Source organism: Pteropus vampyrus, unplaced genomic scaffold, assembly GCF_000151845.1.
Source record: "Pteropus vampyrus isolate Shadow unplaced genomic scaffold, Pvam_2.0 Scaffold57, whole genome shotgun sequence".
In the NCBI taxonomy this organism is placed as follows: Eukaryota; Metazoa; Chordata; class Mammalia; order Chiroptera; family Pteropodidae; genus Pteropus; species Pteropus vampyrus.
Genome location: NW_011888838.1, coordinates 7,279,396 through 7,348,218, shown reverse-complemented (window position 1 = coordinate 7,348,218; position 68,823 = coordinate 7,279,396). Strand labels below are relative to the sequence as shown.

General features: G+C 33.8%; 1 protein-coding gene and 1 pseudogene across 4 annotated transcripts; both read right to left on the bottom strand.

Moving 5' to 3' along the window:
• Nucleotides 1–8,986: 8,986 nt before the first annotated feature.
• YTHDC1 (YTH domain containing 1) lies at nt 8,987–40,859 on the bottom strand. 4 transcript variants are annotated; one of them, XM_011360661.2, is made up of 17 exons: nt 40,456–40,858; nt 31,355–31,456; nt 30,647–30,975; nt 30,102–30,537; nt 25,615–25,704; nt 25,098–25,151; nt 24,415–24,509; nt 22,820–22,928; nt 22,615–22,732; nt 18,854–18,938; nt 17,717–17,883; nt 15,082–15,164; nt 13,771–13,807; nt 13,635–13,698; nt 13,466–13,528; nt 11,841–11,975; nt 8,987–9,975 (listed from the first exon to the last, which is right to left on the bottom strand). In XM_011360661.2, exons 1-17 carry the CDS (start codon nt 40,481–40,483, stop codon nt 9,751–9,753), a joined length of 2,220 nt encoding a protein of 739 aa, XP_011358963.1. In that variant the 5' UTR covers nt 40,484–40,858; the 3' UTR covers nt 8,987–9,750. The 4 variants fall into 4 exon arrangements, with proteins under 4 accessions (XP_011358963.1, XP_011358964.1, XP_011358965.1 ...); XM_011360662.2 differs by having other exon boundaries at nt 13,635–13,674; XM_011360663.2 differs by lacking the exon at nt 25,098–25,151 and having other exon boundaries at nt 40,456–40,859.
• Nucleotides 40,860–45,613: 4,754 nt separating this feature from the next.
• On the bottom strand, nt 45,614–45,732 carry LOC111740092 (annotated as a pseudogene).
• Between the last annotated feature and the right edge of the window lie 23,091 nt (nt 45,733–68,823).

Sequence of the window (68,823 nt, the reverse complement as noted above, 5' to 3'; positions counted from 1 at the left end):
AAAAAGCGAGGAAACGAAAAAAATTACTAGATGAGCAGGAAGAGGAAGATGAGGGGAAGAAGACAAAGAAGAAAAAAGACAGGAAAGAGGGGTAGGAGGAGAAGGAAATCCAATTAAAATTTACCCCTAGGAACATTATCAATTCAGGATCATGGGTATCAGGATATGAAACACATAAAGAATTAAATAGTATTACAAATCACTCAACACAGATTTTAACTGAGCAGGTCCACTTATCTATGTTTTATTTTCAATAAATACTGTAAATATGTTTTTTCTTCTTTATGATTTTCTTAATGTTTTTTCCTAACTTATTCTACTGCAAGAATATAGTACATAATATAATGTACAAATTGTGTTAATCAACTGTTTATCAAGAAGGCTTCTGGTCAACAGTAGTTTAGTAATTAAGCTTTTGGGGAATCAAAAGTTATACTTAGATTTTTGACTGCATAGGATCAGAACCCCTACCCACTTTGTTCAAGGGTCAACTGTATTTATTTTTCTTCATGCAAAGTAAAGAAAATGATATTTATTGACTGCTAAGAATCAATCTAAAATTACAGAAGCTTTCACTATAGTTGCAAAACAATATAAATGTGATCAACCTTGATCATGTAAAAGCAGCATATTTTAGAGTTGTTAGGTGAGGGCAAGAGGTTAGTGGAGGTGGAGAGGTGGAGAGGACAGAACTAAGACACGAGTGAAGCTTTTTCTAAAGAAAAAGATAGTAGTTGCGGTTCCTCAGTGGAGGACTGAGATTAAAAATGTGGCTGACTTAGAAGAAAGCAAAAAGTTTTATGAGGGTCAGGTAAAAGAATTAAATATACATAATCTAAACTTGATATATCTAGAAACAGCTACACAAGCATATTATTTAGAGATGATGTAACTATCGAAAGAAACAAAAACTGAAACGGTTAAACAAGACTCATGGTAAGAAGATAATTTTTTCAATATAAGACCATATATACTATTTGATCTGTTCAACCACATGTATGAATTCTTAGATTTTTGCTTTCTTTCTCCAATCAAGTATTATCACAAAAGTCAAGAACTGAACAAAAATGTTTAGTTGTGAATCTTAACTATTTTGTATTATACTGGAAGTCCTGACCAACTCAATAAGAAAAATATGTAAAAATAATAAAATCTGGACCATGGGAGGAGAATTTGTCATCATTTGTGGATAATACAGTGTCTGCTGAGAAAAATCGAACACAACTGAAACATTATCTATCATAGGTTATTATAAGTTCTGTTAGATCGCTAAATATAAGATCAATATTAAAAATCAATAGATTTCCTAAGTATCAGGGAATCATAAATATATTGTAGAATGTATCATAATAGCAACAGAAACCATAAAATAAAAATAATCCTAACCAGAAATGTGTAATACATATTGGACAAAAAATATGAAGGTTTATTTAAGAACATAAACATGAAAAATGAAAAGAACTACTATGTATTGAGATTAGTAACCTCAACATTTAAATTATTCTCTCCAAATAATTCTGAGCCCAATGCATTTATCTCAAAATCCTGAATGTCTTTAAAAGGTACAAAAAGTTATACATACTGTTATTGTGGAAAATTAAATGCACAAAAATAAGAGACTGAAAGTGAAGAATATACACTAGAGTGGACCAGATTTATTAAAACAGTGTGGCCCTTGTGCAGACATAGCTATATAGATCAATGAACAGAGTCAAGTCCAAAACAGACCCAAGTGTATAGAAATTCAGTGTGTGATTAAGAGAGGCTCTGAAATCATTCAGACATGATTACTCAATTATGAATGGTGTTGGGACAACTATACAATGACGTTCCCATACCATATTCTCACAAAAACAAATTTCAGATCTGATTACAGAGTTAAATGTAAGAAAAATGAAAATTTTAAAAAATGTATCAAAAAATACTTTTCATAAAGTTGGAATGACAATGGCATAAAATCAAGAATCTATAAAAATTATTTACATGTTTACCTGTATAAAAGATTTAAACTTTTACATAAAGGAAGATACATAATAAAAGTAAAAAGACAAACTTTTAGTAAAAAAGATTGGCAACACATCACAGACCATTAATTTTCATATGTATAAAGTATAATAAAAAGGTAAACTCATAGATGAGTGGAGAATAGGAAAAGGCAATTGCCAGGAAAAGAAATAGTTAATTTATGAAAAGATGCTCAATTTTATAATTAAGAAAATGCAAATTAATACAAAAATGAAATACTGTTTTTCTCCTGTCAGACTGACAGGAATTTATGGGCCCTTTAGTTTTCAGTGCTGATAAGAATATATAGTAAACAAGCAAGTCTCATAGACTGTTTTAAGTAAATTGTAGAAATATGTGGAGAATGATTTGATATTACCAAAATGTAAAATGACCAAACTGTATCATTTCAATTCCTCCCTCTCTTACAAAAAATAGTATGTGTTAAAATATATGTATGAGAATATTCATTATAGTACAGTTGCAATAGTAACATTTAGGAGTTTGCTAATTGTCCAAGAATAAGTGAATGAAGACATTTTGGTAAATCCATACACACATTAGAAAAGATGAAGCCATTAAAAAGAAAAAAGGAAGTCAATATGCATTAACTCAGAGGTATGTTCATGATACATTAAGTAGAAGAAAGCTATCTGCATAAATATGTACATATTATTTTCTAAAATAATTTTAAAAAGATGTATAATTATGTAAACAGAAAAATCCTGGAATAAACATCAAACTATTATGCTACCCATGGAAATTAGACTGGAAAGTGAGACTATCACATTTATGTACTTTTTGCTTTAATATTTTTTCAACAGGGCACTTATTACTGTAATAACTTCAATAGATATAGTACTTTTATAATTTTCCAAAGTATCACTTTACATAAAGAAACCTCAGCAAATAATTCCAATCTGACTCTAACATAGTTTTTGACTTCACTTTCAGTTATACTCCTCTCTCATGTTCCAACACTCCTTTTATCTCTTAACATCTCTAAATCTCATCCGTTTCCCCAATCCTGCTCCATCATCTGAATTCATACTCACATTCTCCTTTAATGCTTTTTATCTCCACATAAGATTTAATCTCTTTGAAGGTAAAGGTTACCTTTTATATCTATATAACTCTCAAAGTGCACCATTGGAAATGTTTTAATACATTTTTATTGAATTTTACTAATGCAAAATTATTAACATGCTATATGGAACATACTTTCAAAATCTGTATTAGTTTATATTTTCTCTCTACTTTTAATGGAAGCTCCAAAAAAAAGTGGATTAAATGTTTTTAAAGAAGGTGGTTCAAGATGGTGACACAGGAAGATTCTGAACTCACATCCTTCCATAGACACATGGAATCTATAGCTACCTAAGAAACTATTTCTTCTGAGAAAAAAACCTAAAAACTAGTTGAGCAACTCCTTCACACTGGGCAAATGAGAAAGAGGCCACATCAAAGCAGGTAGGATAGGCTGAGACCCAATTTCTCCCAAATCGGGAGTAAATTCACAAACCTAGAGCTTCTCCCCGAGGAGTAAAGGATTCATTCCCCAAATCAGGTACCCCACCTTTTAACATCTGCATGTAAGAGATAAGCCCCCAAAACATCTGGCTATGAAAACCAATGACAGTTGCTTCTCAATAGACATTTTTTCAAAGAAGCCAACAGGTTCATGAAAAAGTGCTCAACATCACTATTCATCAGGGAAATATCAAAACCACGTGATATAACCTAACACCTTTTAGAATGGCTATTATCAAAAAGACAAGAAATAACAAGTGGCGAGGATGTGAAAAAAGGGAACACTTATGCACTGTCAATGGGAATGTATATTGGTGTTGCCACTATGGAAAACAGGATGGAGTTTCCTCAAAAAATTAAAAATAAAACTACCATATGATCCAGCAATTCTACTTCTGGGTATTTATCTTAAGAAAATGAAAACACTGGTTCAAAAAGATATGTATGCACCCCTGTATTCACTGAAGCTTTATTTATAATAGCCAAGATATGGAAACACCCTAAGTGACTAGATAAAGAAAATGTGGTGTATTTATCCATGATGGAGTATTATTAGGCCCTAAAACAAAATGAAATCTTGCCATTTCCAACAACATGAATGGAACTTGAGGGCAATATGCTAAGTGATGTAAGTCAAATACTACATGATCTCACTCATACCTAAAAACTAAAAACGCTCAAAAATACAGAGAACAGATTGGTGGTTACCAGGGGTAGAGTTGGAGGGTTGGCATAATGGGTTAAGGGGGTCAAAAGGTACAAAACTTCCAGTTATAAAGTGTCAGAGATGTAATGTACAGCATGATGACTATAGTTAATACTGTACTGCATATATGAAAGTTGCTGAGGAAATCCTACATCATTCCATAAGAAAAAAAATTGTAATTATGTATAGTGATGAATATTAACTACTTATTGTGATTTCACAATATATAAAATATTGAATTATGTAGTACACCTGAAACTAATAATTATGTCAATTATGCCTCAATAAAAATTTGATATTTTTTCCTTTGTTCTTAATCAACATCCCATCTGAACTACTATTTTGCCATATTGCACCAGAAAACATTCTCAAGCAGAGGAGAAATAAGCTTTTCCTTCCTCCTCTCAGAAGACCGTGGGTTAAAGTTTAAATAATTTGCCTCAAAGGCTGACTTTACTGCATGCTAGCAATAAATAAAGTCCGAAGCACTTACCAGGGAGAGATGATGTGAAGATTAAATGTGACATCATAAAAGTTCTCCCCATTTCTCTTTCCTCCTTAATCAAATTACTATGCAACTTCACCAGGCTCTAAGCACTTTTCCACATCAGCACTTCGGTCTGAGTTCAGCTGTCTGTGTGACTTCTTGGTAAGCAGAAGTATACTGTTTAATTAAGATCAATTTGTCCCTACTGACCCTGCACCCTCATCCTTTTATTCAGATCATCTCTTCCCAATGATTTTCCCCTTTCTGTAAATCTTCAACTGTACTTACAGGGTCTTTGTGTCAGTAAAAGTTCCAATATAAAAAGCTCTATCCTATTCTCTTACGCAAGATCTGGCTTTCTTTTCTTGTTGATTGGATTTATCTTTAAACGAGTGCCCTGAAGTTGGCAAAATAGTAATAACAGCTCTGGGCTTCCCATTCAGATAATTGTCCCCCAAAGTGAAAAATTCTCTCTTCCGTTGACCTTCGCCCTAAGAATATACCTCTTGGCCAGAAATCCTCAGAAAAACTCCCATGGCATCTCATTGGCCTAGGTATGGTAAACTGCCTAGTAGTAAGTCCTGGCAAAAGGAATGCCATGCTCTGATTTAGGAATTCCTAAGGCAATGGGATAACCCAGGTCAATCAAGTCTACTCTCTAAGCATGGGGCCAAAATTCCTGTATCACATAGGTTCAGGCTGGGTGGGAAAATTGAGCAAAAACTAAAGAATTCTTAGGATGGATAAATGAGTAAATGAAGGCTACACAGGAAATATCTAACACTATTTTAAGGCTACAATGAGGAGACAAGAGTCTGTTCTCAAATTATCTCAAATTGTGTGACCTCATGGCAGTGATGACAAACAGATGCTACAGTATAGTACAGATGTGTTTAAGTTGTCTGCTTATAAAGTATGAGAACCCCAATTCTTGCATGTCTTTCTACAAAACAGAACATGGGTTTGTAATTTTGAAATAAGAAATGACACCGAGGGATTTATTTTTATCCAAAATCCAAAAAAGGAAGTTTGTATACCCAAAATACTGTATGTGCATTTAGTTTTGAAAACACACTCAAAAGTGTTGAGCTTAAAATTAATCCCAATAATATTCCATCTCCATAAATTTCAGTTAAAAACTCTCAGCAGTTGGGGGGGGTGGGGAGCGGAATTACTTCCATAGTAAAAGAAATCTAAGATGTTCCCATAAAACTCACTTGTCAATTTTGTACCAATATTCTCATCTACTACTGAATACCACTATAAATGAAAAGTTGGCAGTTTTGCATTTTATAAGCCAGTTATTTGCCATTGACTCAATAGTTAATAGCCGAAATCTGAGCTCACATCCCAGAAATCATGTCCTTTGGAAATTGTGAGGCTAATGGTAACCTCTCTTTTCTTCTGGCCACATTATTTAAAAGTTTCTTTGAGTGACTTCAGTGGAAGCCAAGACCTATTACACCCTGAATATTATTAGCATGATTAAATAATCCTTCAGATGCCAGACAAGTTTAAGACAGAGAAATTAAGAGGGAAACACAAAGTCTAAGATTTAGAAACAAGGTAAAAATTAGACGACCCATATTACATAGGAGAGAAATGCTATGAATTGTTTAAACTCTTGAGATTTCTATTCCTACTATGAGGAACTTAATGTCTAAAAGTTTGGGCAAATAGCATCACATGTTCCTTTAATATGCGGATCAAACTGCATTAGGAATGTTTTCAATCAGAATCAAATTTTTAAAAATCAGGATAAGATGATCTGTCAGTGACCCTAACCCTGAGGTCAGGAAACTCTATTATAGTCAGTGAAATGCTGGCAAAAATTCCCATTTTCTTCTTATCATTCTATACATCCAACATGCTTTAGGATCTTAACTGGTATGACAAAGCATGATCTATGTTCTTCAGAAGAGTGACCAAGGCATTTTATAGCAGAATGAGAAAAGATATCCCAGAGCAGAAGGAAGCTACGTCTATGATGACAAAACATTGAGTGAAAAGGCAAACATTCAGCTCTTCATCAGATCATGCATTTAAAACTTAACAGAAATGTTACTTTGTCATTCTCATTTGGGAAATGTCCCCCTTGGTGAAATCTTGATGAGCTGATCCTAAGATACTATGCCTCGTTCTCCAAAGCTGGTGAGAACCCTATTTCCCTGGACAGATGAGATCAGAGATGGATCCATGCAACTAGCATGACTAGTCAGAGCCCTTTTGTGGAACTGATATGGAAACCTGGTGGAAAAATGATTTCTCTCCTTCTGAAACTGAGAATTATATGGATTAACAGAAGCCTGGAGAAGGAAGTTAGCCATTTTTATAACACTTAGACTATGCCTGAAAATAAAGCCATAACCAATGCCAAACCATTAGTGACATACCTGAATTCAATTTCACTCTTGAACTTTTCACTCTAATAAAATCCCTGATTGAATTTCTAAACTCTGAATAACTGAATTTGTTTTTGACTTCAACATGTTGATGTACATATTTTTAGAATTAACTGTAGAATACATGGAAGAAGTTATGCCTCTCAGAAAGGAAGGCTGTCATAAATGTCTTTCAAATAGCTAATCAAAAATTTCCATGTTATGTATCTATTGATTACTCTGCATGAAAAAAAAATTATCATGCGATCTTTTACATAATGCTTCTTCAGATTTATCACCCAAAAACAAATCGGGAGGGGAGAAAACAGTTATTGTGATAAAATGAGCTAATGTAAGTATACAGAACGTCTGATCTTAGAACTAAAGCTTTATAGATTAACTGAATACTAAGCTTCTTACCCAAAATACAAAGCATAGGTTAATACCTAAGTGATTGGACACTTTAGGAAAATTCTTCCTAGTAAAGAAGCTTGAAGGAAATGTTTAATATTGTTAGTAGAACCTAGCACCATCATTTTAAACATTAATTTCTATTCTATTTTTTTCCCAAGAGATGAGGTGGCTTCTTCAGAAATACCAAACTGTACAAAAATATGGGTAGAATCTTGGCTCCATCAATTACTACCTTGTAATCTTAGGCACGTTATTAGCTTCACTGGGCCTATCTCCCATCTATAAAAAATAGGGAGATGTTATGTGAGGATGAAATAAGTCAGTACCTGGAAGCACAAAGTGCCTTTATATACTAAGTGCTCAAAACAATTTATAATTTCTTATTACTATTATTTCAGGAAAATGACTTTAATATTACTTACCAGTTTTGTATAATTGATTATCTCACGTAACATTTTTGGTGATTCCCCTACATCTTAGAAATTCTTCAGAGTTTAAGGACTTAAAAAAATTAAACATTAACCGGTATAACTTACTGATGAATACAAACAAAATGTCAGCGATATGACAACTTATGTTATCAACAGGTTTAATTAAAGGCAATGCTGAAAAGAGAACCAAGTTTCCTAACACCGAGTTAAATGTCCTTTCCTTTCTATATCACTACAAGATTTAGAATAAATTCTTAGGCTATTCTTTGAAATAGGTATATAAAACTAACAATTATAAATGCAAAGGGAAATATTCTAAATGCCAGCTGAGAATATAAAAGCAGAAAACTTATAGTTTTAAATATCCTTTAAGAGTGAAGTTCCTGCACTCCCGTTTAGACGAACAAATATTAAATATAAAACTGTGATTGTGATTTGGTATAGAGTGCAATTATAAATACGACACTATGAAAACAAACAAAAAAAAATCATCAAATATTCAAATATCCCAAATGTTTAAATATTCAGCGTAAGAAGGGCCAAAATTTCAGGTATAACTCAAGAGACAAATGCAAAAAAAAAAAAAAAAAAAAATCATAAACTGTTTTCTTGGGTGGCTCTCTTTCTATTTTATGTACCTTGTTACTATTACGGCATATTGATGATTAACTTAATATGTAAATGTAAGAGGATGACATTTTAAAAGTAAAATAGAAAAAACATCCATAAATTAGTTCACTTATCAAGATGAAAATGACAGAAAACCTTTAAACAATCCTGCGACAAAAGTAGATCTAAAAATGTTATCAGATAAATGTTTAACCAAAATATCAACAAAATTCTGTCATGTACCATTAGTTCTTACATCAGAAATAGAAGTAAACTTTTAATATAATTGGCCTAGGTCAATCATTTCTGCTAAAATATGCAAAAGCAGGCAAATGGGGTTCTTATAATTCCTAAACACAAAGCATTCTTTTATGTCTACTAATGATTAAGAAAAACTTGCATCTGGACAAAAAAATACAACAGATAAGTGTCAATCTTTACCAATTTATTTTATACAAAACAGTAGCAATGTAGAATATGGGAATTATTTTCCGCTGCTACACACGTAAGCCAATGTATAGTTTGGAAGGGAAGGCTAACAATAGCATCAAAACCATGCTACTGAACATAGGAATTTTTTATTGAAAAAGATTAAAAATTAGATAGCAATGCCTTCTTAATATTGCTCTCATCATTGAAGAATGAAGAAAAAAAGTCACTTTAAAAGATTAAAAAAAAAAAAGAGGGAAAAGGAGAAACCAAGAGGCTGCTACAACACTGCCATACAGTCAAACCATCATACTTCAATATTTGCATACTTGATAGCAGCATTATTTTTACTGAACCGTGTGCAACTACATTTAGAAACACAGCAAAGCAAAATACCATGGCAGTCATCAATCAAGATCCAAAAGAAAGCAAACAAAAAAAAAAGTAACTCTAGGATAAACACACTATAAGTAGATGAACATTGACGGAGAATGAATCAATATCTACATTCTTGAACTGTTCCATTCTGCCCCAATAAAAGTGTCAACTCAAACTGTCAACTGTGCATTTTTGGAGGATTTGAGTTTTTTCCAGTCTTATTATATAGCATGCTTGGAACAAAGAGGGTCATAATAAATCCTTCTACACAATGAACTTTAAGTAGACAGCTGAAAATAAATTTACTACTTGTAAACACACACACAAAAAAAAATACAAGATTTTTTTTATCTTTAAACAATCAGTGCTTCCAAAGCGCCATTATCTTCTATATCGACCTCTCTCCCCTCGGTCTCTGTCCCGATCACATAATCGCTCTCTTTCTCTTTCTCTATCACGTCCTCTATCCCGCTCTCTGTCTCTTCTGTTATCCCTAGGGCGGTCTCGCTCTCGTTCCCGATCTCTTTCACGAGGTCTACTTCTCCGACCACTGACAACAGCTTGTGTGCGACGAAGGAAATCATCCACCCTCATATCATAATCGTGCTAGAAAAGGTAAGATATTGGTTAGGTATGTCAAAAATTGAATGGAATTTATGAGTTCTTATATTGTAATTATTGTTTGGCAGGAAGAATCTAGAGTAATGCACTAATGCATTCACAGAATGTATTTAACATTATTTAAAAAATAGGAGTTTGATATTTTAAGATACCCATAACAGGATTGTTCATATCTGTTCATATTAAAAGTCACTTCATGCACTTTCCTAACTTTAATGACTTCCATCCAATCCCTTTAGTAAGATTTAAGCCAGAGTAATCACCTAGTAATGACCATCAACCACATAATACATACATGCTGCCGATTCTGCTAAATATCATCAATGTTTTCATGCAACAGGTAAACCCTATTGATTTTCTCCTCTGATTTTACAAATTAACCTGAACCAACTCTGCCCTCTTAAGGTGAAATTAAGCTTTCCTTTCAAACAAAAGCACTGTTAATGACAATTTATGGATTTTGATAGAATTTTAAGAAAATATGTACTTCAGGTTAAGACTGTGACATCTATTCCACACAGAGCTAATAATACACAAAAGACTGAGGAAGACAAGGAAGGATAAGATAAACAACTGTCTAAGTGAGGTACAAGTTATCGCTGTGACTAATTCTAATCTTGACTCTTAGTTCTCAACTCATCTTTACTTACTGAACTTGGTCTCTTTCCCAAAGTCAGTGTAAATACACAGAATATAATATTCAAAAACATAATTTCATACTACCTCTCATATATAGTGATATGTGAATTATTACATAAGCATTAGTCAGATAGGATTCTCAAACTGTTTTACTGAATATTAAAGGTCTTAGTATCATTTGATTTTGAAAGATTAATCTTTATGATGATAAGGAAATGAATAACAGATAAAAATATCTCAAATATAGGCTAGGAAACTACTGGGCAGACTGACCCTCTCAAATATGCATGCTCTACTTTAACAATCAAACTACCATTCTAAGGCTATCAAATTTATATACAAAAGAATTATGCAAACAAGTGCCAGGAGACAATTTCACTTTTAAAAATAAGGGGAAAAAATTAATACCATTTAATAAACATACTCAGCCTGACTAGTATAATGAAAACCCAGACCACAAAATAGAGATGGTCTTTCATTCAACCTGTTTGGAACGGATCAAAAAAGCTTTCATATCGATCATATCAAATTATTAGAATCAAATTAATACAAATTATTAGAATCAAGAGTAAAGTACAATAACTCCTGCTGCATTTCTTAACACTTGTCATTTGCTAGCACTATTCTAAGAATCAGAGCTAGTGGAGGTAAACACTTCACTTGGTTACTAGTCTTCACAAAGTTTAGTAAAAACAAATGACTAAATATGTATCATCTATTCTATGAAAAGAAGTCAGACTATACAAAAAGCTCAGAATATGGATGTCTAATCACTATGTCGTATACCTGAAACTAACAATGTATGTCAATTGTAATTGAAAAATAAAAGTTATCAAAGTCTAATTTAAAAAAGCTTAGAAATACCTAATCACATTATTAATTACACCGCTATAATTAAAATCTATAGTATGGAAAGAAAGTATCCTAGTTTACTATACCCCTTGGACATTACCTAAGAGTTATACATAGGAGTTGCCTATACGTAAGCAGCTTGCGTTTGATCAGTGAAAGAGATATAGTTTATTTAAATAATCCAAAAAGATTAGCCATTTTTAATAAAAACAAATTGTGAATTATTCCAAAACTGCCTGCAGTAAGAATACAAAACAGTTTACCACTCAACATAATCTGGTAGCCCCCATGCTAAAATTACCTACAGAAATTCTAAGTAGTTCCCTCACACTTTTTTTTTTGCCTTCTCCTGAACTTACTACTCGTTTATCTCTGTATCTTGCTTCATGTGGTACGGGATGATGTCCCGAGTAAGGGGGATGAGCTTGAGGAGGTGGAGCATGGTGCTGATAATAAGGATGGTGTGGAGGTTGTTCCATTCCAGGATAAGGAGCCTAAAAAAAGAAAACAACTTCCATAAGCATCTCCCAAAAATCTTTATAAACAAATCATTCTTAAAATTCCCCTACCCAAATCACCCATCCCAAACAAATAATTTACTCTATACTCTAGCCATCTATTTTTTTGATGGCATAAAAGTTCTTCATAATACTCTATTTCCTTGTTGAAAATGTCCGTTAATAACCTCTTTAATTACACATCTTTTAAGATTTAACATGTCTATACTTTATCATATCATTTAAATACTAACAAAAGTAGCAAACACTTACATACTATTAGCCAGCACTGTCCTAAGCACCTTACATATCTCATTTAATTCTCACAGCAACCCTATGAAATAAGAACTATTATTCCTACTTTACAAAAGGGGAAACTGAGGCACTAACTGGTTAAGTAACTTGCTTAAGATCACATTGCTATAAAGGGGCAGAGATGGAACACAACATTACACATTCTGGCTCTGGAATCAAGTCATTTTAACAACTATGTAAAAATATATTCTTAAAAAAAAAAAAAAACAACCTCCAGGAGCTAATGAACTTATAAATGACATAAAATGATTAAGGGAAAATCAAAGGTTACTTGCTTTGTTAGTGCCAAGATATTAAATATTTTTATCTTTTTAATTTCACATAATCTCAAGGAAAAAATCTTATAATCCATCTACCTGTATACAGTATCTTAAGTAAAGCAAAAGCCAGATGAATAGGGTACATTACAGGCAGCATTTAAAATTTAAAAAAATAATAACAACTTAAACTTCCAAATTTTTTATTTCTTGGGAATTAATGCTTCAGCTATCCTCAATATCTTAAAATATACTCTGAAAATATCCAGTTTTCCTAGAGAAAAAAATAAAAAATTAGGAACAGTATTTAATTAGCCTTATTTTATATAGAAATTTGCTGAGTATTAGGATCAGACACTATGCTAAACTTTAAACACGTTATTTTGGAAATTAGGCTTCCCGACAATACTATGAGACTGACACTATTGTCATTAAGCCAACTTAAAACAAGCATAATGACCATTTTGTTATCAATGTATACCCACAGCAAGTGCCTTGTAGAAAGTAAGTACTAAATATCAATTGATGAGCCAAAGAATGAACGAATGCCCACTGAGTTTTATAGATAAGGAAAATTAAGAAAAAAAATGTATTATGAAACTTGCCAAAGGTCAGACCTGAGAAGGTAAGGCATATGAACCAAGACAGAGTTTGTATCACTAACCATTGTGATAATAAACCATAACACATTTATCAATTAAAGCAACACATTTATCAATTAAAGCTGTATTATTAACACAAATCAAATTTCTCATTAGTCTTTAGTTTTAAAAACAGCATACAATCATTTATCACCAAAGATATATTTTTTAAGTCTCTTACTGGGCAAGCATAACAATCCATATTCCAAGTAAGCACTCAAAATATATGGAATTGGTAATGAAGTTAAATAACTTGCAAAAACAGAATACAAACCATTCCTTGCCAAGGTGGTGGTGGTCCCATGTTATGAAATTCCCTCACATAATCATTGTAGGACTAAAATAAAAGATGATAATGTCAATAATAGAAATGAAACCAAGAATTACAAAATTAATCAGATCCTAATTTTATGTACATTAAATATATAAAATGAAATGCTTACCCCATTTAAAAACACATCTCGGCGAACTCCTGAAAATCGTCTGTTGGGAATAAGATTTGTGAAACTAAATTCAGGTAATTCATAAACCAGTTCCAAGAATGTAATTCAAAACTAAGCAAGAGCGAACCCAACTTACCTGTCTACTTCCTGGTATCGTGGGTCCTTTAAATACCCTGTTCAAACATCAAGGATTTTAATAAATCAAATTTATTTTTTTTTTATTATGGCATTAAAATTAAACCTTCCTTACCACTCATTTCAATTCTTCCCATGAAATACAGTGATGCTATTAAGTGATGCTATTATTGTATTATTCCATTTTCAGATTTTCTTCTCAGATTATATAATCTAGAAAGTAATTAAATAATTTACTGATATCACAGAATTATAAACTGCTAGAGAAGTTTTCATATGGATCTTCTAAATCCACACCCCAATTTTCACTACACAGTAAATGTCTTCATTCTGCACCAAAAGGAAGTTAAGGAAGTTGAGGACACTGAGACAGGACTTCCTTAAAACAAATGTTTACCTTCCACCTTGGGTATACATAGTCTTGCTAGGTCAACCAAAAATAGTTTTAAAAAAATGCAAACTTAGGAAGAAAAACAAAGTTGCAAAACTAAATATGTATACATTTTAAATGAAAATCATGGTGATAAAAATATTATTTCCCACTTTCTCTTAGTAAGGACTTAGCAAATTAAAAATTAAAAACATTTGAATAGCCATGTTACTGGGGTAAAACTCTGGAATATCCCATTTTGAAGAAGAATGAGGCTTATCAAACCACTTCTTACATAACAGTGCTGTAACACTAACACCAATTTCCAAACTGCCTAATTTTTATAAGTGTATCATTGACTAGTGTAAAAAAATATATTCTCTTAAATACAGTTTGCTTTTTTTAATTCTGTTAAGGGAAAAATTAACTGAAAAGCTACTTTAGATTATAAACAAATATTTCTCATTCATCTTTAAATACAAAGTCAAAATTTTATTTAGAAAAATATACCGTAATTTCAGTTTTCCAATTAAAGGTATATTCCACATGAAATACTAAGTATCACAGGGAATAAAAAGCATAAGGCATATAAAATCGCTTTCCCTAACTACATCTAACCTTAAAACATGTGCACTATTTGTGCAACAATTTATAATATTTATAATTATAAATTATTTTATTTACTAATAATTTATAATTATAAATTAGCAATTTCAGGTAATTAAGAGATTTATGATGAGTCACATTAGAATAGATGATTTTAATAAAAGAGGAAAAATTACTAGATGAGTTCTATTAATAATTTCCTAAAGTTTATTATCTGTGTCCTAAAGTTTTCTCACTTTTAAAACTGTATGTTACAAGAGACGTTTTTGTGTTGTTGTTGTTGTTGTTGTTTTAATAATTTTAAGTCAAATATCTGCAGGATTATAAAATATTAACCTGGTCTCTGGTGAAACTCAGGGGCATAGTCAATCCTTGGTTTCTTTCTGCTGTTATGAATATCATAATCTTCTGGTCGACGCCTACACAAATTAGACACATTAGAAATTAAACCAAAAACTGCTGGGAGAACAAACATCAAAGTAAGAGTTTCTGACAAATGAGTACAAAGAATAGCCCATTATTTAAAGTAACATCCAAATTTGCGGTGAGAAAATCTTAAAATTTCTAAATTTTAATTCCTCAAATTACTATAAATCAATCTTTAAATGTATTGCTGCTCGAAGTAAAATCTGCAATTCTAATGCTATGATGAGACACTTGGAAAGAGTAATCTGCTCAAAATATGTAAATCACATTTTAGTACTCTAAACAAAAGTGAATTAGCCATCCAGAAACTAATATAGATATCCAGTTTAACAATTAATAAGTATACTTTCCCGAATAAAGTCTCCATTCAGGTGAAAAAGAAAAAAAAGCTCTATCATCATTACAGAATAGGTAATTCTAAAATCTACATATTTCAACTTATTAATGTCTTTTTAGGATAAATCTAAACAAAATTAAAAATTTCTTAAATATTTTTCTTCTGCTTTGCACAAAATTATACTTTTCACATCATACAGAAAATTTGATACTTATTAAAAGTGACTTTACAAGAAGCTTTTGAAAATCTCAATATTATGAAAAATGAATTTCTGTAGTTAATGACATTTAAGAATTAAAGAATTTCTTCCAGAGACAATGCCTTAAAATAAAACTAGCAATTGGGCAGAGTTTTAACAGAGTTTATAAAATGAGTTCAATGTATATTCCTTAGAAGGTGAAATTTTCCTCTGCAGTGTTGTTCTTTACTACTGTCTTCCATAAATCTTAACCTTGATGGTTAAGTAATAAATACATCATTAAGCACACTTCATTTCACTTAGCATTTAATAAAGAGCTACACAATTTTTTTTTTTTAAATCCAAGGTGCTTTGTTTTTTTTTTTAATCCAAGGGTAAAATATATCTTTTACCCTTAATGTCAAATAAAAACTCTATCAAAAAACTCTGTCAAATAACCTGGCAACACTAGTTTTCCAGCTATTTCTCTGAATACCAACTGCTTTCATTAACTTTTGCAACACAAACTCACTCAAACTGTTAAATGCAATAACCCCATGCCCCACCCACAACAGAACAAAAACAGTTGCATCTACAATAAATAAGACTAAGAAAATTAAAAGCTGGTTTAAAAAAATAAACATACCGCTTTCTTGTAGTTTGGGGAGTGCATTTACGACCGGTATAAAACATGATAGTAACAGTTCATACAGTAGTCCAACTACTGACTTTAAGCTGTAAGCCACATACATATATGGAGGCCCTGGCAGGCTTGAGAGAAGGTGTAGTGGTGTAATAAGTATAGTTTGCAGTCCATTGCAAAACTGAGGTAAAACTTCACTTGTATGTACTGTATTGCACTGGAAACCTCTTAGCTTAAAACTCCAAAAGACATCTTGGTGCTCAGTCCTTTTAAGCCAAAAATAAGGGGGCTCTGCCAGGTTTCCTCCTACCTACTCGACAGTGTCCTTTTTAAGCTCAAAGAAATGGGGACTCTTGTTGGATTATCTGTACCTACCACAGATGTTTCCACCAAAAGGAAACTTAACCAAAGGTTTCATCCCATCAACCATATATCCAACAGTCTTTAGCAGAATATTTTAGATTTAGCTGTATGCAAATCTATACAGGGAAAGGTGTTGGGTAGAAGGGCTTAAATCAGTCCTTTGCAAAGACTTCTCCAATTCTGTAACAAGTTAAACCCCCTTTTCCTGGAAAATGCTGTTTAGTTCATAAAGTAGTGATCAATAACCATGGCGATCCTCTAAAACACACTTTAAGTCCACAGGTACTGCCAGCATCTGGAAAAGTTGTAAACAGACACAGCAACAGCCCTTCTTTTTGGTTTGTTGCCGGGTCTCCCAGGGCCACTTGATCCCCTTTGGAAAGGACCTACTGTTTTCAGAAGCTCAGCAAGATGTGTGAATTCACTGGGTACATGTTAGAGAATATTTGGCAATGGGGTTAACACATCACGGTGATAAAATTTGAAACAGTCCCAGTAATGCTCCTCTTGAATATCAAAATAACTTAAAACATTTTATCCTCTAAATGAGGCGTCATCTTCTGAAAAAATATTAGTGATCCTTTATAAAAGTCCCATATCTGATAAGGCTTATCCAGAGACATACCTGAAAGAAAAGGCTTTTTACAAAATATTAACATTTTTTTGCGAATAAAGACTTCCTCCTCTTCCTCTTTTCTAGCCTGGTTCTTAGCACAAAGGCCTCCTACCTCATTTCAATTTTATACATTGTATTATCGGAATATTAACTAATCTAAACTGGTTATTACTCTTTAGCAAATAATTTTTTCTGCGTAAGGAAAGATCCCCATTTTCCTCTTGAAAAATGACTGAGACCAAGGTGACCATGTGAAATCCTCAATGAAGCCACAAACCAGTCCATGCAGCTTGATTTGAGGATTTTCTCTTTCTTCTTTACCGCAGGAAAAACTTTTGACGAATCACATTCCTCCATCATGTTATTCTGATACATGTGCCTATTATCAGTCCAAAGAACGTTTCTAACCTTCCCACATCCCGGACTGGTTCTCGACGGGATGGACGTCCTCTTGATCGGGGCTGAGAATGCATTCTTCTCTTGTGACGCATTTTATGAATGACCTGATACAAGTCAATACTTTCATCAGGGGGAAATAGAAGACAAAGCTGGGTTCCACATTCAAGTTCAATTTCCTAGAATAGGAAAGTAGTAATTTACAAGATGAAAACAGAAGAAACTTTAAATAGACTTGTTGTATTTTCCTGATGTAGAAGAACAAAACCAGACTGTCTTGGAGGCTTCCTTCCCAAAGTTGATGATCATACGAAATTCCAATAAACTTCCTTGAAAAGTATAAACCTTTCGATAGTGTTTCATGTATTTAGTAAGGGTAAAACTAAAAGTGTACAATCTCCGAAGGTAAATATACAAATTCAGTCGCCTAAAACTCTGTGACAATCACCCTCTGCAAAACTTTCTTTGTGCAAAATACAAAAATATCAGGACAAAGTAATCCATCCATCTCAACACAGTGGAGGAAAAACGTGTTAGTGTGTGCCAACAACTTTAATAATTATAAACTGCTAAATGCACTGAAATACATTAGATTAATAACAAAGGCATACTAACCTATGGGTTTTTTAAATTAAGTTTTATTTTCCAATTTTCACTTATGAGCAATGAAAGTATTATTTCTCGTCCAAAATTATGCAAAGAATCTGAGAGTCAAAGGTTTGGGTTTATTTTAAATCACTGCACACTTCTAATTTCATTTAGAGACTTGAAAATCTCAGTACAAATACTGATCTCATAAAACTTACTTATACTCAGAAAATATAAGCAAAGATGCTAAACAGTACCTTTAAAATGTATACAAAGTTTGGAATCTGTTAATTAGTAATAATATAATGAAAAGTCAGTTAAAGTCAGGTCAATTCTCTTCAAAAACTTTGATTGTATTAATGAAAGTACCATATAAAACTTTCAACATTAACAAAGGTCTTATTAATCAGTCATAATCGCAGTAATCGCGAACTTCAAATAAGAACACTCTCCCTGAATCCTGCACACAAATTCTTTCAGAAATGGTTTAAAATGTCCTTCAATACAGATCTCAAAAAGGGTTGATTAAATGTTTTTAAAGAATCAATCAAAACAACAAACCTGTCCATCACGTCCAATCTTTACTGGTTTATGTTCATTCCAAGGATTGGTGAGATGAGCCGACTTAGTAAAGGGTAATTCACGCCTAAATACAAAGCAGTATCAATTATATTCTTTTGCAAGATCCTTTAAAGATGTTTTATTATACTACCTTCAGTAGTGAATTCCTAAGTTAATGATTTAAATGTGAATAAAATTGAACGAATCAGTTAGATTGAGAGAGCTGATTCCCCAAAAAGGGAACCCCTTCAGAGATATGCTTCTTTTACAACCTCCACAATATACTGTATAATAAAAAATAAATAAAAATAAACTAAATAATATAGTGCTTAAGAACATGAGCTTGGACACTAGAACAATTTGGAGTTTGAATTCCAGCTCTCTCTTAACTTCTCTGAACCTGAGTTTCTTCATCTTATAAACAAAGATATCACCATCGACTTCGTATTAGTTTTAAATGGTTTGCAAATGAAATGACATATAAAATATTTAGATTTCATGATTGTGTTAAAAAAAACAACAACAACTATTTTTTTTATTAACTGATCAACAAAAAGCTGAACCTTAACCATTTAACACCAAATGAAAACAAATGTCTCTTCCCTATCCTTGGATCAGGGCTGCTTTCCTGGATTCAAATGTCCTCCTTTCAATAAGACGTTATTACCCACCATCCATGAAATGGCTTAACAATACAAATGTTTGTTTATAAATTCATATATTTGTATGTATTAATTATGCCCTCTACTTACACTACAGTGCTGTATTCTATGTATTTTAAATAAACCCTAACTTCTCTCTGAGCCACAGGGCAAAATGGTCCCATCAACTTAAAATAGATATCCTGTATTTTTGCAGTTCTTTATCAATCTAGCACAGTAATAAACGTGAACATGACATGTAATAAATACTTGTTAGTTATCAAAGAGTAATAAAAAATTAACAACATTCAATAAGGTTTTATCTGTGCATAAAATGAGTTATGACAAATTAAATGCTTTAATTAAAAAACTATTTTATCTACAATACAAATGAAACTGCTCAGCCAAAAGGCATGCGGATGAATAAGAGCTGCTTGCATTCCTCCTCTTTTCCACAGCTATCCATAAAGAATAAACATACACAATTATTTTGTAAAAGAGTGGGTACCATAAATAGAATACAGAAGTTTTATTTTGCTTTTAATGTGGATACTCATTATCACTTTTGGAGAAGAAAGTCGGAAAATGCTTCCTGGAAGAAGTGGCATATGGAATAAGCCTGAAAGATAAGTGACTTGGGAAAAGCCATATGTAGAGAGGTATAACAGTGTTACATTTGAAGCACTGAGACAGGCTTGGAACAAAAGCAAAATGGAAAAGGAAAAGCACAAGTAAGCAAGGTGGTCCAGTGGACAAGCTACATAACCATTTATTTTACTGTATATGGATTTTCTTAAACATGAATATTGAATGCTCAAATTTTATGTAACTTTTTTAAACCTCAGAAAAAAATGATGACATTTACAGAGAAAAAAGTATATCTAACGTTAAAGTAACAAGGCAATACACTCTGTGGTGGGTGGGACATGAATGCATAGGGGAAAAAGGCAGTGAGTGATGGAAGTGCCCACTAGGTATTACTAAAAGGCTGAGATTCTTGGTTTAGTTAGTATTGATCTGACTTCACACTTCATGAATGGCACAAAATATTAGTATGATGAACTATATGGGTTTGTATTTCTTTTGCTAAATATATTTCAAATAAGTTCATAAAATAGCCAATAAAATAACGAAAAAATATGAAAACAATAACCTATAAATAAATTAAGCCCATTTTCTAAAATTAAGAAATTTCCTTATCAATAATTTGAAAATGAAGGTCAAGAGAGCAAGTAACATTCAAAACAAAATTTGCTGTAACCAATATAAAACTGGATAATTATTTTTTCTCCTATTCCTAAGAAAGCACCATCTCCAAATATTTTCCAGTGACATCAATGTTTCTAGTCATAAAACCACAGACTAACATACCTGTCCTTTGGCCTTTACAGTTACCCATCTAAATAGTAATGATGATGATGATGATGATGATGTCTATTATTGCTAACAAAGAACTGGTATCTTGTTTTCCCTATAAACTGCCAGAATGTAAATTTTATTGATTATAATTAGGTTATAACTTAATTACAATTTTGATTTCTAAAGAATTATGAATTTATATTTAAAAACTCTGGGTATAGTGGAGTAGCCTAACATCACATTCCAGCATGGACAATTACTTTTGCATATTATATTTAAGCAACACACCATAATTTACTTAACCAATTTCTTACATGGGAGAATGGACTGCTTCTAATTTTTCCCTACAGACAGTAATGAGTAATGATACATTTTTATGCATACAGCCTTTTGCTACTTATTAACAATCAACCCAATACACTAGTTCTACTATATCATTGTCTATATATCTTTTTCCTCAGTGTAGCATGGTAAAGGTTTAACCTCTTAGGTTGGCCTACATTACTACTTATCTTTGCCTTCTGGACTTCTCTTTATTACCTGCTTCATAAAAAAGGGGGCTCCCTATCTCACCCACATATCCTCCCCACAATTTGTTTCCATGTCCTTCCTTGTGCTAGTCTGCCTTCCTGAATATGAATAGCATTTGTCCTTCTTATTCTTACCCAATCCCACCATCTCCATCAAAGTTCAACACCTAAGTCCACTTGTAATTTACAAAATATTAGTAGGATCCCTTTCAGGAAACATTTAAAATTAATTTTATAGGTAATAGATTTGTACATGCCATATAAAGTTCACTTAAATAATCAGCTTTTTAACATTCTAGACTCAAGATGGAGTGGCTCCTGCCCAGTGCCAATCAGCAAACTGAAACTCATAACTTTTGTGTCCCTGTGTATGCTCTGCTGGACCGGGAAGACAGTTAACACCCTATGTCCAGACAATCCCCAAACCCTAAACCAAGTCTAGGCTTTCTCACCCCAAACGAGGTTGACAGTATAGACACAGCCAACCAGGTATTTCCGATCTGTTTCTTCCTTATTCTTTATCCCATAAAAGATTTCTGCCTTCTGCTTCATTTTACGGTTCTCCACAAGAGACTATTTTATGTAGTGTCGAAAATTTTGTTTGTATAACCTAAATTGACTTCTTTAACCATTTTTCAATCATGTACAATCATTCAGTAAGAACATAATAACGGTGATAACTCCGTGTTCAAAATGTCTATTTTTCTAATAAACATATTTAAATCTTAATTACTCGTTTCAAAAGAACATACTGCCAACTAAACATGGTTTGCTAACTTCCTTAAAAAACACTACTTGTTCACAACTAAGTTACCCATCTCCAAAATGTTAGCAAAGTCGAAGAGTGAATAATTTCCCATTCCACTAAGTCACTAATAACTGATATGTTAAATCACTAAAATTACAGGTATATGCAGATAAACATTCCAAACAATCCATGACAAATTTATTGCTATATTACTAATACAGAGAAAAAAATACATAAAATTCCTGAATAAACTTTTGCCTTTTGCATCCTGTATAAAGGTAGTGAACAAGACAAGCCAAGCACACTGATGTTACTTTTACGTTGTTAAATTTTATGGATCCAAATCAACTTAGGAATGAGACTCTTAAAAAGAGAGAATAATAAATTAAAACTAAACTGCTGTGGAATTTTAACATTATTCCCAACTGGTAGCCCATCAATTGAAAACAAAAGGAACTTTAATTATCTACACTTATAATTTACCTGCAAATCCAGTCAATTTTAAAGACACCTCCCAGCATTTTAGCACTCATTCCTGCTGGAAGTACCCAATGTATCGGGGATCCTCCATGATGTGACTCTGAAGAAAGTCTTGCAAATCCTAAGGGAATAAAATCCCAACATTATATACAGATGCTAAAACAGTATAATCAATATTTTTCTATATCCCAATTATTTTTATTCTTACCTTGAAATTTTCCACTCTCTCTGACAGAAAATATTAAGATAACACTCCTTGCAGATCTGAATGCAAAATTTAATTTCTTCTCATTTACTGGTAGTGTGGACCATACACCCTATACAAATGATGTAAAGATCAGAGATGGAAATTAGTGCAAATTTTTCATGTTTCCAATTTTATTTACAAAAGACCAATGCTACAGATACTGTTCTACTTTATATTCAAGTAAGCTATAATGAAGAGAGGTCTTATTTATCAGCTATCAAAATAACATAATAATTTATTAAAATCTCAGGAAAAATATGGAGACATTATCAACCTTAACAAAAAATCATTAAAACAACTAGAGTAAATACACGGGGGCTCAAACCTTATGCGTTAGAATACCACATAATAAAAACAATCAGCTACAATTACTTTAACATCGTAGACAATTACAGTGCTAAAAACATGTTGTTTAAAGGTGAATTGTAACATGTACATTTTTCTTCTTGAAAAACTGTGCCTAACAAAATATTTTAAAATTATTTTATTAGCAAATATACAAGTGAAGAATTTCTGCCAAGTTTCTAGCATTTCTCACTTTTTCTACTTAAGTTCAAATTTTTATGTACCAACAGTTTGTCTGAAGAGGTCTGTGTTCTTCACACAGAGCCAGAACATGCTCATTAAGTTCTGAAGGATTTTAAGCAATTTTTTGTTTATGAAAGATTATGAGAATAGTAAAGTAAGGCAGAAGCTCTAATTCAGTTTACTCTGCTCATACAAATTAGATCTCATTCATACTAAGTACTTTAGTACTTATGCCTAACTCCATACCAGCTGAAGAACAGAAACTTCCACTAGATAGCTATTTGGTGTTTGATTCTTTCCATCTGTGTAAAGTTTAAAGGGTAATCCTCAACTTAAGTTACAAATATAAAATATCCAAATTGACAGAAATATGGTTAGAAAAATGTTTAACTTTAATTTTTAACTTTCTGAAAATCAAGAGAAACTGTAATTACTCATTTTAAAATAAGAACAGAAAAATATAATAGTTGGTATAATGAACAGATGTATTTTTGTAGCAAAAACCTAAGAAAATTAGTATCTTACAACATCCTATAGCAACTGAGCCTATTGTTTTTATAAAGCCTGGGGTGCACCTTTAAGCTAATTCTTTCTTTTCTTCTAAATCCCAGTAATCTTATTTCTAATAAAAGAAACTCTCCACATAGGAATAATTTCAAGATCTCAAGGTGTAAAACAAGCATCAATATAAAGCAAAAACTGGCTAAAGAAACTTTTAAAAAGTATTAGTATAATAAATTAGCAATTGAAAAAGAAACAAAAATCAAGAGAAACATCTTTTACAGTACAAATTTATATATATATATTCTTTAATATCAAAAATCTGACTTCTAAAATTGTCTTTAAAAGATTTAAAAGAAAACTTATTATTAGGTTGCCTAACCAACCACAAAGCAGACCCTAAGTGGCAACAGAGCTCTAGATCTTTAAAGCTTTTATGAAAAATCACAGAATCTTAATGCTATTGAAGATAGCATTAAAACTGTCAAGATTAGGATAGTTTTAATGGAACTGATGATAGATAATACCTTAGCTTTGGCAAGGGACACATTCTCATGGTTGTTACTCTTTATGAGAAAAAATCTTGCATCCTGTAGGACATATTTGAGTTTACTCGTTTGATCTGAAAAAAAGAAATCCAAATTGATGAATGAGAGGCCATTATCATTCAAAGGACTGTAACTTGTACTAACTGAAATTAGCCCTCCGCAACCCAGCTAAACTCTTAAAATTCATAATCATCCATTCAACCTGGAAAGCTAAGCCACAACACATAATAAAGCAAAGCTAAGAAAGGAACCAGCATTATGCAAGAAGGTAAATCTAATCCAGTGATGTTCCGATATATCAGATCTATACTTAACTATGAAAATGGCTACAAATTTTATAGCTTTCATCAGATTATTTTTCTAAAGGTTAATAATTCGCCATTATGCTAATAAAATATATATATGTGTGTATATATATATACACACACACACACACCACCCACTGAGTCCAAACACTGTAACATATCCTGAGATGTCTCTTCTAAAAGATATGCAACAAGAAGTGAACATGGAGCTTTACTGTTAAGATCACATTATTTTTTCCGTAATGTAATATATCAGAACATTACTACATTAAAATCAACTATTAATGGAGAACCAATAAGGCAAAATAATGACTTTATGCAGCATGCAATGAAAACAATTTCAAATTTAAATGATACCTTTTCGGACAGCACGAACGGAAGATGATAATTTCTCATGCTTCTTTTCTGAACCTGTATTTAGCCAAAGTACATTTGTTCAGATTGAGCTTTAATAGAGATAAGACAAAATTTCTACAGTCTTGTCACATAAAGTTTTCATTCAAGACAAATTATTCTTCCTGGCGCACCCACACACACAAAAAAAATACTTCTCAATGTGTACGAGTGTTTTGCTTTTTGGGTTGTTTGAATTTTTTTTAATATGTATATTTGAACAGTTTCTCACTCAGAAAACTAGTCACTGAATCATCATCTTCCAAGAAAAAAAAAAAAGTGAAATTCCACTTAAGCAGTAACAGAACAGGATTAAAATAAGAAAAAGCTTAATTTCCTCTACAATTATTACACTGAACATGCCAAAAATCAATATTAATAGACATTAACAAGTTCACACTAAACTACAGCCTCCACACTTTCTACAGATCACATTACAGTCAGTCAGATATGATCACAAATAAAGGTAAAATGAGAATACCTGCATATGACTCTGATGCAGAGCTTCCACTTCTATCAAAAACAATTGGAGAGATGCCTCTAGCTCTCTTCCTTTCCTTCTTTTTCTCATCTAAAAACAATTCAAACAAGATTTTTAAAAACATTACAATATAGATATAGGTAACAAGAATATATATGTATTTTTTTTGCACTCTCTAAGTATTAGTCATTGCTATTCTCTCTCCTGATTCATTTCCTCAGAATATGGTAAGAACACTTCAAAAACTTAGGACACTTTGTTACTTCTCCCACCAATTTCAATCAAATAAAACCACATGGCTATAATTGACAACTATCTATCCTATACATAAAAGTGATCTTGAATAAAGTTTTCCAACAGGGGAAATAAAATCTACAAAGCGAACACAACTTTTCTTTCAATAAAATTTACTGTATTCCCTTCTACATGCATCTAAATCCTTTTAAAAGTACGCTATCATTCTTCATCACAATTCCAACTCATTATCCTAGGTGTCTAAAGAATTCCAGGTCCAAAGCTTTTCAACTTTTGTGTGGGGGGGGGAACCCCACAAGTAAATTAAATGATTCCCTCCTCGTGGCCAATTCTTGCATTTCTGTCTTCAATTTCACTCTTCTTGACCATCTCCTTCCTGGATTACAATTCTTATTTTCAAATTCAATTTCAACTTTATTCCTAAATCTTAACAACAGCCCATTTATTTCTATAAAATGGATGAGAATCTTCAGTAGACAGAAAAGGTTTGCGATTACCTGTAATATAAAGACCATTTCAAAGTTAATTTGGAATTTATTAGCATGTAAATGAGAACCTAAAATGGAATCAGGCTCTCCTGCCTTTTTATTGGCATTTTAACTATACCATTCTAAGCTCCTTTACTTTTCAGCTAAGAGGTAAGGAGAAATATAAAGGGATAAAATTCATATACATATTTTAATTAAAAAGAAACAGGAAGCTGAAATATAATTAATGATCTTGCATATAATCCGTTATGACTCTATAGAATTAACCATTTGAAATGCTTTAAATAAATTATTTTTAATCCTCATAATAAGCTCATGAGGTACACATGCCATGATTCTGATTTATAGAAAAGGAAATCTCAAATTAGAGGGGTGGTAAAGACAACTGGGCCTAGGCCCCACGGTTTCTGGGTGGTAGAACCTAGTTTCAAATGCAAGTCCTGTAACTTGAAAGTACAAACTCTGAGCTCTGTTCTTATTGAGCAAATAGAAAAGATAAAAGATATTTTACTACAATTCTTAAAAGACAGAAAACTTCAAGGATATTGTAAATTCCTTTTCTTTTAGTTTATGCATCTTTCCCTTTGTAATTTACTAAGAACTGCTTCTCCAAATAGATGTAAGCCTGTAAAAGATGCTAATTTTCCTAATTTAGGGGTGAAAAGGAAGAGCAAAGAAGTCTATAATGGCACAATTACAATGCCAAGCCCATTTAAAGCCAGCAACCATGGGGCATAACAGTATTTCAAATAAACAGCTATAGAGAAAAACATTTATTTCCAGGGTGGCTTGCTCTGAATAATGATACATAACTTTCAAGTTTTAACATCCTTTCCCTCAAGGCAAACTATTAAGACCTCAAGTGAATAGACTGATGAAGCCTTTTAGTACGACTGAGAGCCTCACCCAAATAGAAAAACAGGAAGTTTTATCAAATTCCAAATCTCTCAGGCATGTCTTTTTCATTCACTGACTACACACTCCTACAGTGCTTGGCACATAAGTAGGAACCAGATTCACTAACTCAATGAATATGACACCTACATGAAAGAGATTAAAAAAAAAAAAAAAAACCTTGTTAAAATTGTTTTCCATTATTTCTTTCAAAAATTCTAACATGTTTCTTTTACTTTTTCCTCTGAATATTTAGAAGTCCAAGCTTTAAAAATTGATCACTAAGGATAATATATCTTTTTTGGCTATTTAAAAAGAATACTTTATGGAGCCAAATATATGTGATAAAATGGTGAGTACACAGATGTTGTATTATAAAGGTGCACACCTGAAAATGTTATGTTACTAACCAATCTTACTGTTAGGTAATCAGGCATCAGGGACAGGAGCGAAGACCCAGCTCTATAACCACAGAAACTTTCCTGGAAGGCCTTCCTAAAGCACCTCCCAGAAACATCTCCCCGCTTTTAGGGTTATAAATTACCCCAAATCCTAGAACACCAAGGCCATAAAAGCTGCTGGCTAAACCAGCTACAAACACATGCGCAGAAAGTATTGCCCATAATTTCAGCCTCATTATGCCATCATTATAATACTATGTTTATGTCTGGAAGTTCAAGAATCTATTAACACGTGCCCAGTAGGCATTACTCCCAATAAATTTAATAATAATAAAAAAAACTTTGTTTCAAAATATTGAAAAGATCTTTCACTAATACAGAAAAAATAATCTGAGCAGAAGGAAGATCATGCCCAACTGTTTTTATGTAATGTTAAATCCAGCATTACAATGAGATATCTCCAAGGATTTTTCATGATTTTTTTTTTTGTATAAATAATTCCACTGCTCTTAAGTTTTTGATCCTCTTTCCCAGCTAATATTCTCAGGTCAAAAGAACAATGGAAGTGATCTAACAACCACCTTTAACAACCGGCAAGGTGTGTGACTTTTGTAAGGAAGTTACTGAAAATTCTGAGAAAAAGTAATGTAAAATAAACTGAAATCAAAAAAATTCATGATACAAAACTAAACTGTAATCCCTTGTATTTAAAAATTGACATCTCCTAATCAGAGCCCCAAATCCGCCTCATTTTTTTTTGTACGTTATTATAAACTACACTATGATAAAAATAATTTCCTGCATACTAAACAGTCTCTAAAACACGTTCCACATAAGGGATCTTCTAAGGAATATCCTCAAATTTTCCTTTAATGAGGAAAATAAAGAGTTCCAGGTATCTTTTAAAACAATGTATCTTTCTCTTCTAACAAGTTTTGATATCAAGGTTTAACAAAACCATTGGCTAGCATTCAATTTGAAATGTCTTATCTACAAAAATATAAAAGTATTATTAAATAGCTTAATACAGTATCAGTATCATTTAGAAGCTTATTAAAATTGAAAATTATTTTAGGCCCTACCCATTTAAATAAGTCTTCCTTGTTTGACTTAAACAAATATTCAAGTCTAAGAAACAGTTTCTAACATGGATTCCAAAATGAGATTCCTATCATGAAATGTTCCTAACCCCATGAGTGTTATATACAGTGAACATCCATTCATATTACCAATACAATTTTTGTTCTCTATCATTATAAATTATAATTGACATAATTCAGTTTTCAAAAAGTACGATAGGATAGAATTAAAGATTCCACAAGTTTTTATATTAAACCCAATTACTTACCTAATCAGTTTAACTCTTTAACTTTCAACCCCCTTCAAAAACCTGTCTAAACTCTCTCTCAAATTTACAACTCTAATGAACAAAAGATTGAAAACACTTCAGTTGCCAATCACTAAAAAATAGCTGGCCATTTACTCTACCATCTGTGCTATGTCAAGAATATGATTTACTAACAATGTACTACTAAAATGATAAAAATTCTATAATAATGAATATGTAACTATCTTATATGCCAAAAGAATAGGATTTTTCTTGCATTCCAGTATTTAGTACATTTGCTTATGTAGCAGATCTGGCTCCATCTTTACATAAGATAGCCATGAGAAAATCATCATCATACAGTGATCAAAGATCTTCACATACTGTGACCTCTCTTTGTTGTACTCCCTGAATTTGCCTTCCTAAAAGGACCCCCTTCAGGCTCGGAACTGCAACTACCTATGATTCCTACAATTACATCTCCCGGATCAGATAGGGATAAAGTGGTAGGACACATAGTAATGAAGGAATGCCCCAAGATGGCTCTTACCTAATCTCTCCACAAGATTTTCATATGTTCTTATTTTCCATCTTGTACCTTTAAACCCAGCCCTTTGGAGACCCTGCCCCAGTCAGTCAATACACAGAGAATTGAAACCAATTTGTGCTACCAAAAAAAAGAAATAGCTGTTTTGATTTCTACTGCCACATGATGGAAATCTAGATGCACTTAACATGTAAATATTGTAAGATCTAGTGGACGGATTCCATATACACTTCAACTACATCAGTGTTTAAACTGTTGTTAACTAATATGAAAATCTAAGAATTTATAACATTAAGACCTGAAATACATTTCCTTATAAACAACTGGACTTGTGTTCATTTATAATACAATCAATTTGTAGGTGTTAAATGCCTTTGCACAAGTATGTAAATCTTATTCAAATGTACTTAAAACACTCAAAAGCATAAAATTAACTATAAAAAAAAAATCACAAGACAATCTTATCATATCCGCCCCATCTCAAAAATTTTATAATTTAAACATGTTTAAGAATAAAACCAATTGGGTCTTTTTTTTTTTTTTAAAGACAAACTTTTATATATAAAAAGTAGTACCTGATCCATCTGTGCCTGAACCAGATCTAACAGACCCATCTGTGAAGGAAACGGATTCGGAATCAGAGTCGCTAGCCTCACTTCGAGTGTCATAATCATTGCCTTCTTCCTTCTGATCTCTCTCATCTTGTTCATATTCTTCCTCGTCTTCTTCCTCTTCTTCTTCCTCTTCCTCCTCCTCCTCTTCTTCCTCCTCCTCCTCCTCCTCGTCTCCATCTTCATCCACCTCTTCATCTTCCTCTGCATCATCTTCTACCTCTTCATCTTCCTCCACATCTTCCACTCCTTCCTCCTCATTCTCGGTATTGTTGCCTTGCTCATCAGAAGAACCACTGCTGCCAGTCTCATGGTCAGAGCCATATTCTTCAGAATTCACTTCTTCCTTAGAAGATTGGCTGGATCTGCTTGCATGTCTATCCACGTCAAGCCCAATTCTCTGATGTTTAAAGAAAAAGGGAATCAGCAGTAATATAACAGTGAATAAACAGTTCTAAAGCCTCAAAAAGAATTGCTTTCTGTTTTATATCTGCAATGATATTTACTACCTCAGAACCTTCTGGTGTAGGGGATTTGGCCCTCCTTTCAGGATCCCTCTTCCGGAGACAAGTTTTGTCAGGGTGACTCTTATAAGGTTCTCTAGAGGTACTGCTTGACAAACGAATCTTCCGATCAGCTTCTAAACGCTTGTTTCTTTCAGATCTTTGATATTCCTCATTTTTATACTCTGTGACTGACTTTCCTTTTGTACTAACTATTCTTTTGTTATTGCTAACTGATGAACTCAATGGCTTAGAAATCAACTGTCTGGAATGAACAGAAGGCTTTTGTCGCTTGGTGTCAGTAGATTCCATTCGGTCACTTTTCCTTTTTGATCCTGAAAAATATAATTTAAAAATGGATATAAAAAAGGTATTTGGGTATTGCATTTATTTCATCAAAAACTAACAGACGCTATATATCAGAGGAAAAAAGCCTCGTTTATTTAAAATAGCTTCTAAAATATTTTTACTCCAAAGTTAATCATAAAGAAAACATAGGTTTCAAACCCTGGAATAAATTCATCTATCTGAGTTGTTTCACACATTTGAAAAGTAACAGATTACTCTTATTCATATGGAATTAGGTACTAAAGTTTATGATCGTGCTTTTGGTATCAACTGCCTCAAGAAACAAACGCAAAGGCAAAGTCACTTTCTTAAGAAATTAAATCTCTATACTGTTATTTTAACAAAAATAATAGAAATCTTACATACCCTTTTTCTCATTTTTATCTTGTTCACTCTCTGGATTATACAGTTCATCATCCTGTTCTGGTACTTCTGTCAAAATATCATCTAATACATTAAGTTCTCCATCTGAAAGAAAATTAAAAACAGGGAAAAATCATTGTAATTAAGCATTTATTTTTGGGTACTTATTATGTTGAGGCTGCAAAAGTATAAGAACATAACCCTCAAGCAGCTTTTATTTCAGAATCAAGACATAACGATAATTCCTATAAAACCACACAATGTAAAGGGCATGATATAGAGCTCTGCTCTATAAAGCCAGGATATATCTTATACCCCATAAGATATAAAAGGATATACTGGGGTACAGAGACAAAATGTAAGAACTTCTATTTATCAAGGATTGTGTACTCTCTGTGAGATACTGATCATCAAGACAAAAAGTGGCAGACTCCAGTGTAATCAAGTAATCAAAGTTAACATCATCAACAGAAGTTCAAATCGACATCAGAATAGAACTATTCTGTGATATTCCTATGAAAAATGCAAAATCTGAATCTATACCTGGGGAAATACCAAACAAACCCAAATTAAGGGGCATCCAAAAATATAAATGTCATGAAATCTGGACACTAAGGAGAACACCAGATTAAAGGAGGCTAAAGTGACATGAATAACTGAATACAGCACTTGATCTGAAACATAACTAGGAAAACTAGTGAAATCTAACTGGTCAATATATAATAGTATCAGTGTTAATTTCCTGATTTTGATAGTATGTACTATATAGTTAAGTAAGGATATACATACTAAAGTATGTATAGTTAGGATATACATACTTAAGTATGTATATCCTAATTTTTAGGATATACATACTTAAGTATTTAGGGGCAAAGAAGAATCACACCTTCAAATGACAAATGGTTCAGGATAAAAGTGTGTCTACATGCATCTATCCACATATCTTTACTGAGAGCACATGAGAGAGGGAAAGAGCGAATATGAATGTGAAAGACAAATGTAGTAAAATGTTAACATCTGTGGAATGCAGTTGAAAAGTAAATTCTTTGTACTATTCTTATAGCTATTGTTTGCCTGAAATAATGTCAAGATAAATTTAAAAGAAAAAAATTATTGGTGTGTTACACAATCAAAACTTTTGAGACTGCTAGTATGGACTATAAAATTGTAACTTGTTCAGACAAGGAAACTATTGACTATAATTGACATACTTCAATGATCATGAAAACTTAGAACTGTTTTGTCATCCCATGCTCACCTTCACCCTGTCCAACAGGACAAAATAAATCTTAAACATACAGGTAAATGTTTAGTGCTTTGAACTGAGTTTTTATTAATATGCTAAAGCTAATGGTAAACATTTTCAAAACTAAGTATTCCAGTATCGAAAATGTCTTTCCAAATTTAAGGTGTAGCAAAGAGAAGTATAAAGTCATCAAACTGATGAGATAAAAAGCAAAGCCCATTCAAAGTATAACAAGGGTTATTAACAGGTTAGATGGGATTCAAATTTCCCCAAAAGGTGAGAAATCAATGACTGAAGAGATAAAACCGTTAATGTAGGCATTAGGGAGGATACAGAAAAAGTAACACCTTTCTTGTATTTGGAGTCAGACACAGTTGCTATTTAAAAACATCTAAAAAATTACCATCTAGAATGGCATAGCAATTGATTTCCTTAGATGGTAACAATGTTTATCTGTACTTTATACCCTTTTTCTAAAATGAATATATACTATATGATTTTTTATTTTTGTTTACTTAGTCTTTTAATTGTTATTTAAAATCAAGGTATGCCAACCAAAAAGGTTTCTCTCATCTTCTGGATTAGGTTTTAACTAAGGAGGAAATTCTCTCAAGATCTGAATGGTAGCAAACAATTTCAGACTCTGTATTATAAATAAAAAATAAAAACGTAATTCAATAGAAAAAAGTAAAAGTTTTGCAGATACTTATTTCTTCTTAGGTAAAAGCTCTCTAGTCAGTACAAAAATGGATCTCAACAGATCTTGACAATACATTTGCAGAAAAAGAAAAATTGTAAACTATCACATCAACATAGGAAGTAACTACAGTGCTACACACATCTTTTCATGAAATTAGTTCTTAACTAGAAATATCTACCCAAAAGCTTGAACATTCACATGAAATTACATCTTATATGTGCTAAATTCTAAACAGAATGAAAAAATTGTGCAGTTTAAATCAATTTAAATTTCAGGCATGCCTAAATCATGGTTTCCCTATATTTTTAAAAAAGAGCATTATTGTTTTTAAAAAACTTTTAACAAATAATCATTATTCAAATTCAGAGTTAGTTGCAGTTTTAGAAAACATCTACAAATTTTTAAGACCAACCAATGCTTACTTTTTTTAACACTATCAGTTTCACACATATGTACATATCATATGACATGTATAAGGTATGTTTTCTCATCCATTACTTTACAGATAAACAGAATCTCACAAGTTGACCAAATTTACTTGTCTAGAAACAGATGGATGTGAGTCTAGAGTTCCGGCTTTCTAAATCTGAGGTTAAATTAGATGGGGAACAGTAAAAACACCTTTAAACAAAGTATAAGGAAACAACAAAAATGCAAATTATGAATAGGCAGTATATGTGAGATTAGTTTCAAATAAGTGCACTAGAAGGCTCTGTGTTGCCAACATTACTATATCTTTAATTTAAAATCAACCATAACACCCTCACTTAATGGTCTACACGGTTTTATCTGTATTATAATACATGATACATGACATCGATAATCTAACTATGGTTTTATCACAATATTGGCAAACTAAGACCTTCAGGATAAATTCAACCCACAGCCTGTTTTTGACCCACAAGAAAAAAAAAGGTTTCTGCATTTTTAAGGTTGTGTTTAAAAAAAGAATGACAAAAACCTTAGATGGCCCACATAAAGCCGAAGATATTATTTACTATCTGACCCTTTATAAAAAGTTTACCAACCTTTAATATAAATGACATTTTAAGTTACTTTTTCTCCATCACCAAAAACATTTATTTACTGAAATATGGTACACAGAAAAAGAGATTTGGATTTTAAAAAAATCCAGCTTATCATTTAAAAGCTAGGTATCCTTGAGAAAATCCCAGTCTGAGCTCCAGTTTCTTCACCTCTGATAAGAGACATTTAGAATAAAATATCAGTGTTTGGGAAAGGGAGCAGAAGGGCAATTATTCGAATCCCCTAATGAGTTTTCAACCTATAAGCCTTCTCCTATCTCTATCAAATTCTAATAAACCTTGCCTGCCACAACTATTTGTTAATGACTAGGGTATATAATATACAAAATCTGGTCCAAAACACAAAGCAAAATCTTTTTTAAATAAGACAAATATATACATGTTCTGATTATCAATTGTTGTATGTAACATGCTACCCCAAAACTTGGTGTTTTAAAATAATACAATCATTTATTATTGCTTTGATTCTGGAGTTCAACTAGGTTCTCTCAAATGGCTGCATTTCTAGATGGTGGCTAGGGCCAGAATCATCTGAAGGCTTGCTCATTCACCTGTCTGCTAGGCAGCTAGGCTGGGAAGACTCAAAACAGCTGTGACTTCTAGGGCATTTCTTTCTGCGGTCACTCTTCATCATGACAGCTTCAGAGTAGGCAGACCTCTTACATGGTGGTTTAGGGCTCTAAAGATGTACAGATCTCAAGAGGGAAAGGGCCAGGGGAAACTCAGCAACATCACCACAACATTTTATTCAGAGGCAATCACAAATGTTTACCTAAGGTCCAAAGTGGATAACAGAGACTCCATCTACTGCTGGAAGAAGTACTGAATACTTGGTAAATGATTTCAAAACTACCATCTATTTAGTTTTGTTTAAACTTAAGGATTTTAATTATAAATATATGGTGTATTTTTAAAACCCCAAATCTGGTTTTTAAAAGATGAAAGTTCATAGTATCGGGTTATAAAGCTACCTTAAACTGCTTCTTCTGACCCCTTCTTTCATTGGCTAGAAAAAGTACACTTCGTATATATTTTAATTCATTTTTTTATATTAGAATGAATTAGTCATAAAGATAAGATTATTTTAACATTTTCAGAAGCCACTGCTGTTAAGAGACCCATTATCACTGGCATATCCTTTCTGGAAAGAACTAACTGTGAGATAAAGTAACAGCCACAGTTCTCTAAGGTAACTTTCTTTAAATTACCTTAATAAATGTTTCAAGTCACTGTCCTGAAATTTAACATTATTATTCTGTATAGAAATATGCATATATTCAATTTTTTCATAGTAGTTTGCCAGCAGCAACCCAACCTAAGAATGTTCACGGTTAAATGAACAAAGGTTAGCAAATGCCAGGTTAAGAAGAGTTCTCTGAAAATACAACTTACATACCATAAAAATAATACAGTATTTCTATGGTAAAACACTTCGCATTACATTTTTCTGGTAACTCCACATAAAGAGCTATACAATCTTTTAAAAAATCGTTTTTAAAAACCTCAAAAACTGAGTTTAAGATGCCACAAGGAAATGAAAATGAATTTTTTCACATGTCAGTACAATGAATTAGCTCAAGCAAAACACAAAATGCTTCATTAGTATTTCTATTTATGGCTAAAATTCAAATCCATCCAAAAGTTATACTCTGATAACCTTTAAGACGAATCTAGCTCTTAAACGCTTTGTTTTTGAAAACTAAAGATTAAATGTAAAAATCCAAACATTAATTTTTTAAAGGACTATTTAATCATTAGAGACCCAGATTCTCACCTGAAAACTACCAGCTGAAGCAGTCCTAATAGTCTTCTGTTAAGAAAGAGAGAAGGAAATACAAGCCAAGGTTTTGCATGTGAAAATCTGGGTTTATGCCTGGCAAATCAGTGTATTTACTAATACTGCCTGAACGTGGACCATGCTTGCTCTTTTATTTTTTTTAACCTAATTCACCTATTGCATTAAACAAGTATTTTACCTGACTCTAGTATGCATATAAGCCTGCAACTCCTGAATCACACTGATGTTAAAGAAATGCAAATAAATTGAAGGTTCAGTTCAATAAACACTAAGGCACAGGGACACAAAACTCCAGTTTTAGTATATATACTTTGTGAGAGTAGGAATGCTAAAGCAGACAATCCTACTCAACTCCAGTGGATTAAGTGCCTGAAGAGAATGCAAGCACCATGAAGTCAAATCTTCCAAATTTTCAAAAGGATCCCCAAATTCAGATTTTTATTTGGAACCATCTGACTTCTAAATGTGGCCTCAATTAAAAACACCACAAAGCAGGCTGCTGCTAGCTTGAGGCCACTAAGTGCAGTTATCTGTGAAGGTTTTGCATTCACAATATATGATATATATGGACTTCATTATGATCACTTGTGCAAGCTAGCACGATCTGTTTATCTCAAACTATTAGCAAACTGAATTTTGCAATAAAGGTACAGATTCAGGGGAATAAGAGACAAAACAAGGAAATGAAAAGAATCATTTTTAGAGCCTGTTCAAAAACTGACAGGATGTGACAAGTAGTAACAAAGCTTCTGTTTTCTTGCTTGATTGGGGAGATTTCTGTTTCAGATAAATATGGGAACTTAAAAACCTAACTGGCTTTCGAAGTAGTTTAACCTTTAGAAGGTTATGTCACAAGAATTGCAAAATGAAAGCCAAAGAATAAAGTGACTTGACTAAAATCTTGCAACTCTGAATCCAAATGTAGTGCTCTTTCCACTAAACAAGAATTAAATCTTAATCTGGAAGGTCCTGGCCCAGGAAGGCCACAAACATTACCTCCAGGGAATTCAGTGTAGAAAATTAACCTTTATCTGAGATACGATTTTTTGTAACCCCAGAAGCTTCTGGGTCAGAAGATACAAAGTACTATTTATTTCAGGGTCAAGCATCAGACTAAGTCCCAGAGTTAGTATATAATGAAAACTAGGCTGTTAAATACACTATGCATTTTGTTTTCCAACACAGGGCACCAGAATACATTATACTTTTTAATTTGTTTAATGTAGTTTTAGTTTGGCAATGGAACAAGATTTCCTGGATCCTTGCCAGCTTACATTTTACATTGGACCGGTCTCAGTTACTTTTTTGTTATTCAAAATGAAGTGTAAAGACTAGGATTTCCCACCCTATGCAAATCTCATGCATTCCAAAAAGCATATAACTGAAATCTAAGGAGAGCATTTTTAATTTTTGATGCTATTTCTATTATAGGTAAAATAAATAAGTTGGAATATCAAACAATCTATACTTTATAGAGCCCTAACTAAAGTGGACCTAGAAAGTCAACCTTATCCTAAGGACTTAACTATAGCGAGGACCACAGTTTGTACATACATATGTGTATGTACATATATATGTGTATACATGTACATATATATGTGTATACATAACTGTGAGTACATATTTATATGTACTTGCCTGCGTGTGCACGGTACATATATAATTTGAACTCCGAAACCACTGAACATTGATAGCAAATGTCACATAACTAGTCAGTTATTAATGAATTCCAACCATGGGCTAATGATTTACAACCTTGCTTATCATTTATGCAAGGCACTGAGACACAATTACTACACACCAGGAACCTGGTGAACAAGACATATACTTCTGGCCCTCATGGAGCTTCCAGTTTGGTAATATAAAAAACACATTAATTATGAAAATGGTTATTCATTATCCACATTTTGGACACATTTGACTTTTATAACTATTCCTTGGAGAGAACTTTATAAGAGCTTAGGAAATTAAATTCATACAAGATGTTTATAATATAAATGTTTATTTCTTCATATAGAAAAATGGCATTTAATATTAGTTAACAGCACCAACACTCCAACATCTTCCAAATCTACATTTTGGACGACTAATCCCACAGGAATCAGAGGAAGCTAGCAATCTGACTAGTTATATAGGCTTCAGCTCCTAGGTATGGGTACTATGGAAACTTTATAAAACTTAAACTGTTTATCACACAACTAATGTACAAAGCCCAATAATCGAAGGTCTCTTGACCAAAACTGTTTTAACTGTTCTGTGATTAATAACAAATTTCTGCCATTTAAACTTATTTTATCAAAATCTTACACCATTTACGAAATCATTTAGAAGGGACCTAAGGTTTGTGACATGTCTAAGATTCCTATAGGACTTATCATCATAATTTCCTAATGTTTCACAGAAGATAACTGATGACAATAAGCTTCCCACTTTTGCTTGTTCAAATATGAGAAGAGTCAAGTATTGATTCTAATTCTGGCTATTAGTCTAGCTGTGTGACAATGATCAAGTGAGACACCCTGAGCATTGGTTTCCCTGTATTTGCAACCTGGATCATTCTAGAAATCTTCCCATTCCAAAATTAAACAAGTAATTCCGGTAGGTTTGCATTTGCTAGCCTTCCCAGTCAACTAAAGATAATCTTTGATCTTAACTATAAAGATAAGGACTTAGAAGTTTTAAAATAAAGTTCTATTATGGAAATTAAGTTTTAAAAAATTGCACAAAGGTGAGGCCTGTCAAAAGCTAAACAATTTACTGTAACTATTGCTAAGAGTAGGCATTACTACTTGCCAATTATAAAGTTTATGTATTTAGACTGCATTTTCATCAATAAATCCATTTCCAAAACAAAATATTCAAATCTTCACCCACTTTTTTCCCCTCAACGTACATTACTGTATCTACCACTGACTTAAAACTACATTCATCTGAACAGACAATGAATTCTTGAGAGTACTGAGTTTTACTCATTTTGTATTTGGTTCATTTCACCTACTACAACCACCACGCATTCCCATACACGCAGCTCACAAATTACACTCCGACACAATCAAATGTTGACTGAATTATCAAAATAATCTAGTTTAATAACTGATTTTACTACTAATTAAAAGCCATTTTCTTTATTCACTAACACCATACAATGCTATGTTCTCATGCCTTCTGAATTTCTCAAAAAAGTGGGGATGGCGATTTTTTTAGGATTCATTTAAGGAAGGAAAATTAAACTACTATAACTTAATCATCGAGCTGCTTTATGATAGGAGTAATACGTTAAAGATATTCCACCCACTTTCCTTCCCAAGCTTGTCCCTACCCTTGAGCAGTTTACTGAAGCATGAAGATGGTTCTTTCTCGAATAAAGAAAAATTTTACAGGCACAGGCCTAATGCGACGACTCTAGAGCCCATTTAACAAATTCCCACCCCAAATTAGAAATACAGAAGAGTAGATCTGTGAAATACAGAGCAGCTGCTCTGCCATATTATTATCAACTATAACTTTTCCCAAATTATCATGCTAATCTTAGGTGGTCGTAAAAGAATTTAAGGCAGGATCTAATCGAGACCACTCCCCAGACCTGCACGGACCTAGGATCTACATTAACATCTCTAGGGCCTGGGAGGTCGGTATTTCAAAAGACATTACATTACATTCTGACACCATCAGTTCTTCCTGTACTTCCCTGTATAGTGGCCAGGATATTTTTTCTCAGGCCTAAATCATATAATTACCTTTTCAAACATCATGTTTTCTGCAATAAGTATTCTAGGAACCCAAAGGGCAATTCTTGCCACTCTGCATATTTAACAGGAACGGCCTGGAATTACTTTAAGATATTTCTCGCAAATAAAAATCCACCTATACGATTTTTAAAATATGCTCACTTAATAGACTATGAGCTTTGATCGCACATTAAGTTTTCAAAATATCGCCTAACAGAAAGGGTGGGTCTAGAAATACGCATTGCATCCGCATAATCCTACCAGGAAATAAACCTAAGAACCTAAAACTGAGAAGGCCTTCTTTCAGTCGCGCCCAGGACAGCTAAACGGAAAGTGAAGAGGAGAATTAAGATCAAAAACAAAAAGAAACAAAAAAACAAAAAATGTAGGCGTGATGAAGTGTTAGGTCATTCGGAGACCGAGAACGAAAGGGCAGGCCTGGTCTCTTCCATGACTCTCGGCGGGAGGGACCAGCTCCGCGCGGGGCTGGCTAACCTCCCCAACCCCCACCCCGCAACGAAGAACCGCGGTTTCACCGATCCACTCCCGAGCCCCGCCTCCGCCCCTCACCTTTCTCCGCACTAACCTTTCTCCTCCCGGCTGTCGGCCGCCATTGCTCCTCTCCTGTTTCCGATGCTGCTGCCGCCGCCGCTGCCGCCGCTTCGACGCAACTCGAGCAGGAGCCCCAGCCGCGGCAGCACCAGCACGGGCACGTCCGTCCGTCCGTCCGCCCGCTGGGCTGCGCGCTTCGCACCTTGGCCTCTACCACTCACCTTTCTCGACTCGCCCTTTTCTCCCTGCTTCTTCCCTTTTTCCCTTCCCTCCTCGCACTCCAGCCTCCGGAGGCCTAGGCCCAGCCTTCCCGTTGGGACTTGGGGACGGGAGGGGCTATAGGCAGGACAGGGAAACAGATGGCAACGGCGGGCGGCGCTAAAATGGAGCCTGCTTCCTGCGTGAAACAATCCCGTTCCCGAAATGCCCTGCGCTGTTTACGCTTCTTTCCTCCCTGGTAACGTCACAGTGCGGAGAGAGGCGGAGAAGCGAAACGGGCAAGGGAAACGTGACGTAACGTCAGCACGTCGACCCGCCCCTGCTGCGCGGACGTCTCTGGAATAAGTCTTTCCAGTTAGGGGTTTGTCCGAGTTATTTATGCGCAGTCCGCGGTACTTACTCTGTTTATTTGGTTCCCCTGAACCGTCTGTTGGCGGACCATCCAGCCTCAGGGCAAAGATTCTTCCTGTGGCGGGAGTCCTGATTGAGTTCTGGGTATCGGAGACTTATTTAGGACAAGTCTAGGCTGGTCCTTTTGCTGCCACCACTTTCTTGGCTATGGGTATCAGGAGTGCTTTCTTAGTTGGTGTCCCAGGGTTACTCAGAGGCAGCTCAGGATGCAAAGAACTCACTTGTCACAAAAGCTTGCTAGTTTTGTTTTTAATTGAGGAAAGGAATTGTGTTTTAATGTAGCTGCGTATTTCATGTAAAAATAAATTTGATTTAAACATTTATTGAGGCTCTCATTTATTAAACAGACTATTGAGAAATTGAAACTACAGAAGTGACCAAAAATTACTTAACCACATAATACGGTAAAAACTGCAAAGAAACTTTAAATTCATTGACCAAAGGAATGGAAATGTAATTTTGTTTCACTGCTCCATAACTGAGTTTACAAAGGAAAGATGATTTGAAGGGAAAAAAAGATAACATTGTTACATAAAAACAAACAAATGGAGTGTTCAGAGAAAGACAGTCTAGAGTGTCTTTGTCCTTGACGGCCATTGTAACAAACCAAAATGAAGGCCATGGAAAGATTTTAAGCAGTTGAAAAGCAGGAATAGAGATTCGTTTAGAGCCAACTGGAGGGTTTGCAGGAAAAAGAACAACAATTCGGTACAGAACCCAGCTATGTTTCAGTTGCTTAGGCATCAAGGATAAACAGGACACTGATTCTGCCTTTTTTAAGAAATTTTTGGTATAGTATAAGGAAGAGATAAATTAACAGGAATTATGTAAGAATAATAGCTAGAAATGGTGTGTTATTTACTGTGTGCCAGATACTGTTCTGAGCACTTGACCTATACAATCTGATTTCATCTTCCAAAAACCCAAATTATATTACTAGCTTTACTTTACATAAAGGGAACACAAGATATGAAATTAAGTGTGCAAGGTCAGAAGTAGTAGTAAGTAACATGGCTCAAATCCAGGCAATTTGGCTCCAGCCCCCACATACTTAATAGTACTCACTGCTTCATGTAGAGTAAGCTCAGGATGTTATTAGAAACCTTAGGAACATGTCACTCAGACTGGGGAAGTGCTACAGAATAGAGTCAAGGAAAGCTTTCTGGAGAAGGGAAAGTCTAGCTGAGAACTAAAGGGCTTATTAGCTTAGGTGAATGGGAGAAAGGGTGTGTGTGGTGGGCAAGGTGGTTTTCATATAAGAAAGATCCTGTGTGGCGGTGACAAATTTGCCCATAGTTTAATTCAGGCTGATACTCAATAGTTAGACAAGAAGAGACTGATCAGTAAAAGTATTATATAATGTTCTACTCATTTATAATTCAGTCAATCAGTATTTATTAAATTTCTATTCAGTCCCAAATATTGTTAAAGTCTCTGGGGTTGAAAAAGGTTTTGTGTGTGTGTGTGTGGGTGTGGGTGTGGGTGTGTGTAATCCGGTTTCGCTCTTCAAGGAGTTTGAGTTTACCTTCTAGTTAGGGAGATAAGTCATAAGTAAACAAATTAAAATCATGACAAATTCTATGAAAGAAATAGGAGGCTCTTTATTGTGGGGTTGGGAGTGCTTCTTATGTCTAAAAACTAGTGAAGTCTCTCTGATGAGGTGAGGTTGAGACTGATACCTATTAAAAGGTGAAGGTAAGAGTCATTCTGACAGAGAATAGCATATACAAAGGCTCTGAAGGAAAGAGGCCTTGGTATGGTGAAAGTTCTAAGGAGAATATCGATGAGCTGGAGCCCAGAAAATGAGTGAGAGGGTGAGTACCTGAGATAATGTTTGAGGGACCCAGCCTAAAACAAAAGCAGTACAAGATCTACAGAAAGACAGGATTCCGAGATTGAGCCCACTACAAAGTGGGAATGGAAAACATCTTGGGCTTTTCACAGATCCACACCTGTAAAATGTAAAACCAAGCCTACAAAGGTTCAAAGTGACCAGCACTTCTCAGAGGAAGACAATAAAAGCTAGAGTCTCTGAAATATATTTTCACAACATTCAATATTAATCAGACCAGTGTCAGGTCACATAGCAGTTTGCAAACTAGTTCTTGCCGACCTAAGATTTTCCTTGAACTAGCAGTGTTTATTTGTTTTTATTGCAGTGTAATGCCCTTAATCAGGGCATGCCCTTTGCATTGAGATTTGACCTTCACCACCCCTCTCAATTACCTTACCCCTAGACAACATTACTGATTGAAGTATATATACCAAGCGTGTGAATTCAGGAAAAAAAAAAAAATAAGTAGTTGGATTCTGTTGCTCTGGGAAGGTTATTTAGAGTGTGAAGCAAAACTTAGTCCAGAGTCTTAAAGAATGTCATCGTGGGGAATATAAATGTACAATATGGTTCTAGAACATCTTGTTATACCAGAAAGCAGTGATCAGAGAATGCTAGAGTTCTATCAAAATGACTCAGAGTTACTTACTAAAGTGGCTGCCATTGGCCAAATATGAAATATTTTGAGCTTCTGTAAAGGTAAAACTGCATTGGATAGAACTGTGAGATAATAAATTTCTATTATTTTAAGCCACCCAGTTTTTGGTACTTTGCTATAGAAGCCCTAAGAAATTAATACTATGTCTCTTATTTAGACACCAATTTGAATACATAAACACACAGACATATTCATACACATATCAATATCAGCAAGCTTTGAACAATGAGTAAATGGTGATTTTAAAAGAATTGTTCTGAATTCTTTTAGTTGTAATTAGTTATATTTAAAAAAAGAATGTTTATAATTTCATGATACTAAAATATTTGTTGATGAAATGATACAGAATCTGGGATTTCAATATATACTATTAGAGGGCAGTGGGATATGAGTGAGGGTTATACATAAAATAAGCCTTGCCCATGAGTTGAAACTGGGTGATACACATATAAATAGACATACTCTCCTCTCTGCTTTTTTTTTAATATTTAAGACTTTTTAAAATGATTTTAGTTGAATTGTACACCTGAAACTTACTGGATTTCGTTAACCAATGCCAACACAATAAAAATAAATTAAAAAAAAAAAAAAGCAGAATGAGAGAAACTAGCCAAGAAAATTGAGGAGATATCAAAATGACATTTTTCTTATTCCATATTTATCCTACCAGTACTAAGAAGTAATTAAAAATAAGCTTTAATGTAAATATAATCCTATATTTAATCTTTGTTATTAAAATAACGTTATGTAAAAAAAAGAGCACAGCTATTTAAAAATGTGCTTTTTTATGTTAATAAAAAGGGAAAGTTGAAGTTATAAGGGACTGAATTCTAGATTTGTTGAACATTGCTTTATTCAAGTAAATGATTGAGTATGATAAAGAGCACAGATTTGCAGTCACAATGAGCCAGCCAGTATAAATTCTGGCTCTACCACTCACTAGCATGAGACCTTAGAGAAATTAACCTTTAATCTTTAGTGTCTTTATAAATGAAAATTTAGAAATTAAATTCAAAGTGTTGCTATAATGTTTAGAAGAATTAGCAAAAACTAGCTGAGTGTTCGATAAGCTGGAGTTTCTATCATTTTTATTATTTCTGTAGTTCAGGAAAGATAGATTGTTCTACTAATTATTGTTGGTGAAATTAACCAGAAAGTATAGTACTAAATGACTCTAAATAGATTTTTGGCGTATTTATGGATGCAGATAATGTCCTGAGTAAAGATGGGGAAACGAAAAAAGTACAGCCAAAAATTATTTTTAAACCTCAGGGATCATCACAATATTTTAAAAATACAACACAGCTTCTGAAGGGGAAATTTCTTTTTAAACTGAAGGTGATGAATTATGAATTGAGATAAACAATTTAAGTGTCAATAAAAAGTGCCCGGAGGCATCCATGTACAGAGAAGTTCCATGAAAGAAAAGATTATCATATTTCAGCTACTATTAGGTTGATATCAGAACAAACAAAGCTAGAGAAAGAGCAGTGATAGAGAACTTTGGAAATCTAGCCCTTCTAAGGGGAGACCTAATCAATACCTCATAATGCCCCTAATGTCCAGCTGACGCACCAGAAAAGTCCACACCGTAAGAATAAGAATAAAGTCTAATCACAACCTACACAAAGACTAAAACCAGCAAAATCCACAGGGAAAACAAAATTCCAAAGTCTTGCATGTTAAGGTTAAGAAACAACTTGAGCTTTTCACAAATCTACACTACAAAGCATAAATGTCCAATCTACACAAGTTCAAGGTGATCAGCCTTCATACGACTGCAGCCCTAATCAACATCTGACTGCAATCTCATGAGCCAGAACTGCCTCACTAAGTGATTCTGAAATTCCTGACCCACAGAAACTGTGAGAGGTAATAGATACTTAAAGTTGTTTTTGAGTCACTAAACTTTGGGGGTGTTTTGTTACACAGCAATAGATAATAAATATATAACGTCATATGTAAAAATCAATTGTACTTTGTTTTGTTTTTAGGCAAGGCAACCCTTGGTTGACCTCAAAGATTATAAGGACGTTGTCAGCTTACAATCCGTTACTTTTTTCCTTGTTACACCAACAGCACCTGGTTTTCATAGGTAGTCTCCCATCCAAGTACTAACCAGGCCCAACCCTGCTTAGCTTCCGAGACCAGACAGGATAGGGCTTGTTCAGGGTAGCATGACTGTAGACCAATTGTACTTCTAAATATAGCAACAACATTTAAAAACATTTACAATATAGCATTAAAAACAAAATACTTAAGAATACTGAAAACTACAAAACAATGTTGAGAAAAATCAAAGAAGACCTAAATAGACACTCATCGTGCTTTGAGGACTCAATATTAATGTCAATTCTCCCTAAACTGATCTACAGATTCAAAGCAATTCCAATTAAAATCGCAATGGGTTTTATTATAGAAATTGATGAAATGAATTTAAATTTGTGGGGAAATGAAAAGGACCTTGGATAGTCAAAACAATTTTGGAAAACAAGAATAATTTTGGAGTACTAGCACTATCTGATTTCAAGACTTATTATAAAGTTATAGTAAACAAGACAGTGTTGTACTTAGTAAAGTAAGACAAATAAATAAATAAATAGAGTGTGACACATTTATACTCAGGCATGAAAGATAACATTAATTGCATAGATAATTTGCGTTATATTCACAAGCAGTATGTACTACAGCATTAAAAATGAACTAAAGCTACCTGTATCAACATGGTTTAGAATACATAATGTTAAGTGAAAAAAGAGCTTTCAGATTTTCAGACTGTTATGTATGGTATGATGCTATTATTTAAATACTAAAAACACATAAAATGTATTACTTTATAGATACAGAAATCGTGTACTAAAAATACAAATTACATTATAGACGAGAAATTATCTTTGAAACAGTGTTTACTTCTGGGAAGGGAGGAAGTAATAGACTTAGAATACAAAGAGGACTTCAACTTTCATCAGATATGCTGTTTTTATTTAAAGACAAAAAAGACCTGAAACACATGGCAAAGTAATAATATTAGGGAGTATATGAGGATTACTTTACTGTCTTCAGTGTCTTTGAAATTATTTTTAAAGTTGTACATGAAAAATATTAGTCTAATTTCAAAGTAAAACTCTTTATTGTATAATGCAATTGTATTTAAAATAGTTGGTCAAACCAGTAAAGAAATTGACCCTCCCATAATCTTTGTCTCTTGGCCTTCCCCACATAAGGTATTCTTTCTGCTTATTCTAAAGATCTTGATTTAGACTTAAGAGAATTTCCTGACCTAGTATGTGTGGGTGAGAGGAGAACACAAGATAGGACTATGTTATCTTTTATTAAGATGCTTATCTGGACCTCCAGATACATAAAGCCTAGCTTGCTGCAGAGGAGAGATTATTGCATGATGTGACTGCTGTCTGTCCCATGAGCTGGACCCAGATCTGAACAGAAGTTGCTTCCCACAAACCACCTTTAAAGACTGTCTGATCATAATTGATGTTCATTCTGACATAAATCAGCACCTGGACCCTGGCTCCAGCCTTTGTTCTGACCTGGTAAAGCATGTAATTTCCCATACCTGGTAACATTCTAGTACTAAATACTAGTACCTATGGCGATTCCCTTTTTTTTTTTTTTCCCTATATAATTTTTTGGCACCTGTAAAGTGACAGGGAGTACATCCACCTTGTCTTGTGGCCACCTTGTCTTGTATGTAACTTTCCCTTAATAAATGCTGCTAATTTCCAGAATTGAGTGGCCTGCTTCTTTCTTCAGTCTTTCCATGCTCTTCACTGACAGAGGTAGATTTTTAGTCTTGAGGCTTTTCCCTGGGTCTGTGTGTATTAACACCTGCCTTCACATTCCAGCCTCCCTTCTATTTATTGCTTGCCTGAGTTCCACTGTAAGTTAATGTGTAAGTTAAAGTGGTTGGATCTGATTTGCTATTCTTGACGCTGTATTCTTTCCCATCTTTCCCATCTTTTTTGTAAAATAATACACAACGTGGTCTACCAGAATAACAGAAAATAATATTATCAGGAGAGGCACAAACTTTAAGCTACACATTGAATAAGTTCTGGGAATCTAATTTACAGCATGGTGACTATAGTTCATAGTACTGTATTACATATTTGAAATTTGCTGAGAGTAAATCTTTTTGTTGTTCTTTACTTTTTTGTTTTTTAATTTTTTTGTTTTTTTGAGAGTAAATCTTAAGTGTTGTCATCACATTAAGAAAATAGTAACTACGTGATGTGTGGATGTGTGCATTAACTTGCTCATGGTAATCATTTTGCTGTGTACGCAGTATATCACATTGTATACCTTAAGTATATATAATTTTTATTTGTCAATAGAGCTGGAGAAAAATGGGTAAGAAAAATAAAGGAGTGAGATTGTTTGTACTGTAGTGGCTCCACTGTGAAGAACATCTCTCTGTCAAGGACCTAGGCCTCTCAAAAGCAAAGAGAGGCCAAATGATGCAAAACCCTGAGGTGGAGAGAGGAAGGCTGGAAAATAGATTCTGAAGGAAAACTTTAGAGAAGGGAACTTCCTGAACCCACCTAAAATAGATTTATAAAGACTTGAAGAAGCCTTGATGAGAATCATTAAAAATATTTAAATGTGTACCATTGACCCTTGAAAGACACAGATTTGAATTGTGCAGGTCCACTTACATATGGATTTTTTTTTTTTCTATTTTATTTTTTAGTCCATGGTTGGGAGTCTGTGGATATAGACTGTATGCATGGTTCTACATCATTTTATGTAAAAAACTTGAGCACTTGATAATTTTGGTTTCTACAGGGGTCCTGAAACCACCCCCCAGATACCAAAGAACAACTAAATTTTGGTGGGAAGTCAAAAGTTATATACATATTGTCAACTTTGGGTAGGGGTGGGGGAGTCAATGCACCAACCTCCACATTGTTCAAAGGTCAACTGTATATCACGGTAAACATTGCTAACTATTGAGTGTGATGCCCCCAGAGTCCTTGGTGTAGGACTGAGTTCCTGCCTGCACCATTTAGCTTATTATGTAGTCTTAAAATAACTAATATTTGACTAGCACATTTATTAGCCTTTTTGTTATCCCAGTGAAGTAGGAGAATTAAATTCAGGAAATATCATTCAGGAAAGCAGTTTTTGCCATACTATGGGAAGAGAATACCTTCCCACACCCTTGAAACAGTCACCTGGTCACTGGGTAACAGGCATAGCTTTTTGTGACTGACCTGAAAACTACAAACCATGTCAGCTTCAGCTCCCAGAGAGCTTGAACTCAAGAATTCATTGAGGAAGGAGCCAGAGTTAAAGAAGGAGGATGGGGAGTGCGGAGGGGCTGGTGAGATATTGACAATGCTTAGTCTTTTTTTGTAGAGAATGATAGTAAAAATCTGTTGACAGGTCTATCTGTCCTGAAACTTGTCTCCTTTAATTAAAGAATCAATGTAAGGCCCAGCCCAGAGATGGGAGTCATCTAAATATTGACAGGTTTTAGAAGACCCTCCAAACCAGTGTTACTTTGTATTTTTTGCATCTTCTGAAAAAACATTCTTATGTTCTCTGAAATAGAATCAGTTATTAGTCCTTTTTCCTTTATTCATCCTTTTCTTTCTAATTCCATTGCCACCACTCCTAATTGTTTGCCTCCTAACTGGTTGATTGACTTCCTACTTGATCCAGATTATCAAGCCTAAAAACACCAGAATATTCTTCGTAAAATATTTCAATCGTGTTACTCATCTGTTGAATATATATATAAGTAACTCTTTGGTCTTCTAGATAAAAGATCAAGCCTTAAAAAGATTTTCTACATTTGGTTCCATCTAACTTTTTATTCTTATCTCCCACTTATACCCAATCAAATGATCTTGTCAAATTAAGTTTATCTTTCTGTTCTCTGCTAAATACACTGCATTATTCTTTATCATATTTTCAAATTTGCTTATGCTACTTCTCCTGCCTACAATCTCTTTTCTTCTGTTTCTCATTAATTGCTATTTTCCCTAGATATTCTGTGCCATGTACTCACAGTTCCTTTTGAGCTGTACTGTAGATATGACCCATGTTTCTTATATTTTCTGGCTATTCTGGCTATAGCTGAATGGATTAGAGTAAGACTCCTGTCTTAGAAACCTGTACCCTGGCTTAGAGTGAGAGTTTTGTTCAGCAGGAATACACTGTTTTGGATGGTTAGTAGCCTACCAGATTAGATCCCTTCTCTTGTGGGTGAGTCAATAAACGGTAAGGTAGGCAGAAATGGAAAGAAACAGAAAGAAGCCAGAGGTCATGAATAATAATAATAATAAAAAAGTCATGGGGTCAAGAGCAGACCTCATAACATAAAGGGTAGCTGAAGTAAAAAAATGGATCAAAGCTAACTCACCATAATGACATATCGATTCCAGGAGAAGGGACTAAGTAATTCTCACTTCTAAGAGGTATTTGCTAGAGTAGCTATTAAGTCAGCAAAATTCTGTGAACCAATCAGAGCTATTTCTGTATCCTAAATTATCTTCTAGCTGTTTATTTATTTATTTATTTTGGTGTGGCATTTGCCTAAATGGCTGTGAATTGGGTACCTCACTTTTCCCTATAAGGAGTCCAACCTGCTTTCTAACTATGAAGAAAAATTTTTTCTATTTTTCTTTAATTGACTGCAACTTTAATCAATTTTCTTTAAATATGTGCACCCTGTATTAAATGTCAACTATTTATTTGCATATTTCTTTTTTTAAAGATATCACTTAGCCTGCTTCAAGTGACTACTACCTGCTCTGTAGTCCCATGACACTTGCTGTCAGAGACTTTTCTCTTAGTGACTACTTGTGTACATGACTATGCAAACTGATTTCTGTCTATCCAAGCTCACATTCATCTCCTGGTGAGCAATATCTTATCTTTAAAGCCACATTCCTATTTTTCGAACCAAAATTGGGATACATATAATTAGAGGGCTGAAATGGTACAATTTTCTATAAAGTGTTTACGAGAAAAAAAAATGGTAAAGAATTTTTAAAATCTTTAAAAAAAATTCTCCCTTAGTACTAATCAAGGTGATAGCTATTCAATAAATATTTATTGATACAAACATAAAAAACTAAAGCAAAAATGCTTTTTTTGGATTAATGTTTAAGATTCTGACTTTAAATTCTAAATTAATTACAGGCTCATTATATTGAGGCTATAAGTAATACATGGGTAAGGGTTTTATATATGTATGTGTGTTTGGGGAGAGTTAGGAAAACTAGAGATGAAGGAAACAGATACATGGACAATAAGGTAGTAAGGTAACTATTCTATATTTACTGAGTAATTACTAAATGCCAAGCACTGTGAAAAGTGCTTTATGTGTACTCTCATTTAACTCTTTTACAGATTGCTAGATGGAAACTCATGGCTAGTATATTACAGAATTGGAGTTTGAACTTGCCCTTTCTGATTCTAGGATTTATGCACTTAACCAGTATTTTTTACTGCCACTGATGATAAAATTAGAAAAATGTTACAAGTCAGTCATTTGAAGAACAAATTCCTCCATAAATAATACATTTGTATGTAGTTATCTTTGAAGTTTTGCATATAATTAAATTCTAATCATGGTAACCAGAGTACATACTCAGCTTTCTTATGACTTAATTAGAATGTCAAAAATTATAGAAGAAACAATTGTATTGGAATCAATACTGTTGTAGCTCATTTGAAGGAACATATCTTCTAGAAGCAGAGAATTAGCAGATGGTAGAGTAAAGGATATTTTGACTCCTTTAGCTCTCCAGAAGAAAAATCCTTCTTTGTAGTGTTTGCCAATTTCTGTGGTATAAATAAATACTCCCACCATGACCTATTTTAAGCTACTTATGTGATATCACATCACTAAGCAGGGTTGAGAAGTATGCAATAACACAATTATACAGTATTTTTGTCATATAGATGCAATGGATGTAAATGTATATAATCTCAAGAACATAGATAATATTAAATTTTAGTTGAAAACTTAGGAAGAGGTAAGTTTTAAAATTTATTACTTTTGTTTTAATATAATTTACTTAACTATAACATTATGTAACCTAACATTTAAAAATCCTCCTGCTTAACAACCAGCTTGCAAAATTTTCTGAAAATTTAACAATTGGATTTTATAAGTATTATGAGCCAGCTCAAGCATACTATTGCCCTTAACTGTCTCTCAGATACACAGTTCCCAGGAGCCACATTTTTCTAATGTTATAGTATTTCCTGGCCACAGATGAAGAGAGTAAGTGGAAACAGAGATAAGTCCCAAGTCATTCCTCTTAGAATTTAGAAATGGAATCAGACCAGGTATCACATTCTCTGTGTGGCTGAAGCTATAACTCACCTGTGAATATTTGAAGCTAATCACTTTTGACCATAATGTGAACTGAATAGCAGATAAGATTAACCCTCCAGTAAAGAAGAAAGGAGATATTGTAATAACTATGTATGGTGCCAGGTGGGTACTAATCAGGGGGATCACTTTGTAAATTATATAAATGTCTAACCACCATGTGTACACCTAAAACTAATATCAGTAATGTTGAATGTAAACTCTAATTGAAAAATAAAAATTTACAAAAAAAAGAAGAAAGTAGATGCAAAAGGAAATGCAGAAATAGGAAAACATACATCCCGGTTGTTTCAACAGCATTCTAGTTTTCAACTGTAGTTCTGGCTGCATTTTACCCTTGGACTCAGAAAGACTTTGCCTCCTGTTTTGTTGTTAAACAATGGGTCCATTAGACTGAGGACACTTCAATGCCATGGAGGCCTATGTAAGCAAATCAAAACCGAAGCCTGTAAATGCCTCAAGGTTACCAAATCAAAACCCCTACAGACAACCAATCACAAACAATCAACTAGGATTTAAACTACAGGCAATCAAATAATTCCCTTTCTTTATTTTTGTACTTTTTCTATACTGCATAAGTCTTTTCCCTGGTTCCTGTCTGCAGAGTGCTTCTAATCACTTCTAGTTTGGTGCTGCCCCCTTGAATTCATTTTTGCTCAAATAAACTCTTAACATTCTTAATATGCCTCAGTTTATCTTTTAACACTGGTGACAATGCAAAATGGTGTAGTCACTTTGAAAGGCAGTTTAGCCATTTCTTACAACACTAAACATACTCTTACTATATTATCCAGCAGTCACACTTATATCCATACAAAAACCTGCGCAGGGATGTTTATAATAGCTTTATATATAATTACCCAAATTTGAAAGCAACCAAGATATCTTTCAGTAGGTTAATGGATAAATAAACTGGTACAACCAGATAATAGACTTTTTTAAAGCATTTTATTTTATTTTACTTTATTTTATTATTAGTTTCAAGTATATAGTACATTGGTTAGACATTTATATAGTTTATGAAATGATCCCCCCAATTGCTCTATCCACCCCATCTGGCTCTACACATAGCCATTACATTACTGCTGACTACATTCCCTATGCTGTGACTCCATCCCTATGACTATCTCTCAACCATTAATTTATAATTCTTTAACTCTTCACCCTCTTTCTTCCAGACCTCCAACCCCCTTCCCTCTGGCAGGCACCAAATTGTCCTCCGTATTTGTGAGTCTGTTTTGATTAATTTGTACTTTTTGTTCCTTAGCTTTTGCATATAAGTGAAATCATATGGTATTTGTCTTCTCTGTCTGACTTATTTCACTCAGCATAATAACCTCTAAGTCCATCCATGTCATTGCAAATGATAGGATTTCATTTTTTTTTTATGGCTGAGTAATATTCCATTGTATATATGAACCATAACTTCTTTATCCAATTGTCTGTTGATGGATATTTAGATTGCTTCTATAGCTTGGCTATTGTGAGTATCACTGTTGTGAACATAGGGGTGCATAGATCTTTACAAACTAGTATTTTGGTTTTCTTTGGATAAATACCCAGAAGTGCAATTGCTGGATCAAAAGGTACATCCATTTTTAAGTTTTTGAGGGACCTCCAGACTATTTTTCACAGCGGCTGTAACAATTTGCAATCCCAACAACAATGTACGAGGGTTCCTTCTCCATACCTTTGCCAATACTTGTTGTTTTTTGATACATTGATGATAGCCATTTTGACAAGCCTGAGGTGATATTTCATTGTGGTTTTAATTTGTATTTCTCTAATGATTAGTGACCTTGAGCATATTTTCATATGTCTATTAGCTATCTGTATGTCCTCTTCGGAGAAATACCTATTCAGATTCTGCTCATTTTTTAATAGGATTTCTTTTTGTTGTCGAGTTGTATGAGTTCTTTATATATTTTGGATACTAGCCCCTTATTAGATGTATTATAAGCAAATATTAATAGACTATTAATCAGTGTTACAAGAACACGAGTAACTAAGTCATGAAAAGACATGGAGGAAACATAAATATGTATTACTAAGTGAAAGAAGCTAATGTGAAAAGACCACAAACTGTATGTTTCCAAATATATGACATTCTGGAAAAGGTACAATTATGGAGACAGTAAAAAGATCAAGGTTTAGAGGTGGGATAAGGATGAATAGGTGAAACACGAAGGATTTTTAGGGCAGTGAAACTACTCTATATGGTACTATAATGATAAATAACATACCATTATACCTTGTCTAAACCCATAGACTATATAACACTAAGAGTGAAACCAAATGTAAATCACAAATTTTGAGTGATATGGTGTGTTAATATAAGTTCATCAATTTTAACAAATGTACCACTCTGATGAGGGATATTGATAATGAGGAAGGCTATGTGTGAGGGCAGAGGGGATCTGAGAAAGCTTTGTACCTTCCTCTCAATTTTGCTATGAACCTACAAGTGTTCTAAAACAATTAGGTCTTTAAAAAACATAATTAGGAGACTTTTTACTTGAGTGAGTTTGGATTTAAATTGTGCCAGATTCTCTGAAGCAGCTTCTGGGCCAAATTTCCAGGAAGGCTTTAAAATTTTTGTGGGCTAAGTGGAACACATGTGCAGCCACTACATTTGTGCATGTGAAACTGTGATGCTTCTGAAGAACCTCGATACAAACTGTGCTCCTGTAAATTAACAGTTTCATTTAAACTGACTCATTTGACCAGAACAACCAGTCATATGCCACTACAAGTAGAGAAAGGTATCATAAAGAAGAAAAGAATGAAAGGCATTTAAAAGCTGAGTAGTTAAATTAACACTTATTTAATCATTTCATTTGCTTTTCAAAAGTTACCTAACTTTTTAGAGAGAAAACAAAAAAGATAGAAAGCAGAACAAAGGTTGGGATTAATATGTGCAGGATTTCTGCAGGGTATTTAGTCTATCTTCCTTATTTCTACCTTAAGCCTTAATTTTATCCAAAACTCAAGTAGCCCAATCTACCTTGCTCGCTCCTGTCTTCCCTGTCTCCTGTTTTTTTTCCAAAAGTATTTATTGAACATTTATTTCATGCCATGCACAGCCCAAGACTTTGGTCTCTATGCCAAAATAAGGAGTTTGAATCTGATCCTCTTTATCTGAAATTCTCAAACTCGTCTCTTATACTGTGCATAAGATTTATAAAGAAAATTTATTGAAAATGCAGATTCCTGGCCTTGAACCCAGAGCCAGATTCAGAGGGTTTTTTAGGACATTTTAATGGGCATCTCGAGACATTCAAGGGAATAACATGATTGGATTAACATTTTTAAATGATAACTCTATCTATCTCTATGCATCTAATAATTTAGTTTGTGAGCTGTCAACTCTCCAGACTTTTATTTCTCTTTAAGAACTCTGGAATCAAGCTTTCTGTTATAATTTAGACTCCATTGCTTAACTGTTGGTCAAATTAACTTTTTTCTACTCTGTGTTATAACCTGTGAGGTTATGTGAGAATCAGAATACTTATCTCAGAGATTCACTGTGCAGATTTAGCAAGTAAAGCATGTGTGGTATTTGGTGCATAGAGTAAGTGCTCAAAAAATAGAAATTATTATTATTGTTTTTGTTGTTGTTTATCATGGCTTCTTTTTAGAGGGAAGAGGAGAAGGATATAGTTTTGCCCATAATAAATGGTCAAGCTCTTGAGGCATGACTAGATAAATGATTGCTTCAAAAGAGAGAAGGGTTCTCACTGCTCTATTATTTAGAAATAAGGCAGAGATCATTATATTAAACAGAAAAGCACAGGCCCAAAATGCCATCATTCATTCTAAAAGCCCATGACACCAAACCTAGATTTAATACCTGATCTAATTGCAGTTTCAGCCTCTCCCAGAAATGTAATCTTGATTAACCTGTCTGGAATTTTCTTGTCAAGCATCAGTATGGGAACCTGTCACACAGGCCCTCTCCATCTCCCATAGAAAGAAGGAGTAATGTGCATGATAAAAATAATTCTCCTCTTTCCCCCCCTACTCTCACCGCTCCCCTCCCGCCCTCGCAAAAAAGAGATGTCCTGGTTCATAAATCTTTCTTTTTTTTTTTTCCACTAATAGCTACTTGCCCTTCCCTGTTTCCTATAAAAATCATCCTTTTTGTGGATGGATGGCCCTTCTAGTTGCTAGATAGTATGCTGCCTGATTCATAAATTGCTTAATAAAGACAATTAGATCTCTAAATTTACTTAGTTGAATTTTTTTTAACAGTCCTAATTTTATTTTACCCTTTTCACGTGCTTACTTATTAAATCCCTAGGTATGTTCTAGCATTGTCGCCTCTCTGAAATTTTCTTCTAATTGCTTATTTTAAAAGAACCAAAAGAAAGAAAGAAAAAGCATTACTTTGGGGTTCAGAAGATCTTTTCTTTGAGGGGAAAAGAATGCGGAAGGATTTTTAATCATGCAGGTTTTTTCTTCTTTATATAGGAGAGGGCTTATGTGACAGATTACCTTACTGGTGTTTGACCAGAAACTTCTAGACTGACTGATCAAAATTATGCTTCTGGGAGAGGTTGAAATTGCAGTTAGGTCAAGTATTAAATCTAGTTTTGGGATCCAGTTTTAGCATGAATGATGCCATTTTGAGCCTGTGGTTTTGTCTTTAACGAGAGAAAAGGCTGAAGTAAAGAAAGGAAATTATTTGATTAGCTATAGCTTAAATCCTAGTTGGCTGTTTGCAGATTGGTCATCTTCAGGTCTTAATTTGGTAACTTTGAGAAGTTTATGGGCTTAGGTTTTGATTTGCTTACATAGGCCAACAGGGCATTTAGAGTTACCCCAGTCTAATGGCCTTTTTGTTAATTAATCTAACACAGCTAAAGGGAAGTGGTATAATTCATATTAGAGGGGAAAGAAATTTCTGTAGTCTTTCCTTCCTCTCTTGTAAAGAATGGAGACAACAAGCAGAAAAACACTAGATTAATTATTCTTCAGAAAAAAATCGAAACCACCCTCTCTTTTTTTTCTCCAAATTGAAACCAGGAGGAATGCAGAATTCTTACCATTTATACGTGTTTGGGCCAAACTTGCTTGAATGTTAAAGGACAATCTTCTTCAGTTGATAACTGGATTACACTTAAAAACAAATGCTTTTGAGGGAAATTAGCAGAAGCAGAAGAGAAATCTTTTTAGTGCTCCGTGTTTAAAAAAATCACTTTTAATTTTACCTATAACTGTAATAGAATAAAATAATCAGTTTTTCTGACTCTATCTTCTTAAACCTGCCCAGTTCCCATAACATGCTGGTTAGCAATTTTTCCTTAGCCTTACACATAGATATGCTAATCATTAAAGAAATCTAACCTGTAGCCTGGGAATTACTGAAACAACCCACCTGCTCGAAACTACCTCCCCAAAGATATAGAAAGGTATGTACAAATATATGATTGTTTATCAAAAGATTTATAAAAGCCCATGAGTGAGACTACAGCAACTGCAGTTTGGTGACCAAAAGCAAATCCTCCTTGAACGCTTGCTGCCATCCAGATGTCTGCAGTCATCAATCTCTTCCTGACCTCAAACCCCTCCCATTTTCCACTTTCCCCTGACATAAAAGAAACCTGAATTTGTACTTTCTGAAGATGGCTCTTTAGAATGCTAGCCTGCCGTCTTCTTAGCTTGCTGGCTTTCCGAATAAAGTCGCTTTCCTTGCTCCAGCTCCTTGTCACTTGACTTATTGGCTGTCATATGGTGAGCATTTTGAGCTTTCACTCGATGACACAACCACGTTGAATCATCTACATGTGCTTAACTGTTTCTCTAGGAGACACAGAGGTCCTTTAAGAACAGTTTTTGGTATAAATGATGATTAAGTCATAAATCAGTGAAAAAAATAAATCATTCAGTAAAAAAGTTACAGAATTTACTCCTATATCATTAAATATTAAATATGACCATGTTATTTTAAATTGATTATGTTATTTTTAAATATTTCATTGTATAGATGTGCTATTGGATATGGTTCAGTTGCAGTCTGTTCTATCTAGTTTAAAGAGAAAGGGTGTTGGATGGCTTAAATTCTTTTTGAAATTGTAGGAACAAGCTCTAAGCTTCTGGGAATAACTTCCACCTGCCAGATTTACAGGGCTAATCCTGTGACCTTCAGGCAACACTACCACTACTAGCAAGTGGTCAAAGAGCAAGGCTGCAAGGCTGCATGCAGCAGGGCTAAAAATTCTCCCTTTTCCTCCCAAAAAAGTATAGAGAGATTTAGAGAAGGCATTAAGGAGGAGGCTTGTTTTATTCATATTCAGTGATTTAGTGAGAAAAGAACTTATTCTTAATTCATCTTTGAAACTAGAGTATTTAATTTTTAAATAGGTTAAGACAAGACTCCATACATATGCATTATATTTAAGCAGCTATCTTTAAAGGCTATGTTTACCACAAGACTATAAACTGTCATCACTCTCCATCTAGTGGCAAGATAGATTAATTGAAATTAAGTCTCTAAGAAGAAATATTCTGAAACTTGAGTGCTAGAGCCAAATATTTAAAAAGCGAACAGTATTATCATATCAAATAAACTTCACCACTGTTTTGTTAAATTTTAATATAAATAAAAAACTCGTGTAAAGTAATCCATGATTGTAATTCGATATGATATCAGATCATCCAATTTGGAAATTAAAAGAATACCCTTTCTGGATGATAAACAGAATATTTATAACTACAGGCTTTTTCTGGAAAGCATTTTTTCTTAACATGGCAAACATTTATGATCTTAAAAATCTTGTTGCTCTTAAGAAAATGCCGAATTATTTTTTAATTGATGCAGGAAGAAGATTTAGAAAATATTGTTATGGCGCGAACGATTCTGAGACCCACGGAGCCAATTGAGATTAATTACGAGCCTTTATTAGCCGGCCGGCGACTGACTCTCTACCACGCAGGGCTAGAGGAGATCAGCCCCGAGCTTTCAGAGCAGGCAGCTAATAAAGCTCAAGACCATATCCTGGTGGTCTCCTGAACAAGCCAGCAGATTACAGAAGTGGAAGTTGGCTTTTAGCATATCTTTGCCCGGAACAACACCCTTAATTAACAAGTAAATGGATTACAGAAGCAGACATTGGCCATCTACATATTTTATACAATACACTTCCTAAACCACACACAAGCAAGTAGGACAACTTCTGATATCTAAAGATATTTCTTCCCTGTAGCTGACTTAGCTAGTTTGCTCACTTGAAAATTTTCCACCCTTAACAATATGTTGTCAATAAATTTAGAGCAAATCGACATCAGAATTGGGTCACTGGGCAGGAGATTTTTGGTACAAAAACTTTGTAATCTGTGAATATTAATTAGGATATGATGGTACTTATAACTAGGAAAGGTAGCTGATAATCCCAAGTTATGTGGCCACTCAGCATTGAGTCTATATCAGGTAGTTATAGTGAGCAAATATCTGTTCCAATATATTCAACTTCTTTTAGAATTAGTTGGTGTCTATGCTATCTGATTATTAAATCATTTAGATATTATTCCAGTGCACAAGAGACACAGGAAAAAATAACAAAGTAGGAGAAAAGAAAATATTATGAAAAGAAAGTAAGCAAACTGAGAAATCTTTAAAAGAGGAAGCCAAATGAATGGAACATATCAAACAAGATTTTTTAAAATGTGTAATAAATCACCTTAGAGGACTAAAGCAGGAGATTACAAACGTGAATCAAGAAAATCAGTTATGAAGGACCAACTGGAGATATTGAATATGAAAGATCAAATAGATGAAATAATAGAGTAAGTATAGTATCAGATATACCTTACTATTCTTTTGTGGATACTTTTTTTCAGAGTGAATACACTTGAAAAACAAAGTAGTAGTTGAAAGAGCAGGTCAGCTAACATTTCCAGAAGGAATTAGGAAGGAACAACATAGTACAAAGAAAACTGAAAGAAAGTTAAGACATATTGACAGAATTTTGCAAGATTAAAAATGATATTAATATCTAGATGGAAAGAGCACAAAGTGTTGAAATAAAAGAATTTTGAAGCTAAAATTTTTATCCAATGAATTATATGTAAGGCTGAACTAAGTTACTGTAAGAAACACAAGGCCTCAGAAGGCTGACACAAAAGATCCTATTCGTAAACACTGTGGGAGGAAGTGTTTGAGTAAGAAAAGGAATAAAACCAAGAGGTAATCTAACATGGAAAGTGTAAAAGAAACAAAGCTTTGTATTGAGTTCAGATCAGAAACTGCTGGCGGCATCTTTAATAAAAATAGCTGCAGGGACAGACAGGATTGGACTGCTTTCTTTACCCCAGAGATTTCATAGAGTATACACATGGCATATGTAGATGTGTATATTTATTGGAGGAAAAAAGGCCAAAAAATCTCTCATAAGTTTATTTACAATACCAGTTGTACATGTGAAAATGCACAATTTTCTATAATCAGAGGGATGAAGAAGTACAAATTAGTAGTTTCACGGGGATGTAGAGTACAGCAAAGGGAATATATTGATATTATTGTAATGGCTATACGTAGTGCCACATGGGTATGAGAGTAATCGGAGGGATCACTTCATAAATTATATAAATGTCTAACCACTGTACTATATATTGGAAAATAATACAAAATAAAGAAAATAAAATATGAAATAAATAAATAAGTAATAAATTAATTAAATAAAATATATAACACCTAGTACAGTATGAGGCACTGATCGATCAGAGCAGATACCAGCCAAAGTGCTGGAGCAGGTTGCAAGAGGCTCCTGTTGCACCCTTGACCTTGGGATTATCAGTACACTGGGGGTGCGCTTTGACAGCAGGGAGGCTCCAATGAGGGGCTCAGGATAGCATCTGTTTACTAATGGATATGGAATTATTCAAAATTTTAACATGTATGATCATGTATACTGGCAGAAAAGCAACATACCTTCATGTTTGATCACATCATGCAATTTTCTAAAATACACTTTACTTGTTTTTTGGAGCAAACCTTGGGTAGATGCTATATTCCTGAGAGATTAAGACAATCTCTGTATTAAAAAAATTAGTGTATTGGAGAAACTTATCTTCCTTTTATTTAAGTCAGAAAATATAAGTAGGGGATATTAAGTAATAGTAAAGGGGAGAGTATAATCGAATATAAGCTTACTCAAGAAATTTATCTAACAAGTCAGCTTTCATAGTTTTTCACTAGGCTTACTGGATTGTAAATATTCAGTACCATTTTCTCTCCTATATTTTAAAGAAAGGCAATTTAAAACATGGAACCTATTAAGCCATTTTTTAAAAAAGCAACCTAAAGGATAGTTTTCTCTCATTGTAGGCCTCAACCAAACTGCAGACTGGAGTTAAGCCCAGTAGATCTCAGCAGAGCCACAGCTTCCAGCAGACTGGTCTGAACGCTCATGAGTGAGAAATAAACATTTATTATGTCATTGAGTTGTGCGGTTGTTTGTTACATAGCAAAACACATTCCTTTCTCAATTTTGTATTTATTCATGATTTATTTTATGTACACTGAATTTCTATATATTAAGCATTGCTATAAAAATCCAAAACTTTTTTTAAAAGATCAGTTAGATTGATTAGACAATTGTTTCTGATAAAATTAATCAGGAAAGAAAGAAGATGCAAATAAATAACAACACCCATGAAGTTTGCATTCTATTGTCAAAACAAAAGAATACACAAATAAACAGGGAAATCCAAATGGCTAGTATGCAAATGAAGACTTATTTACCCTTACAAATAATCAGAGAAATGCAAATTAAAACCCCAATCAGAAAGTCTGATAATATCAAGTAGTGATGAGGATGTTGAGAAATAAGAAACCTCCCATCCAGCTTAAGTGAAAGTAAACTAGTTCAATCATGCCAGAGAACAACTTGGAAGTACTTGGTAAATCAACTATATTTATATTTTCTATAGGAAGTAGCAATTACATCATAGGTCTCTTACACATGTTGCTAAGAATATTTTTCACACAACTGTTTGTGGCAATTAGAATAGAGGAAGCCTAGATGTCTATCAGGAGAAGAATAAGAAGTAAAATAAAAGGTAGACCCATAATAAATGTTCTAGATTAATATATAGCTAGATGAATCTTATAATAGCATGGCAAGTGGAAAAAAAGAAACAATATGAGATTTATAAAAGAATACCTTTCAAAGACATTACATGCACATATCCAGAAAACAATACTACATTTATTTTAAGATACATGTGTATCTAAATAAACATAGAAATGGCAAACTAAAGAGGCATATACTAAATACACAAGTGTAGGAGAGAGAAGATGATGGATGGATGAAAAAAATAGTAAAATAAAATTATGAAAGAGAGAAAAAGGCATTGAACAGATGCTGCCAATGCACTACGAAAAAGAGAGTGTGATTAATTCAATTTTGTGCACTCGATAGTCTAAAAATAATAATACATGGTAGGACCTGGAGTATGGAGTCTAGGGTAAGTTGAGAGAGAAAATGAAAGTCATTGCTATCTGAGGATGAGGACAGTGAATTCTCACGTTTCCGACGATCCCGGGCTCTTAGAAAAAGATAATAAACATCACAGTAGTTATATTTTAATATAACGAGATAAGCTATAAAGCTCTTATGGACATATTTATATGTATTAGTAAACATAAACATAGAAAATATATTTAAAAAGAAAGTGATTGTGGGTTCCAGGCCTGGCTGGTCCCAGGACTGGCTGTGATCCAGGCTTGCGGCTAGGAATAGGATCCCGGATTTAGAATATTACAGTAGTGTCATAGGGTACCTGCGCCTAACGTATGTGAACATAATTCAGCTTATTGCATCACGCATGTGTGGCAGAATGCCACTATTGTACTGTGATATATATATAGCCCATGTGGTCCCCTGGGAAGAAGAGAAGCAGAAGCAGAAGCGAGTTCCCTGCAATAGAAGCATACTCCCCGCAATAAAGTTGATGCCTGCTGTTTTATTCTCATGTCGGCCCCTTGTGCATTCTTTCGAATGGGCATCTCACCACTGAAAACCTTCCCTTCTCAATCAGCTCAGCACTGACAATGATGTACCATGTTCATCCAAAACCTCACTTATCAACATGACGTATATGTTGATTTTTTTCACAGTGGAATTTCTTTTGCAAGTATCTTGTTAATTAGTATAACGTGATGCTTAAATTGCATTCATAGATTTTAATGTGATATCATTAGAAATTACTTCAACTGAAGGTATCATTTTATCTTTCTTTAATTATCATTAATGACTTTGAAAAAGAGTTATCTTTGGAGCTCAGCACCTCTCAAAATTATTTGTCTTACACTTTCCCTGTGCTCTGTGTACTTATTGTCTTGCATCTTTTGAGTGATTACCAAAGAAAAAGAAGGCAGTATAGTATACAGTACAGCTTATTAAAAGAAATGGCTAAAATAATATTTTCTTAAGTTGAATGTGAATATTAAGAAGATATTATGCTTCCATGTAGAATAGTCAATTACATTCAGTGTGTTTTAACATCGCTGGTTGCTCCTTAATTGATGATGTAGTGAATGCTCCTCATGGGGAAAAATGCCAGCTTTGCATCTCAGGGAACCTAAAAAATATCTTTGGCTGCTGATTTCAGTACTTCAAAAAGTTTAAAGAGAAGTGTGTGGGGGGTGTGTGTGTGCGTGTGTTTTAGGGTGAAAAAGGATAGACCATTTGCGAAAGAATAAAGCTTATATCATCCGAGGTGATGATAACAATCCAGCTGTTATCCATTTCTTTCATCTTTTAACTAGTCAACAAGACTAGCTTACTTATTTCTTTGATTACGTGAATTGAGAATAGGTTCTGAAAGATTACCGATGGAAACTGGTTATTAAAGTAAATTGGTTTGTATTCATTCTGTAAATGGAAGGTGATGTTGCTTTTCTCTTTATTTTCATGATAATTATGTTTATTTTTTCTGGTTATTTCATGTGAATTTTTATATGTATTGCATTTCAAAATGCTTTTGCTGTTGCAAAAATGATTATTTTGAAATCCAAAGATAGATGGACAAGCTAATCCTTTGAGATCTCATTGTGTTGGAACTATAAGGTCCTGCTTATTTTTCGTAGCATTTGCCTACTGGTTGTTAATTGTTGTTACCAGTTCTTCATGATTTGTTTCCCAAAGAAATAAGATTTGTGAGACTTAGTTTCACTTCTGATTTTGATCCATTCCTCTAGGTCAGGCTAAGTCACAAACTTCCTAGTTCACTGCCCCAAACACCCTGCTTCACTGTCACAATAAGCAAGGTAACTTTCTCTCAGAAGATCAATCATTCAATTCACTGATTTAATTGAATAATTACTAATTACTAATTTAATTACTAATTTAGCACTGGTAGCAGGGCATTTCCTTTGTTATTCTGTGTAGGAAGAAATATTCTTCAGAGATCCACAGTTATTTTACCTCATAATGTAGAAAGGTCATGTGTTCTTTTATGAAACATCTAAAATTTCGAAGTCTCTATTTACAACAGAAAACAAGCAATGTTAATTTTTATTTTATTTTTTTTTACCTTTTTCCCTTAAGTTGTTTGACATGACTCCATATGAATATGGGTAATCCTTCTGCTAGATCAGGAACTATAGCTTCAATAGTTAAGGTGAACGGATAGAAATCCATCCACATATACTATATTTTTAGAAATTTAGAGTTGCTATCAGCAATCTTCATCAAAAACTATTAGTTAAAAATGGAATTGTACATATGGGGCGAGGTATGTAGGCTCATATCTTTGAATAGACTAAGATAATGTTGAAATTAAATGAATATTTTGACATAAATCTGTATAAAAATAATATATCTCAAGAATTTATTAATATAATCTTGATATTAAAATTGACTTAATAATATCAGTAATTGCAACTTCTGAGAGCTTTCCAATTCATAAAATACTTTCACATACATCATTTTAGAGGAGGGAACTATTTTATTGACTTCTATCCCTTGAAATCCCAAATTGCCAGATAGCACGGTAAGTGTCTGAAGTAAATATTTACCTTTTGTTATTGCATTTTTGCTCAGAGTACAAACTCCTTTTCTATATTTGGGGACTTCTCTACCATAAGCATCTTTGACAGAAGACTTATGGGCCATATGCACTATATTTTATCATCCTTTTCAGCTATGGAGCAGAAACATGACCTGGGCTCAACTAAATAGCTGCATTCACTAGATTTTGCATTGAGAGCTAGTGATGCAAAGGAACGGAAATAGTGGAGAATCTATTCTGACAGTGAAAGTAGCATGTAAGCAACAACTTGTTCTGGGATACTAGTGGAGATAGAACTAGTGTGGCATATTGTGTCCAGTGCCAGAGGTGGGTGGCTATGCAAGTGGTGGCATCCAGCATTCGCCCATGATGGAAACAGTCCCCTCATGCCCCTAGATCCATGTTTCAGTTGTGGTCCTGGCTGCTGCCTAGTGTTCTTTGTACCTTCCAATTTCAGAATGTGGTTCTTTAGCTTCCATGGCATTTCTTTTAGCTATATAATAATCTTTCAATAAACTACTTTTCTACTTAAATTTAAAGTGAGCTTCTGTTACTTGCAATAATAACCCTGACTAATAAAAGATAGAACTGATTTACATATCTCTATAACCTTATGAAGTTAAGTTTTCTGAATATTGTTTACATATCAGGAAACAAAGATTAAGAAACATTAATTAACTAAATGTTTGGCTAAGATCAAACATTTAGTAAGAACTAAGAGCCAATATTCAAGTATAACTACTCTGAATCTAATTTAGGGGCTCTTTTTCCCTTTTCATTGAGTGGCAGAGATTGGCTACATGTTGAACATTACTTTTTCATTTTACTAAGCACACAGGAAGCTTGCATTTCACAGCCTCTCATGTCATTACTTTAGGTCCATGTAACTGAGTGAAAAGTGATGTTGATTACTTCCTGAGCTGGCCAGGAAAATACCTCCTCAATCTTGTACATACTCTCTTTCCGTCCAAGTGGTTGGAAGTAAAATGGAAGAGCCTCACTATTGAAGAAATTCAAATCTCCGAGTCATCACTTGTAATAGAGTCACTTGGACAAGCTTCCTGAGCCACATCATGAACTGGAGACAATTTTTTTTCCCTTATGTTAAACCACTTTGGTGTGAGGGTTTATTGTTAAAGCAGCAAGTGATCTTTTATTAATGCAGAAAATGGCAACAAGAAGTGAGTGAGGTACTGACACAACAAAAACCTAAAATATGTGGTAATGGCTCAATTACCAGCTGTGTTAGTGAAGAAATAGTTACTAGATAACTATGTTATATGGTGGCATTTCTTTTTCTTTCTTTCTTTCTTTCTTTCTTTCTTTCTTTCTTTCTTTCTTTCTTTCTTTCTTTCTTTCTTTCTTTCTTTCTTTCTTTCTTTCTTTCTTTCATTTCTTTCTTTTTTTTTTAGGTAAATTTGTTTCCTGCCTTTCCTTACAAGGCAGACTATGTGTCAATTGGGCTTGTAGCTCTACAGAAAGAGCTTAGAAAATCAAATGTTAGCAGGGGGGACTATTGACTCATTGGGCATATAGTTAAACAAAAGAGAGATGATACCAGGAGAAAATTGGCCAATTGGTACATAGAAATGATAAGAAGGGGAGAGAGAACAGAAATTCAGGGCCTTCCATAATGAAGAGTCCCAATGTCTAAACTCTAAACAGTAAGAAATAGGCTTACTAAAAGATGTGAATGAAAAAAGTTAAGTATAACTTGATGGTTGGATAAAGGGACTCATGTCAAAGATAAGATTATGAGTATGTCCTTCATTTGCTTAAGATAGACTCAAGGTTGCTGTCATTGAATAAAAAAGGAACTATAGGGTGGAGAAGCAACACAAATCAGAATGAGGAATCATGTGAAGGAAAAAACTATTGGTGTGGTTATTGGCACATGGAATTGCTTGGAAATATAAAAATATTGAATTTTTGAAATAATTTTGCCAGTGAAAGTATGAAAATGCAGTAAAAAACATTTGAGATATTAGGATTTAAAACAACCTGCAGATCCCCAACCTGGAAACAGGAGGCAGGTTTTTAAATCTAAACAGCCTCTACCAAAAGGCATGTTTCCCAGTAACTACTTCAGATGTAGTCCAGGAGAATAATGAACAAGGAGGAGCCTTCCAGAGGTGCAGAACACTGGATAATGAAGTTCTCTTCAGGAAACAATGAGTCTAATCAAGAATGCTCCCTGCCTCTAAGAAATGTCTGCCTAGTGAGATTTCAAAACTGGTTAAAACCAGTGACAGCTGTGTTTTTATTCTCCTAACAAATGGAAATGTTTCTTGTGGTTATCTTATCCCTACTCCACTATTGCAATTAGACATGTGTTTGGATATAGATCACTTACTTGTCTTTTTCGTTCTTAGGTATCTAGAGCCTGTGGCATCACGTCTTAACAAGATAGGAAGGACTGCATATTCACTGGAGAGCCTGGATTTTGAGTTGATTCAGTTAGTGGTTAAAGGTTTTGAACTAGTGTTTCATGTGTTGAATAAAAGGGATGAGTGGCTAGAAAGGAGGACTGTGGCAGAGACTAGCTAGATGCTCACTAATCTTATTTCTTTCTCTTGGGCATATGGAAATGCTGTATTTCAAAGTGTCTCTTGCAGTTAAAAGCAAGATGGAAGCCATATGACTAGTAAATAGTCTTGTGGGCTGAATTCATTTGTGCTAATTCTAGACCAGGCTCCTTAAACATCCTTCACAATCTTTCATAGATTCTATCCATTGTCCTATTGTTACCATTGGGACATTCCAAATTCTAGTGTTGCCCAGTAATACCGAGGGGTACTTGGTTCTTTTTGCGGATGCAGTAAACAATTACAGATCCCTGAGATTTAGAAAAAGTAAGATTTATTAAAGTACGTTTCAAGAGATAAATGAGTTTGATAAAAGTTTGTTCCAAGGGAGGGGTGTACAGCGAAGAGGGCTGTAACCCCACAGAAGTGGGGAGGTCTGTATTATATTAGGGCAGTGATGGGAGGTTACAAGGGTGGTCCTGGATGATTGGCACATTTGGTCATTTTGATTTACTTTTGGTTGTTATATAACTTTTTGCCTACTGTGCATGCAGTTATCCAGAATTCAGTCTTAATTCAGTTATAATTAGATTCATGAACTTCTGGACATAGACATGATATTATAATGATGATATAATAAGGCTGAAGTTAAAAGAAAGTCGAAGTAGTCCTCACTGAGCATTTGTGGCAGGACCAAACTGACTATTTTATGGCCTTCTTTACTCCCTTGTTCCTCAGGATGTAGGGGTGATTTATAACTATAAAATGGGTTTTCCAGCGAGGTCTATGGAAGGTCTTTGGGCCGGGCCTTTGCTCCTTTGTTCCTCTGTTGCTCATGTCTGTTTAACTATCTACATCATGACTGTAAGCAAAGGATTCTGACAGAGTGGAGCTTCTTTGAGTCAACACTGGGAAGAAAGTCACTGAAGAGAGCTACCAGACCAACTTTGGACTGTGACTTTATCAAGTCACTAAGATTTAGGGATGGCAAACAGAATAATTGTCATATTTGAAGATATGATACAGAAGAAATTATGTGAGCACATTCAATAAATTTGCATATATGATTAATAAGTAATCTTTGTACAATCTGAATTTTATCTGTTGAAATGTTGGAAAAGATAGGGGACCATATAAAAAGGAATTATTGGATTCCTTAAAATATCGCAGAGTATATTCAAAGCATAAATAGGATCACTAGTGAAGAAATAGAAAAGTAGAGATGAATGATTAGCTCTTCAAAACAGAATGAAAACCAGAAACAAACAAGGGGAAGATAAGAAGTGGTACTAGACAGTGATTCCCAAGCCTGGGAATGGGATGAGAGGAAGAATAGGAGAGTCATGTAAGTGACCTGAAAAATTTTTGTGGCT

Coding starts and splice junctions, on each gene's coding strand:
- YTHDC1 (XM_011360661.2), bottom strand. CDS start 40,483: ATGGCGGCCGACAGCCGGGAGGAGAAAG. Junction 25,705..30,101: donor TTCAGGCACAGATGGATCAG/GTACTACTTTTT, acceptor AATTGTTTTTAG/ATGAGAAAAAGAAGGAAAGG. Junction 13,808..15,081: donor TGAGTTTCACCAGAGACCAG/GTTAATATTTTA, acceptor ATGTTTGAACAG/GGTATTTAAAGGACCCACGA.